Here is a 60434-nt window from a genome sequence, read left to right on the forward strand (position 1 = left end):
CTTCCAACAGGGCTTAATGTCTCAAGGGGAAATCTGGTTAAAGGGTCCTCTTTCGAAGGGACTTTTAAAGATTAATTTTATCTTTTTACCGAACAGAACTTTTAATAGTGAACGAAGGTGGAAGCAGAGCCCCCCCAGCTGCAGAGCGAGTTGGAGGAAGAAATGTGTCAAGTATTCTACAGACAAGTGAGTAGGTAGCTCCCAGGCAGGACGGAGCCGGAGCCGTGGGAACGAGGGCACGGGCTTTGCTCAACTTTATTATTTTGTTTGTTTTGAAAGTTAGAAATATGTTTATATGCACTAGTGGTAAGGACTGATTCATCGGTAGACTGAACTAGGTTTGGCTGCCGGAGCCCCTCAGGCCTTGTGGTTGGGATGACTAGAGGTCAAGTTCATTTGCATTAACCTAAATAGCTTTCCTCTGGAATTGTGCACTTTTATCCAAGGATCCTAGAGGTCAAAGCAAAGCTTAGGGCCAAACTGTTCTCATAGTTCTATCCCATTTACACTGCTGAGTCCTTCAGGACTATGTGATTGGAAATCCCTGGTGAAACTAAATAGGTGTAGGTTCCAAACTGAGAATCACTTATAGTTGACACTAGGATTTCAGAGATGTGTCAGAAATGATGGTCAAATAGTGTTTTTGCCCTTAGCTGTGATCTCTCTTCTCACAGTTTTGCATTTTTAGATTGGGTTTGAACATCAGTTAATTTGCCAGTGAGACCCCCGGATCCTCACCTACAGGGCCGAGCTCCTGCTCTCCAGGAGGTCTGCTGAAGGCTGCGCACCTACCTGGGCCTGCTCTAGTGATTGCCTGGGAATCTCCTTGCAGACCTGCTCCTTCTGGAGCCACAGCGTTAACTTCCAACAGTGGGCCAACCTTCACTTGCATTAGAGATGGACCTTGGCCTTCTGAGACCACAGCTGACCCTCTGAGCATAAGGATCTGAGGTTCTCTTCTCTGCCATCCAGCTTGTTCATACCTGAGCCGGGCTTGGACCGCTCAGCCCTGGCGGCTCAAGGTTGCTTAAGATCATCAGGGTTCTCCAGGGAACCGGAGCAAACTGGAGATTTTATACATATCCCCTCGCACTGAGGGGGGCGTGAGCTCCACTCAGCCCTCTGATTCATATGCTGATTGCATCCAGAAACACTCACAGACATACCTGGAAATTATCTTGAATCTGACTCACGTCCTAGTCAAGAAGACATGAGAAGTTAACCATAGTTAATCTCCCAACAAAGACGACAGAAGGTCAGACTTGCACAGGGCATGGCCATCCGCCATGGGCAGCTCTGAACACGCACCAACCCTCACCCAGGAGGGGAGGCTGTCACGCAGTATTGTGACTCTTCTCCTTGATATCCCATGACTTAAACACTAGGATGTGAATTAACCCCCTGACAAAAAGTCAGTACGTCTTATGATAAGGAAGTAAGAGAAAATGGAACACAGACATACTCGTAGCAGTACAAGGAGGCCGTCCTCAGGACAATGACCGTGCTCTCTATTGCTCCTGAGGTCGCCGGGATGTAGCTGGTGTTTATAAACACCCTCCTCCACAACCCACTCTGTTCCACTTGTCAAGCACCTCGGCGGGTCACGGTTTTCACCGGTGGGTGACTCCTGAGGGTCTGTCCATTACAGTCCTGCCTGTGTTGGCTGGCTCGAGGGCACGGGCCCTGGCAGCTGCTGGGGGGTTTCCTGTGCCCCCGTCTGCCCTCCTCGTGGCCACGGTGGAGAGGCGGTCTGGTTTCCCCTGGGTGTGGGATCGTCTCCCAGCCAGCACAGCACCCCCTTCTTTGCCAGGTGGTTCAGACTCACGAGGAGCCCAAAGTCTCTGTGTGGCAGCCTGCCCTTGCAGCTTGGAGGTGTCATCGCCCTGCTCCAAAGAGGCAGCTCTGCATTTGTGACTAAGACTCACCGGGGCAGCAGAGCATAGGCAGCTGGCACAGGGGGCAGACATTTCCTAGTGGGTCATAAGGGACAAGGTGAGTGGTAAGGACTTCACTCCTGGCCTGTGAATCCTGGCAGAGGGAGAAACCCCGCAACAGACACCGAAGCATCCGAGTGTCTAGTTACATTTACTTCATCTAGGTTTACCCACGGTTTCTCTTTACCGTTTTTTGGCCTTTGCGTGGGTTATCTTCTAGTAAATGCATACTTGGATTTGGGGTTTTGTTTTGAGTTCACACAGCTCTGTCTTTCACAAACACATTTCTAAGCAGCTACCTTCAAGTTTGGAAGACCCTGGAATCACCCAGAAATCTTGTAAGAGGGGTGCAGACTCAGTTTCATTGTACTGTGATCCTCTGGGGCCTAAAAATCTGTAGGTTACTGAAGGAAAGAGCAATTCAAAACGTTACACTCCAGTTCCCAATTGAATTATAAGAAGAAATGTAGGTATTTTTATTTTTAATCTTCTTGTAGATTTTCAGGCTTAATATTGTACAAAATTATAATATGATTGATTTTAACAATAATTCACAGAAAAAAATCTATATGATTTTGTTTTATTATATTTGGTTGAAAAGAATATGATATAATAAATTATGAAATCTTGTACATTTCTCCAAATCAAATATCAAAAGCAAGACATGCCAGAGACTGGCACAAATCAGTAATCCTAGCAGATTGGAAGGCTGAGGCAGGAGGCTTGGAAGTTCAAAGCCAGCCTCAGCAATTCAGCAGGGCCATAAGCAACTCAAGAAGATCCTGTCTCTTAAAAAAAAAAAAAAAAAAAAAAANNATATATATATATATATATATATATATATATATATACACACACACACACACACACACACACACACACACACACACACACACCAAAAAAGGGCTGAGGATGTGGCTTAGTGGTTAAGCTCCCCTGGATTCAATCCCTGATACCAAAAGAAACCCAAGAGCAAGTCATAATTTATTGATTAAAAATAATGCTTGGATAAGTTCTGAGGGAAAGTGGAAGGTATAAATGAGGACAAATGCAAAACGAACACAGTGACTGTCGATTTATGGAAAAGTTTGGTTCCTGTGTTTTTAAGTTGAGGATGGGAATATGAGACAACTCTATTATTTAAGCATATTTAATGTAAACTTAAGAGTGAGCAGTTTTGAATTCTCAACAATTACAAAATGCCAGAAACCTCATCTTTTACAACTCTCTTAAGTTTAAAAACAAAACAAAATATAGGGAGTGCATAGGCTTTAGAAAAAGTTGAAGGACCGTGGACTTGAACCCATAGAGGATGTCTCCTGTCGATGTGCTTAAGTGTCGCCTCAAGTTCTACAGGGCTATCTGTTGGCATTTCCAGCTCCCGTCTGATTCCTTCCACTCCGAATGTGTTTTCTGTCTTTCTTGTGTTCCTTCTTCCCATCCTTTCCTCCCTTTTATGTTCCTCTCTTTCTTTCTCTTGTCAATACAGTTGCAGAAAAAGTTCTCTCTGGATTAAATTATTCTAATGGATCATTTTAACTTTCTTTAGAAGAATCGTAGGTCTGTGTTTCTGAATATCAGGTACCTTCTGAATTTCTTCCACGTTGGTGAAGGTTTTGAACAGCTGAACCTCTCTGTCCTTAACTGCCTGTCATTGTGGTTAAAATGTGAGGTTGTGTTTAAAACAAAAGGTTATTAAAATTGTGTGATTTTAATTTAAACACTGTTTGTGTTAAATTATAGTTGGCATTTCCAATCAATGGGGTGAATTCTATAACTGTATATGCAATGGTATATGTAACGGTCAACAAAGGGTCAAAGTCTTAGAGGATATGTAGTGTTCTCTTGATACCGAAGGAATGTTACAACCTAGACTCTCTATTCCGTGGAATAAAGGGAGTAATCAAAAAAATAATCATTGGGTGCAAAATTTTACATCTTGTGGATTTTGATATTAAGATGCAACATTACCAAGTTGGTTGGTGGTAGTGGAAGATCGTCACTGATGCTTATATAATCCTTCAGTTGGTTTCTTGTAAATGCACAGGGTACAGGGAAATGGAACTCACTCAGAAACAGGCCCTCAGGCAGAAAGGAGTTCTCAGGAACTTGCAGATAGTGAGGTATTTTAAATGTCACAAGATGGGAGCCTCATAATATACACTACATCCTGTCCTTCTCCAGAACACAAGGCAAGTGGAAGATGCTGGACTGAGGGAGGAGCAAGCTCCCCTGCGGACAACTGTTTTCCACATGACTGCTTTTCAGATGAACAAACACTGATTTTTTTTTTGAAAAAGTGGGTCAGGCTCTTTCTCAGTGAGTTGAAGGGTATTTTACTTATGCACAGTCTCCAATTTCAGGAGATAACATGTTTCAGATTGTTCCTAGTACTTTATACATTGCGATTTAAAAAAAAAAAAAAGAAGAGAAGAAATTGATTCTCACCACTAGGTAGGGAGTAACCAGTCACTCAGGTTATACAAGTTTGTGATTCCTTCCCGTAAAGATCTTCTACAGTAACAGCCTTCCCTAGGGTAAAAGTAAGGATTTTCAAGTGAGCAAGTGTGAACTGACCTCCTAATCTGACTCTTTTCAAATTGAATGGTCATCAGCAAGTAATTTTGATTTGTTCATCAACACAGCAGAAATGAGAATATCTATCTTGGAGAGATGAGTTCTGTTGAATGTCAGGTGTAAGAAATTGTCAAGTAGCAAACTCTTTAACTGTCTTAACCCTCTTAGAAAGGAAACAAGCAAACTCTCTTTATCCATTTAGCATCATGAAACGTCTGGAATACATTGTTCTCCATCTTATGTTGATGATGCTCGTCATCATGATTTGTTTGGTGTGGTTTCCTGGCAGCACCACTAGACCAGAGCAGCATCACTGCCACAATGGAATCTTTATCTTGCAGAACACGCAAGCACATGTAGGGCATAACGAGATGAGAAATCGGGGCTCTTTGGGGCACTGTGAATCTTATGCATATTAGGATTTAAAAGGGATACTTTTAAAAATACCAGTTTCATCCAAGTAAATGATGGCAGGATTTCAAAGTTCAAAAAAGTAACAGGAGATTACACACACACACACACACACACGTCCTATAATATATGTGAGTGCTGTGAATGTATATATATATATACACACACATATATATGAAGAGCAATAGTGACATGCTGTGACAAATAACATCAGATAATTTAGCACGATGAATTGATTTTTCTTTATCATTCACTTACTGGAAAAAAATAGTCTTTTATTAGAAACTAAGAAGAGAATCATTGCCAAGAACATTTGGCCCTGCAGCTATTGAGGCCAAATTGGAGTACATATAACTATAAAAATATAAATAAGAAAATAAAGCTTAAAAGCACCTAGAATGCCTTTTGCATGGGAGCAGAGGGCCCTGTGTGCTGGAGACCCACGTATTTTTGTCATATGTGCCTACTTTATTATTATGAGACGCACAGAGTCTGAGCTGCGGAGTGCTACTCTCTTATTAAAATAAATCAATCTCATGTAAATCAGGGGAACTACCGTACTCTCCCTTTCTTCCAGGAAATGCATGAGAATTCCGATGTGCTGAGTTCTTTCAAGATACTTTCTATTATCATATCCATGTATTAAGTAGAAAAAAATTATTTTAAATACAATATACAAAATATCTTCTTTTGTATGGTTTTTATAGAAAAAGAAAATAGTACATAAATAAAATATTACCCACTACTTATCAAGTCCCTGGGATAGTTCAAACCCAGTGTTAAGCATTCTTAACATAAATCCACTCTCTTGAATACTCACACAGCATCACCCAAGTCCTGTTAGCTACTAGTGTTCTCTTAATTTTTCAAGAAAAAGATGCAGACCCCGAGATGTGCTTGTACTGTTATGGCTGAGGTAGCAGGATGGTGTAATGCGTAGGTCTCTCTGAGAAACAGCTGGTACTTTCAAAGAAACACAGAAAAACAATTAGCATGTTTTAGAATTTAAGTGTTTAAAGTTCATAGTTACTCCAGATAAACCTAAAGAAAATCAAATAAGCCTGACTCCTGGCTCAATTTGCAAATACCCCCGCAGGCCACTCGTTTTCACTAACGTAAACAACAAAAATGAACGTAGGGATTTTAAAAGTAGGAAATGTATATATCTAGCAAACTTTAATATTGTCATTATTCATTGTGCCTTTTCTGGGTAATATTGTGCCACATGTGTTCAGGGACCCTCGTATGTTCTGCAGTGGCAATATGGCCAGTAGGATCCTCCTTCCAACAATAACAAAACGAGTGTCAACGAGTGGTCTTATCTATAATCTGAGCTTTCCAGTTCTATGTTTTTCACCCAAATTCTCAAGGAAGAAAAATACTCCAGTTAGATATTTAAATCATGGGAATAATTAACATTGAAATGTGGTGAAATTGCAAAAAACAAATTTGTGTATACAATGATAAGTAGCAAAATATAATTAACGGTCTTGTTAAAAAACTGATTTTATCACTAGAAGACTAATTTATTGGAAAAAAAAGGAAAACACCACATTTCTTTTAAAAGCTAGCTAACATATGCATTAATTTCTTAATGCTAAAATGTTTCTAAATCTTCACAAAGGTTTTCTGCATATTGAAGTAAATTAATTCATTGAAGTATTAGCACACACGCAAAAAGTACACAAATCTTAAGTATCCAGCTAAATGCATCTTTACACATAATTGCATCCTGTGACTTCGACTCCAGTCCAGAAATGCTAATGCTCCAGAAACCTTTGCTCTTCTGCAGGTTTTTATTTACTTGTTTTCTTAAACTGTACAGCCTGGATCTGTTACAAGGGTTTGCTCTTTTAATGTAGAACTTATATCGAAAACTCCATTTAGTTTTTCATAACAAATAGACAACGAATTAAACTGTCACCGAAAGAATACAATCTAAGGGTCAAAACAGATTCTTCCTTAAAAGTTATATTGTTTGCCATTTCCCTAAAAAGGGCAAACAGAACAAAATGTGGAAACACAGATGTGATTCATTCCTCCTCCGTCTCCTCCACAGCTCTTTGCTGAGCCTGTAGGGACATTACTGTGCATTTCTCCACTGGCCAGTGAGGTCCAGGGACTTTTCTTAAACACTCACTTGCAGGAGTTCTTTTAAGTCTTTGGCTCCCTTCTCCTTTCATGCTGTGCCTTTCTGTCTTGAGTTGTAGGAAATCTCTTACATTTTTAGAAACCAATCATTTGTGTGCACACATATATGGCTTAGCTTTTACTCTTTGAAGGACCTTTATGGAAAGTGTGACTTTTATGGAAAGTTCTTTAATTCCAGTGTAAGTCATGTTATCTATATTTTCCTATACTTGTTTTATTTTTTTTTTCAAAATATCCTGCTGGAGAAATATTTATCTGCTCCACAGATCTGTTATATTATTTTCTAGTAGCTTGATCTTTTCAGCCAGTCACATCTGGCTATAAAATTTCTCTAGACATGAATTTTGTGTATGGTATGACATAGAAATCAAGTTCATTTTTTTTCTCCGAGTACCTATTTGACTCTGGTAGCCATTGATCTATAGTCTACTATTGGAGATTAGCTTTATAGTTCAAGGATTTTACATAAAATAAAGCATTTAAGATCTACCCTTTTGTCCCTGGCTTCCGGTCCCTGGCACTCCATGGAATTCCTGGTGCTCCTGCGCAGGCCAGAGCTCCTTCGTTCCTGCTCCTGCGGGCTCGCGTCCCATTGTGAGGGAGCACCCGCGACTGCTTAGTTACTCACCTCCTAGTAGACGCTTAGGTTGCTTGGGTTATTATGAATAAAATGGTCACGGATTTTTTAAATATATAATTATTTTTTAGTTTTTGGTGAACACAACATCTTTCTTTTTAGGTGGTGCTGAGGATCGAACCCAGTGCCCCACGCATGCCAGGCGGCTGGGGATATGGTTCAAGCGCTCACGAATGTTTCTGTGCAAGCCGTTTTGTGGACGCCTGTTTCTATTTTTCTTAGAAACATGCTCAGGAGTGGCCTTCCTGAGTCCAACAGGGGAATGCGTGTGTGAATTTACAGGACAATGCAGGACTGTTCACAAAGTGTCTGTGCCCTAATGCCATTGTATCAGGGCTGTATCAGCTCCACGTGTTCAGCAGCACTTCACTTGAGTGTATATGAGTCTATTCCTAAACCCTTAATTCTGATACCTTTATCTATGTCCCTATGTAGGGCTAGCTGAGAGCATTGTCTTGATTGCTATCAATTTATAATAAATCTTGATACCTGGTAGCCTAGGTTCTCCAATTTTGTTTTTTTGTTTTTAAGTTATTCTAGATTCTTTGTTTCTAAATGAATTTTGGAATCAGCTTGTCAATGCATACATAGAAAAGAGGTGGCATAGTAGTTGGAATTGTATTTAAATGTATAGAACAAATGGGGAAGAATCTACTTATTAACATCATTGTACTTTCCAATCTTTTAAAATTATCTATTTCTCCATAATTTAGATCATCTCTATTTTTTTCAGTTCAAAACCTGAGAGCAATTATCTGGTCCAACTCAAAGTTTTAAGTTAAAACCTGTCCTTTTCATCTTCTCTCCTACGTGTGGAGACAGCTCAGGTGGAGCCTACATCATACCTTCAGGAGAGGTCAGAACTTCTGGTCCATCCAGGGCTGAGGACAGGACATTTGACCTGGGGAGGGTACTTTTGTGTGACGATAATTGTATATACATTCCTCATACATTGGACACAGGAGGCTAGAGCTTGCAAGAATTAAAAAGAATCCTTTATTATTAAAATATATTTCATAAGTTCATTTCAGGAAACTTCGATTTACAAACTTGACAGATTTCACTTGATTTATGGTTTGATCCTCAGAAAACCATGTATGGCAAACTTAGTCATTGCAAAAGATGGTGGTGTTTAGGAAAGAACACACACACGTATTTTCCCAAAAGGCAACTCTTAAAATTAGACAGAATAAAACCGAAAATTCCTCTTTTCTCTTCAATAAAGCCAGAAAAACTTTATCACCAGAAAAACTGTATTTAGGAAACACAACTCGTTATTTTATGGTTCATATATACACTGGTATCAGTTAAGAGCTAGTTAGTTACAAACTTTTAAAGATCAGTTAAATAAAAAGGCAAAAATTTTTTCTTTTTTTTATTGCATACTCTTTTCTAAATCTGTTCATAAGCAGAATACTAACAGCATAACAGCAAAGAAAACAAGTGGTCTCACATATGTTTTTCAGAGAGAAATATCTATGCTGAGTGGGTCACTAGGAAGTAAAATAAGTAAAGTATTAGAATTTTCATGCAGCCTCTTTCCTTTGTAATGGAGATTAAGAGAGCACTCCATTACGTGCTGTAGTGTGGAGATTTGGTGCTTCTATTTATTAGGGTAGTGATACACAATGCTTTCATGTTCCCAGTAAAACATGCAGGTGAATATAAGAAAAGGATTGGTTAACTGACTACAGATGGTCCTCAAAGACAAAATGGGGGCCAGGGAGAATTGGAAAAGTACTGAAATGTTATGTTTGCAGTGGGCAAATTTTATGGACTGCCCAGAGGCCTTCCCTGGTCTGCGTCTTGTTGTCTTGTAAGTCCTTTGCACCCCTGCTCAGGAATCAACGCTGACTTGATGATGATCTCAGAATCGCCCTGACATGTCTGTCTGTACCACAGTGGCCAATTTCATTCTGGAGGGGGGTTGCTTTCCCATCTGGGCAGGAAGGTCACACTTTATGGTTCTCATAATCAATTTCCACCTTTAACTGTAGCTATCTTGACATGGAAAGCATCTGAATCTGCCTTCATTGTTCAGCATGAAACATAATGAGTCCATTTTAGAAAGATGGACACCGTGATATCAGGAAAGATTGTAGAGGTATATGCTCAGGGACAAAAGGGAGGGTAAGAGTAGCACATTCTAGAAAGGCCATTTAGTATCATGAACATTCTGTTTGAGAACTTGAGACTTAGACTTCTGTATTCTCTCCAACTGAAGTTATACCTTAAAAAAGTTTTCTTGGGGGAAAATATTAGTTTTTTAGGTACTTAGATATCTTTAAATTTTTATTTTATTAGAACAGTCCTGAGTTTGTCATGACATGGATAAGTCTGGGCTAGACTCCGGACATTAAATTATAGTGACTGAATTCCTCACGCAATAAATTTCAGGGACCGTGGTGCCATCATCTTTCAGAGCACATCACTGGAACAGCACGCAGCTCTGCATTGGTTATGAGCCTGTGGACGAGAGCAAGAGAGTCCAGGAGCAAAGTGGCCCTGTATGTTGGACTGTGGGCTCCCGAGGGGGAGAACAGCTCAGCACTGCTGCAGGTGCAGCCCAAACCGCTGGCCCTCTGTTGGCTCTCTGCATTTTCAAAGTGGGAAACTCATTGCCTATGTGACGGTTAAGGGAAATCCTCTAGAGCTTTCCACAGTGCGGGACATGGAATGAGTATTTGATGACAAGCGTTAGCTAACATCACCATTATTAAGACCACCATGGACCTCATGAAATTCTCCCCGTGTTTAGCTAACATAAGGAATTTTATTTAGAATTTATTGCCAAGAAAGGTCCTTTGTCTCCCACAAGGAATAGTTATGCTTTCCTCCCTAGATAGAAACAGCCATGTAAATTAATTTTGTTGATCTTTTTACTCTCACTGCCAAGAAATTTTAAAATCAAACATAAAATCCCATTTTAGAGTATATTTACTTCAATCTTGGTTTATCTGCCTTTTTTCCTTTCCTAGGCCTTATTTTTTTCTTTTTTAAATGTATTAATGATCTACGGTTTTAAGAGTAACAGATTTCTAGTGTTTATTTTAAAGGGATCATACTGCTAGAATTATGAAAAAAATATAAAGTTTCAAGCGTGATATCTGAGCGCAGTTCACAACTGGTAAAGTAAATTTTCAATAAGCTTTCTATACTGAGAAAGGGGAATTCCAAGGGGAATAAAAACTGTAGATTCACTTACTTAAATGAAATAGGCCACATTATTCCCTATAAGAACATATGTAGAAAATTTCTAAAAAGTACTAGATGATGGGATTCAACAGTTTATTTAATAATGGTTAAGACACCTTGTTATGTGAATGTAAGAAATTTAAGCTTCATAAAGTCCATAAAAAATAACCTACCATGCACATGTTCTCTATGGAGAAATTATCTTTTAATTAACATAAAAGAATAGGATCTGATTATATTAGAGATCTCCCATGATATTTGTTGGAATAAATTAATATTGTACAATTTTTTCCCAAATTAAGGAAAAATTAAATGCAGGTAAGTTTAAAATTCAAGTACACTGGGTTTGAAGAACTTGATAAATTTTCTGTAAAATTAACCTAGAAGCTGAAGACCCAAGAGTAACGTCCAATTCTGATTGTGACAAACTTGCCTTCAGTCATACTGAGCCTTCTCTGAAAGCGGTCACACAAGTTGAATACAATAAATGAAGCACATTGGAAGGAACGGTAGGACTCTCAGACATAACTTATGGGGCTACTCCTCCGGAGAAAGAGCAGGTCAGCTCTGCAGACCCCGAAGTTCTGTGCTTAGGAGCAGAGTTCAAGCAACAGAGCAGCGGTCTGCAGGACAAGAGAGAGCCATGCTTGCAGGTCCAAGGACACAAGTGCTGGAGCTGTGTGCTCCCAGGGACATTGGTTCCTGGGTGGCAAAAGCCCAGAGAACAGAGCACTGTCAACAGATCCTCCAAATCTTCATTCAAGGTCACAGTTCTGTGCCTGAACTAGACTCCCGGAGGAGGACTCCAAGACCCGCAGGGGGAAGCCCTGAGGAGCTGCTTGTGGTGCGGGAAGAGGGGTGGAAGGTGAGCACCTGGCAGGAGCGGACCAGCAACAGAGGGCCCTGGCTTTAAGCTGAAGGGCTTGCCGGGACTAAGACCCCATCTCAGGGAAACCTGACGCTCAGGAGCAAGGACAACACAGAACTACCTGTGGAAAATCTGATAACCAAGCCTTGACGGACAGAAGTTCTGTGTGTCATCCCACTAGGAACGATGGCTTTGAAGGCCGCATTGCAGAATGCTATCTTGGCTCACATAATTCTGTCAAATTTAATAGACGTTGTGGCACAGTCCATTGCAATGATAGGCTTGAATAATTTTAATGTGGGTCCCTCTGACCCCAATCCAAAAAGGAATTCTACATTGTTATTCCATGTTGTTACTGATACATGGCTGAGCAGTAAGCCCATGGCACTGTTAGGTGGGTCAGTACATGATCAAGTAGAGCACTCATTCAATTCAGAGAATTTGCTTTGATGCTCTTAGAGGTGCTCCTAAGACTTTGTCCTATGTCTAGTTGGTCCATCTGGTTCAGCTGCACAAAAGATGCTGGTTTTACTTTTAAATTCTTATGCAGAAATTCACGTCACTGCTCTGACTGAGGAATGTTGCCCCTTGTTATGTACAAGAGCTAACGTCTGAATAAGTCCTCATGTACTGGACCATGATGGTACAATCCCAATAGGTATGAGTAAATCTTTTTCTGTGAGGAGTTAAATTAGTGTATGGGATAAACTTAAAACTGTTTCAGCTGTCTGATAACTATTTTATATGAAATTAATCTATGCATAGAAATTCCAGTTATTTCCAAAGACAAAGAACAGATGCTTATTACTAACCGGTATGGATTAATGTTTTTAAACAAAGAACTATGATAAAAATAAACACAATATTTAACAACTTTAAATTGGTAGGAGTTGCATATGTAAAGCAGAAATGTTTACCTCTGGGTCAGTATTTTAAACAATTCATACATTATAGTTTATTCTCGTTTCTGTCATTATGTGCCAAAAGTTCAGCTTATAAATCCATATATGCAATTCATCATTATTATGGTTTATGTGCTGACGGCATCTTCATGAGAGACTTAAAACTGGCTGAATTCTCAAAATTATAGATTATAAGTCAATCACTTCTCAGAAAAGAAAGGTATATGTTGTTATATATGTACATTATACAATAATGATAATGTATATTGAGGTTAGCAAGACATATGTGGAGAATTTCAATAGGAAAGTAAAAATGAAACTTGCTGTTCTCACAATGTACCACAGCAATTTCAGAATCATTACACTAAGCAAATACCCTTGTACACATTAGGGGAAAACAATTCTGTTTTTCTAAAAGCAGGCAAGCAATAAACAGTTATAATTCTCTTCTTTGCTGTAGCATTTTAGTGCAATAACTTGTTTGGAATAAAATAGTTTTAGATAAACCGTGAGTAATATGTTGTTTAAGAGCTTTAAAAAATTCCATTTAGCTTCCTCTTAATGGCCTATTAACTTATATATTTCTGTTTCTTCTAAAAAAAGATTCCATTTATACTAAGAAAAAATTTCAATATGTGAGAATACACATCTGAATATTTTCTTTGTTGTATAATACATTGACTTTACAGAGCGATAATCTATTCTGAGTTTATGGGCTTTTGGAAATAATGACCTCCATTAGAGATTGTAATGCATTTTAGGCGATGCTATAAAAAAAAGTGTCAGCAGAGTAATTTCACCCTCAAAATGATCACCTTCCATGAGTAATAAATTGCATACATTCATAAGAGACTCTCTGTGGAATATGTTCAAATTCATATGCACATATCTTCACTTTGAAAATTTATAGGAAATTTCATAAGTTACTGTGTTTATGACCAGATTTTAGTCCCAGAATGGCTCTACTTTGAAAAGGGTTTGTGTCAAATTACAGAAGTAGTTATTAATACTTATCAGACTTCAGTCTATCAACTTAGCAGAAAGTTACCCCGCAAATGTTTTAAAGGTGTCTAAAGATACATTATCTGGTCTTTTCCTTATATACCGAGTAGTATACATTTATATGGTCTCGTTAGGATAAATGATTATTTATATTATCATGGAAGAAGAAAATATATTCTTACCAATAATACTGACAATGAATGATAGAGTATTATGGTTTCTTCTTCAATAGCCTTTTAATTATCTGTGAGCATAAATAAACCTGTCATCGGACATTGCAAGGAGACTATATGCCCTGTTCACTGAGGACAGAACAACTTGTAAAATAGAGCTCTGTTGCAATATTGTTGTTCTTGTTCATGTAAGCACCATCACCACTCCTTGCAAATATTATACATTGAGAGTACATCTTTTCCACAACTGTGTGTGGGATTTGCCAGAGTGTACAGGATGGAACACCAATGAAGAAGCCTCCAAATGCATTCCGACATTGGAATACTGGAAACATTGCCAAGGCTCTCACACCATGCTTTGCAGAAAGGACCCTCAGCTTCAAAAGCTGTGTCTCGTGGCTTTCTTGTAGTTTATACATGTGTATAAACAGAGTTATGTAAATATATATAACGCATGGATGTGTGGACACCAACTATGTAGTAATACTGAGTGTTGGGGGTCTACCACCTCCCAGGAGGTCAGGTCTTACAGATAGGTCTCGACTGTTTGACCTGTGTATCCCTCAGCCACTAAGATAATTTTACGAAGGATTTTTTAAATCAATGAATAAATCAATATTTCATCTTACATTTCCATTATTACAGGTCTGATAAACAATAATTATAACTAGTTTTTGTGGATAAAATTGTAGCAGAGATTATTCTAAGATTATTTCATTTATTTTGCACAAAACACATAAGGAATTATGTGTTTCTCGTACTGAAAGTGTTAATAGTTGGTATGAGTTATCAACTTTTAATGATGTTCTAATATCATTTTCATAGATGTAATTTAGAGAAAATTTTATAAAAATAAAGGAATATAATATGAATTCTGAAAAGAATAAGTAACAGAGAGTAATGAGTATCAGCATTTGCAAAGTTTTAATTACCTTGACAATAAAGGTAACTGAATTTTAGCAAGTAGAAATGAAATTATTTCCAACACCTAAAATTAACTGAGTAAGTTGGTCCAGGTTTTGTGCTATGGGACCAGTTCAGTATCATCACATAAGTGCAATGTTTTGTTAAATCCACCTGGAAACTCAGAGTTTCTCCCATGATCATTCTTTTCTGCAAAATATGCAACTATGGAAAGTGTGTCCGTAACCTCTTACATTAGAGAAAGTTGCTTTTTGAAATGAATCATTTTTATTCATTTTACTTTAGAAAACAGACTTCAGATGAGTGTTTTAGAAATTAAAAATTTTGTTTCATTTTCATCTGGTAAAATGATCTATTCCCTATCTCAGGGTATCATGGTTTTATAGGGAATGATATAATGAACATGTCCTCCTCTCGATCTGAAGACATAAATTATCTAAATCCAAGAGCCAATGAAAATCGATATCTCATTAGATTCTGAGAGATCATTAATGTCTCTCCTCAGTGCTTTATTTTGGTGCAGATGGAAATGCCAAAGCAGAAGCAGAGGAAGGGCTTCAAAACAAAGTGTCAGAAGTCGTATCCAGGCTAGATAAAACCACTGAAGAGCAACGAGGAACTCGCTCCTCCTCTACTTGCCAGGACTCAGTGCTGTTCTCAGTGAAGGGCTGCCTTTTCTCTTCATAGTGCAAACGGGTGGGATAAAGGCAGAAATCCCTGCAGTGTGGTCCTTGGGAACAGCTGCTTTTATGGGGACATGTTGCAGTATGTACCTCTCCTTTTAAAAGCTGTGGCTTTACTTTAAATGTGATTATTTCCTCCCATGGCCATAAATTAAGGGCAGCTACTATTAAATGTAATGACTCGCTACAGCAGCACACAGCTGGGGGAAACGTAGCTCTCCAAAAGGGTGGTTTTAAAGAGAAGACCCTTCTAAATAAAGACCATGTTCCCTGTGTATGTTCCTGTTTGTACCCAAGGTTGAGCAGCAGAGCCACACACAGGCAGGCTCTTGTGGAGGGAGACTGAAGGCTGAATGGCGCATGGCCTTGTGACAACTGCTGTTAGGAAATCGGAGCACTTTTTTTGTGGTGCTGGGAATTGAACCCAGGGCCTTGTACATGCGAGGCAAGCACTCTACCAACTGAGCTGTATCCCCAGCCCCTAGCCCCATTTTTAATGGAAATACATTTTGTGTTATGAGCAACAGTGATTACTTATCATTCCTTATCTAAGCATTTGGGAAAAAATAATTCCTAACTTCAAGCACATTATTTTTTTCCAGAATTTATGTTACAAAAGCCTTGTGAATTGAAATAACCATGAGCAATATTCATAATACTCTTAACTGAGAGTTTCTTTGCACCTATATTATAGAAGCAAGAATATGCATGTTTTGCTGTGTATAGCTCATGGAGACTAAGTTACAGGAAGATATCAACCAAATGAAGGGCGTAGTCAGCATCTTCCATTGATGTGTTCAAAATCACCTACGTTTCCTCGAATCCTAATCCATATCAATTAAAGTCTCATTCACAGTAGCCAATATTTTTGACAATGTTTAGAAAGAAAATGACAGAAATCATATATACCATATTACAATGTCTGTTTAAATGTGCTATGCATATAAATAGACAGTACACAGAATTTTTTTCTATGCATTTAATAGAAAATGGAAAGTTGAACCATTAAAAGCAGCTCAGATTCTGCTGAGCAAGAGCATCTTCACGGCAAGAGAGAGGATGTGGGACAAAATAATAATCAGTGGAAAAAAGCCACAGGGACAAACACATTTTTTAAAAATCAGGGCAGAGAAAACAGAAAAGATGTTGAGAAGCAGGAACAAAGAGGGTTGCCTTTCTCCCCTGAGAAGGTAATGAAGACCTTGACTCATAAGTGAGATTTTTCCCAATACTACAGAAATTAAGCCACCCTGAGGACAAGGAGGGTTTGGAAAGACACCCCTCAGCCACACAGGTAAAACCTACCCTGAGAGACTGCCGCCTTCCACAGGACCCCAGGGCTGCTCCGAATCAGCAGAGCAATGACTTCCAGGAGCCCATCGCTGCCCTGGGAGACTGCAGTCCTCCCCTTCAGCCAGGAGAGCAGAGCAGAGTCCTCTTGCACCACTGCTCCTGTTAGCCCGAGGGAGCAGCACCTTAGGCCATTATCTTAAAATGTAGTGGAAAGATAAGCCAATGGAAATTCAATGACTTATGTGAATGTTGCTTTCAAACTTGTCACACTGCTATCTCATGTAGGCTTTTAAAACATTACAGCCACCTACCAGTACAGTTGATGGGCAGCTCTTGCAGTTACATTCTGAGTCTTCTCAAAGTCACCTCTCTTCCTATTTCCATAACAAACTGGAGATGATGGGAGGTTAGTCTGCTTTCAGTCACTAAAACACACACCTCAGAGCGTCAGTTTATAAGGAAAAAAAGTTTCATCTTGATTCATGGTTTTCTAGGTTCCAAGATCAGGGAACCCTTGCTCTGAGGCCTCAGGTAGGGGTGCCGGATGGCAAAGGAGGGAAGTATATGGCGGAGCAAAACTTCTCACCTCATGTGCACGAGAGTGAGGAGGGGCAGGATGCTAAAGTTACCTTCAAGGTCACACTCCCAGTGACCTAAAATATTTCCACCTCTTACTAGTGCTAGGCTGAGGACCAAGCCTTCAGTGTGTGGGCCTGTTAAGGACACGTGACAGTTCAGACTCAAACTACAGTGATGGGCTCCCAGTAAAGATGTCTACAGAGGGAAGGAAACCTGCAATATATCAAGCCATCGTTTAAAAGGAGCTTCTGACCTATTGCACAACCACAAAGTCTAATGGATTTAAAAAGGAAATCCATTCAATTTTCTGTGTAAGAGTTTTAGCATCCTAAACATCTCCTTCATGGTTTGTGTGCCAGTGACTCTGGAATATTTCTAAAAATCAATTTCTACTTCACAGAATGACTGTGACTACTTAATAAGACACAATGAATTCGTTTTCCTGCTCAAGGATGGACCAGCTTTAACATACCCACAAAGCTCACACAGGGAAAAGTATCCACACTCTCTGTCTTTCCCCCATTGTAAATTATAACTTTACGGATAGTCTCTGCATGGATGAGATAGTCATGTCTCTTACTTAACAGAAAGAAAATTCCTATCTGTATTTCACATAGAAGATATTTTCAGATAGTGCTAGATATTAGGTGTAAGGTGCTAGGTCGATTGGGTAATATACAACAATGTGAAGAAATGTCTTATAATTTTACCTACTATAATAAAAATAATTCAGCAGCATAACAGTATTAACGTAAAAATAGAAATAAAAATGTATTCATATCACCCTAACATATCAGTGTTGGATTTTTTTGTCGGGGTGTGGGTGGGGTACCAGGGATTGAACTCAGGGGCACTTGACTATCCCTGTTTTGTATTTTATTTAGAGACAGGGTCTCACTTAGTTGCTTAGTGCCTTGCTTTTGCTGAGGCTGGCTTTGAACTCACGATCCTCCTGCCTCAGCCTCCAGAGCTACTGGGATCACAGGTGTGCACCACTGCACCTGGCTAGTGTTGGATTTTTTGATCTTTCTTACCAGTGCTTGTCTATATGTGTGGTTAATTCTATACAGTGGTGATCATAATTTATATGTGATCTCAATTGTATCTTATCAAGTCTATTACTATTTTAAATCTATTTATAATACTTGAAAGAACCTTCAAATGACACATATAACTAAAGTTAAATGAATCTGTTTTTCCATAGCTTTAATTTTATTATGCTAAGATCAATACCATGAACTAATTTAGAATTATCATCATGGCTAAACAAAACAAACTTTGAAAGTTGTAATAATTTTATAAGGCATTTTCTTTTTGCCCAGTCAGTGATGTTCTGTTTTTCTATAAAACCATACTGTATTCAATACTTTTACTACTTTTTAGGTCACTAGAATTTTTTCTGGATTGATAAAAACTATGTGTTCCAGATCCCGCACACCCGTGCATTTTCATAGTTCTTTTATTCTTTGATTTTTACAGTCAAATCATAAAACATCAGATAAAACAACATCTAATAACTTTTGGCTTTATCCTCTCCTTGTCTGTCACCTCCCTCCCTTCTTTAAATCGACACAGCTGTGTCCCAAAAATCTTCATCCAAGCTCAGCTGCTCTTACCAGGGCAGGGAGGGGTGCGCTGAGTTAGGAGCTGCCCAGAGCTGCGCTCCCCGGATCAGTGATCTCCTGGCTCAGTGACAATTCCAGATCAAACAGCAGGAATAGAAGAGAACACAATGGAAATGTTCCTGTCAAAGGACCATTCTAAGAACTATATCTGAAAACGTGGTTAACTTGGAAAAGAGTGCTGTTCTTTGCTGTTCACAAACTTTAAAGCCATCTGTGCTGTTTGTTGTAAAATTCCTCCTGCGTTACAGACTGATGACTCAGTGTCCATGGAAATGGAGCCAGAGAAGACCTCCAAGTGAGGTTGTATAAGGCGAGTTTAGAGAGGGCTCTGTGTGCGTATGTGCAGGGACGCACAGATAGGAACCTCTTTCCAAAACAGATCTCAGAGGGCACAGGGGAGGATGCGCATGACAGAAGACAGGCATGGATCATAGGTAAGGAAACGAGGTAAGCAGAAGATAAAGGACCAAAGCGCAGCAGCCAGCGGACAGCATGTCTGCGAGGATCCACAGGGCAGCTATTGTCCTGTGGCTGCTTCGTCCCCGCCCTTGCATTCTCTGCGTTTTCACCCTTGAGCTGAGCTTTGGCTGCTGACGCAGTTCTGTCCAATGAGACTGAGCAGAAGTGTCTCAAATGGATCAGCTGAAGAGATTTCTGGTTTCTGGTAATTGTGAAGCAATTTTTATACTGTTCTAAAGTCCTGGCACCCACTGGCCTTCTGCCTTTGAATGAGGAATGAGCACACAAGGCTGGGAGCTCTGGTGGTCACTGTGTGGCTGTGGTGAAGAGCAGGAGGACAGATGACCTTCGATGCCTCGGAATCAAAGCAGCTAAATCCATAAGCGCCCACCGCCCCAGGCTGCTGCTTGTGAGGAAATGCATCTCTGTTTTGAAGCCTCAGCTAATTTTGGTGCTGGTTACTGCTGATGAGGACATTCTAACTTGCACAATCAATATTCTGACTGAAACTGAATGACGTATTTGCCTTCACGTCTTTAGCAGTCCAGAGCCACTTACAATAGCAAAGCAAGACCACTTACAATGCAGACTGCTCTTGATCTTTCCTGAGAGTTCCTATCAATGAACGCATGATGTGATAGACTGAGTAGCGTCCTTCCCAAGCACAGTGACATCTTCCAGGGCACCGTCATTCCGTGCCATGTGGTCAAGTCATGACTCAATGAAAGGAGCTCCCCAGGAGGCCAGATGTATGGTGACAGGACAGGTACCAGAGTCTGACACAGGTAGTATTTAGAGTTTTATTTGCTATATATATTCAATTATGCTGACTAAATTGGAAAAACACAATTCTTGGTTACTGATTTATTTATTTGTTATTTCTCTTTATTTAGAGAGTAAAATAGTATATAGGAAAGAAATCAGCTAGTCTAGAAATGGTCCTGGCCTTGCCCTTCTGGCCACGGCAGGCCTGATAGGAGCAGTGTGCTCTCCTGGTCCGGGTGGACCATCCCCAGTGTGATCCAGAGTGGGGAGACTCCATCTTGCAGTGTGGACCAGCCCCTGAGGGTGGGAGAAGAGCCCACGGGTAGTCAACCTGCCTGAGTGACAGAGCCTCAGTGAGACTCTGAACACCAACGTCTGGTGTGCTTCTCTGGTTTGCAAAGTTCTGTGCATGTGGTCACATATCAGTACAGGGAAGGCGACCCCGTGATCCCTCCATGTGCCAGGACAATGGGAGCTGCACATTTGGCACTTTCCTGGACTCTGCCATGTGTCCTAGAAATTGTATTAACCTACACCTGTTCCTTGATCACTGTTCTATCTGAATTACTACCCTGAAGGTCCACTGTGACTACCACAGTGGCCTTGGTAACTGGAGTCCTTCAAATGGCATCGTGTTCTCAAGGTTTGCCCATGCAGTGGCCGATGTCAACCCTGCAACCCTGTGTGTAGTTGAATATCACAGAAAAATTATGTGGATATACCACAATTCTGTCCACCCTTCATCGGGTGATGGGTATTGGGGTGGTTTCTACTTTTGCACACCCTACCTGCCATTTCCCTTGCCTGTGATTGGCTTAAGAACCATTATGTTAGGAAATTCTGGCCAATGAAAGGCAAGAAGTCTTCTGCAGGACTTCTGAGACAGCACTTAGGATTTTGAATGAAGGGCACCATGGAAGGAGGTCGATCTGTCCTTGTCTGTGGACATTATGGCACCAATTGGAGGTGATACAGCCACCTTGAATTCATAAAGGGACAAGCCCTGGGGGAACTCCACTGAGCAAGGACGGTTTAGAAATGTGACCGTGTCTGTGATGATGTCACACAGCCCTCAGTGAAGGGATTGTGGAGCGACACTGTCTAGACTCCTAAAATCAGATAACAGTGCCCTCGCTGGGAGGTCCTTTGGTCTAGGTCACTGCTCAGCAGCAGAGCATCTTCACAGAGACAGTGTGGCCTTCTGTGTTTTGCTTCTAACTGAGGCTCCACATTATATATCTGCCCTAGAAGTGAACTTTCTCCTTTCCCTTAGGTGAAGATGAAAATCTCTTATTTATTTTTGACTTTTCAGAACACGGCAGGTGACAGGACACACATAGATGATCAGCTATTATTGGGAGTAACCAACACTCTAAGTCAACCCAGAGAGGTCTAATGTTTGATTCTGGGATTTTCCAGCTGCGTCTCTCCTAGCAGGTTTTCCTTGGCCTGGAGATAAACCCAGGTGACTAATGATATAGTTGTGTTTAGGACTTTTTTGATTCAAGAGTCTCAGTCTTGACAAAAATTTTCATTTCACATTGTGTATGGCCAAAAGTTTGTTTAATTTAGTTTCTTTTAATTTAGTTTCTCCATTTTATTTCTAAAATCACAGAAACAAATAGTTGAGGAAACGTATGTACATGATGTACATGATGAGTGTCTGAATGGGTACAGACGTGAGGGGTCACCCACCCAAATATATAAAGTCCTCATCTACACACTGTGCATATCAAGATGTAGGTGGTTGCCATCTCTTTGCAGAAATAAGAGTAAGTGACACTTGGGGCGTTCATTTTCCACTGTGGTAGGGCAGCCTGGCGGAGCCTCCCACTCAGCCTGTGATACAAAGAAACACAGAAGGCAAGGCAGAAAGAAGGTAAGGCCTCAAAGGCAGGGTGTGGGTCTTGCTGCTAGTTAGACGGTGAGGCCTATTTCTAGGTTGTCACGAGAGTGTCAAGTTCATCACAGAAGAAAGAAGTGTTCAGGTTGAAGAGGGCGTTTCCTTGCCTTGAAGGTTCATCTGTGTCAGGGTCGTCAGCAAAGTTGTGTCTTCTCCCAGTTACCTTCCTACTTCATTCTTTACTCTCAATTTTCCCAATTACTTCCTCAAGAAAACTTCATTTAGATTGGATCATTATTACAGCACTTTCATAAATTTATGAATATTTCATATCAGAAATTTAAAATCAGTTTACTACCATCAGCATGGAACATAGATGATCAATAAAAAAATGTGTCTCATTAACAAAGCTGCCTTCATAATTTCCCCTAAGGAAGAGTGTCCTTGATTTTTAAAGCCGTGTAATTAGTACAGTTTTTTTTTTTTTTTTAATGAGAAATACAAAAAAGAAAAATGAAGACTTTAAATCAGGTTGTGTGACAGGGTAGGAGCGCTTGCTCATCATTTGCATAATAAAAACAAGTTGCTGATCTAAGTAATGAAGATTTCAAATTTGAAAATCACAGCATCTTGTAATTTGCTGTGTACTCCCTTACGTTTTGATCTGTCTGAAACATCTCAGAAAGTCGCTCATGAATCCAGAGTCAGAATGTTTCCGTGAACAAGGAGCAGCAGGCAGTCCTGTGGCTCCAAACATGAGGCACATAAAATCTTGCATTTCTGATTTTTTTTTTTCAAAAAAAAAAAGGAAAAAAGAAAAATTGCCACATTGGTTAAAGAAAAAAAAAAGAGACACATAACGTGTTTACATTTATTTCAGTCTGTGGAGAATTGATTCTCTCTGGTGTTTGGAAAATATTCAATGCAAATTATACTTTTGGTTTATATCATGGAAATAATAAATTCAGTGAATGTTCACCTTGTGACCCACGCTCCCTGCCACACAGCCTGACGTCGGTCAGCAGGCCAGCAGGGAGCCCCAGCAGCTCAGCACGCCAGGGTCACCCTTCAGGTTACCAAGGAGCCCGCAGACAGAAGAGGAAGGCTGGAGGGGGACCCACTAGTGCCACCTTGCAGGGCTCACCTGGTGGCCTCATGACCTCTCCTGTCCTCTCCTGTCCCTGTGAAATGCAGAAAAAATGCCATGTCCTAAGACAGCTTTTGTGTACCAGAGAAACAGAAGGAAATTTTAAGAATAATTACTTCTCTCAGGGAGATTTTTTTAAAATGAGGGATAAATATACGCATACATTTAATACACATTCATTTAATAAAAATGGAATTCATTGAAATGTGTATTATTATACATTTTTGCATCTTTTATTCTATATGAGTTTGCCATATTTTTTAAGAAAAAAATACTACAAATCAATATATTTGAACATAGAAATAGTTGCAGAAAAATGTTTGAGCTGAGCTGCTCTCCTTAGGGGTAAGAAAGTAATATCAGGAAAGCTGAAGGGATTTGCTCAGAACAGCAGCACTAAGAATTGAAATAGCCAAATACAGTAACTCCATATTTTAAATTCATTGCTGCTTCAAGTTCAGCCTATTAGCTATCTCTTTTAGGATGTTGAGGCGATCTCCTACAGACAAAGTCCACTGGATCAAGCCCCTGAGTGATGGGTTGAATTGTAAGCAATAAAGAGAGACGTCTTACAGGAAAGGACTGATCTGAGCAGAGTCCTGGACCTTCAGCCTGTGCATGCTGCACTCAGCAGAGGAGCCCAGAGGGCATTGTGGGGTAAACAGCAAGAGGTGGGAGAGGGACAGAGGAGGGGGTGTGAGGGAGAAACTCGGGCATCTTTTTAAAAAAATTGACCCTTGATAGATTCAGGCTAAGAACTATGGTTTCTTAAAATAAAGGGAATACCTAATGATTACCAAAAGAAAGTATGTTATCTTTTCCATTATCTACCAAGAGAGTCATGGTTCTAACATGCATATTTTAAAGCACAGAAATTATCCACTTCTGACTTCAACATCAATATCTGTCCCTGCACCCAAGTCACGTCCAACAGAATGAAATGAATCTGAACAAACAGTTCCTTGTGCTTTATGTTGCACTCTTGAAATGCAGAGAAATCCATTTTAAAGAGTAGCCTGCCATACTTTATCTACACAGTATGGTTGTGGACACAGTACCCAGGAGGTATCCATTACCATTTTTCTTTATAATAATGCTTTGCACAGAACTTACAAATCAAAAGGAAATTATTTTTAAAAACAGAAAACCAAAGTTGTTCTCGTGGGAAGGATGCTACTTTTGATTAATACGTGAACATCAAGAAAATAAGTGGAATAGAGATGTACCACCTATTCTTGAAGATTTTATGTGTGTGTCTGTGTGTGTGCGTTGTATATTTTCGACGTAGGAGAAAAATGAGAAAAAAAATATGTAGAAGTTATTTCTAGGTTTTTCTTGGATCATCAATCTTATCTTGAGAAATAACTGTTTGCAATATTGTCTAAAGAAACAGCCTTTTGCTCTGAAGTCCTGTGGGGGAAATCATGCAGACAGTGCAGTTCTCCTTTAAGTCATTCCTTTAACTGACTCTTGGGAACCAACCCAAGAGACAAGCACAAATTCTGGAATGTTTAAACCAGAGGGGGCTGTAGAAACCATCCTCCAATAAATAATAGGGTCCCACCATTGATGGCGGGGCATAACGGATGGCAGTCCAGCCCTCTTCATAGAACAGGTGTGTGTATGGTCTAAAAGGGACACTTTTGTCAGGAAATAAAACTGGAAGTGTGTCAGCTACTAGGAACAATTTTGTCTGCCCAAGTTAAATTGAATTATATTGTTGACATCAACAAAAGATTAATCAACTTTCTTTTTCACTTTGTCAACAGTGGAGAGAAGCCAAAGCCAACATACTATTTTAAGACCACTGCTTCTTTCTTCCTTTTAAGGAACTGTATTTGACAAAAAGTTTCCTGCATATCGAACACATTAATCCTAACACAGCTAACTTCTTCCATCTGGGATGCTGTAGGTAAAAATAAAAGGACCCCTTGATGGTGTATTCCTTGAAGGGACTGACTCCTTCAGCAAAGGCACGTGCTGCCAGACAGGGCTGGATCAGAGCAGGTGACACACTCAGCGCTCTGCTCACGAGGGGGGACCTGAATGTGTCTTCACAGGTGTGAACTTACTTCCAGAACATGATGCCCCTGTGCCCCTGGCCCTGGATCTTTGAAGAGCAGAACCAGGTGTATTCCTCATGACCGTTGCTTGATTCTGCGCAGCTCCTTCCACCTTTTGTCTCTGAACTCGGTGGCTATGAAGATCTACTTTTGCACAAGGTTCCTCTTTCTCAAACTCTAATGGGAACATGTCTTCCGGCCTTTAAGAACCTCACAGCTGGCTGTCGAGTCCCTGCAAACCCTGTTTCTCCAACCACCGCAGGTCCTCAAGGCCAGGGCTGTCTCTCCGTCCTCCCAAGACCTGTTGGCAGTGTAAGTAAGAATGGATACAACAAGCCTCCACCAAACGCCCGTCTCCAGTGCCTCCTCAGGCCTGCAGTTTCCTCCTGCCTCTCTCCTCGGCCGTCCAGGTCTGGCCTGTCTTGGTCAAGCAAACCTTGTCCTAACCCTCCCACCTCAAACCAGCCATCGCACTTCAGCTCAGCTTTTTCCAGCTGAGTTCATTGAGGGAGGAAGAGACAGAGCGAGGAGCCAGTTCCTGTCCCCCGTCCCCGCTCATTCTTTCAGAGGGTTCACCAAGTGGCCTGCGGGAGTTGGCGGAGTCCTGGCTGGCACATCTGGGAGCGTGCGTCACCCTCTTTCTGGGTCACTCTGAGCACCCCCCCTCACACAGCCTCTATTGCAGCCCCTGACTCCTGCTCCTCGGAGCACCCCGCCGAGCCTGCTGGTTCTCTCTCTCTTCAGTCGCAGAATTCCTGCCTTTTCAACTTCCTTCTGCCATTTGGACACCCACCACCACCTCCCAGTGCTGGTTCGGCTCTTTCCCTGCTCTTCCTCATCCCTCTGTTTCTGGATTTCCCGTTTCCTCCTGGGCCTGAATTCACATGGCGTGTCCACAGCATGACTTCTGCTCTTATGGAGAGACTCCAGTGGCGGGCACACAGTCCCCTAGACAGGTACCTCTGTCCCCTCCTAGGGTGCAGCTCCAGCGATGAAGACCCTGACGTGTGCACCCAGAACCACCTGGGACGACCAGCTGGCCTCAGGGGTGCTGCGGGATCAGGGCAGGTTCTCACCCGGGGCTGGGACAGTTCTGCGTGGTCTCCGTGATTTGTTCCCCTGGTGGCCCAGTGGCTGGGGATGATCATGACACTGACTCCAGCTAATGTGAGAAGCTGAAGAAGGAAAGTGGGAGGAGGGAGGGATAGAGACGCAGAGGGGAGACGGCAGCCGGCGAGGCCTCAGCGGTGAGGGCTCACAAAACCAAACCCCAGAAAAGACCCTGGCTGAGGACGTCCCAGAAACCCTGCATCTGGCCTGAAGGATCCGGTAACATTCGAAAAAGGAGTTGTTGTTTTATCCGTATTTGGTAGAATTAAACTTGCCGTATTTTCACAGAACCTTTGTTTTGGCTGATAGTCCAACTGGGTAGTTTCTCAATCTCTCTGAGTTCTGAAACAAAGGAGGAATTTATATTCACTCGTATCCCAGTGTCTGCACACAGATCGCAGCATGATCTCATGTGGAAAGCTTGTCCATACTTCAGACTCACACTGTGCCTGTTTGGTGATATACATCATGTGACATCCGTGCATTTTAATCGGACCTCTTCATGTTTTTATCTCTACAAAGTGAGGGACATTTTTTGACTTACCACTTTAGAAAATAAATGGGAATTAATTTGTTGCAGCAAATATGCTATATCAACCGATGATCTCTTGAGAAATGTTCTTAGACTATGATGGAATGAAAACAAACAAATAGAGGAGCATTCATTCTATAGAGAAATGAATTTTTTACAGAGTGAAAAGTTCTCCAAGGTGCAGAAGTACTAATAGAAATCAAATCCATATTTCACCCTTTTTCTCGGTGAACTATTAATAATTATAGAAAAAAGAAAAATATATATACATATACATAGTGTGTGTGTGCACGCGCGCCTGCGTGCGGACATGTATGTGTGTACAGGTGGTATTTATTCAATTTTTGAGTTAAGATTGTGTGTGATCAACTCTGTGAAAGCTTAAAATATACCACACTGCTACAGGTGACATGCTATGCATAGTACTTTACTGCTTGATTATCCAATAACCTAAGGCCCTCCATTGGTACTATGTACCTAACAAATAAAAAGAATATTTTTTTAGTGATTCTTTTACATTATCAGATTGATTAAAAAACTACAGACACACATTCCTGTTGCCTTTTTCACTTTTTTTTTTTAATGATTGATGGATGCCTGGCTTTATTTTCTAATTTTTTTTTGTTTTGCATTATTATAATATTAGAATACATATTTATGGGGTACAATGTGATGATTCTATATAGGCATAAAATGTGTACATATTAAATCAGGGTAGTTAGCATTTCTATTTCCTTAAACATTGTTTTAAATTTTTTGATACATATTAAATAATTATTCATATTTATTCATTTTATTACTATTTTTATTTCTCAATGAGTCTTTCAGAGATTTCTTTTATTTATTTATTTTCACTAACATGCCTACTATTGCAATTTTTATTTGCAGTGGTTGAAGTGTACATAAAGAAATTGTATGTCTTATTGCATCTTTTTTTAAAACTTTTTAAAAAATATTTCTTACACACATGACAATAGTGGAATGCATTACAATCATAATTATCCATTCACAACACCACGCTTCTTAGAAGAAGATATACAATCAACAAATATACGAAAAAATGCTCATCATCTCTAGCAATCAGAGAAATGCAAATTAAAACTATGCTAAGATACCATCTCACTTCAGTAAGAGTGGCAGCCATTATAAAGATAAACAACAACAAATGCTGGCGAGGATGCGGGGGGGTGGGGGGGAAGGTACACTTATACACTGCTGGTGGGACTGCAAATTGGTGCAGCCAATTTGGAAAGCAGTATGGAGATTCCTTGGAAAGCTGGGAATGGAACCACCATCTGACCCAACTATTCCTCTCCTCAGTCTATACTCAAAGGACTTAAAAACAGCATACTACAGGGACACAGCCACATCAATGTTTATAGTAGCACAATTCACAATAGCTAAACTGTGGAGCCAACCTAGATGCCCTTCAGTGGATGAATGGATTAAAAAAATGTGGCATTTATACACAATGGAATACTACTCAGCAATAAAAAAGATCATGGCATTTGCAGGGAAATGGATGACATTAGAGAAGATTATGCTAAGTGAAGTTAGCAAATCCTCCCAAAAAAACAAATGTGGAATGTCTTCCCTGATATAAGGGGGGGTGATTCAAAATGGGGTTGGGAGGGAGAGTAAGGGTGGAAGATTACTCCTAGATAGGAGTGCGAGGGAAAGGGAGGGAGAAGGGGAATAGCATGGATGGTGAAAGGAGACCCTCGTCATTATACAAAATACATGTATGAAGATGTGAATTTGGTGTCAACATACCTTATATACAATCAGAGAGATGGTAAATTGTGGTATAAAGGTGTATTAAGAATTGTAATGCAAAAATAATAAGAGAGCTCATGTACAATGGCATAATTTTGCGTGAACATACTTTATATACAGAGTTACAAAAAATGGTGTTGTGAATGGATAATTATGATTGTAATGCCTATTTCACTTTTGTTACTCCATGGTTAGTTTAGAGAGAATTTCAATTTCAGTGTCTCTGTCGAATCGACAGAAATCTGACTAGCCTGTCTTATATGTTCCATTCATAATTTTTAAAAACCGTGAGCTATCAAAATAGTTCATTATTACTTGTCCACTTTGCTTTTTTGGCACTTCCATTTGGCTCTGAGTTTCTGAAGTTTGTAAAGTTGTCTGTGAACAGAGCAGGGTGGGACTAGGTGATTTCCGAGGTCTTTTCAGTTTTAATGTTTTATTGCTGTACACACTTCAGGTCACTTGCTTTTACACAATTCAGCGTCCTTTTCTTCTGCAGTATAGAGCATATCTTTAACCAAGACTTGACAGATCACTGGTGCTTTTGACTACAACAAGCTTATTAATTCTTAGATCCCAAATGATTCTTAAAGATCAAGAATATTTTTCTTTTTTCTTTTTTCCAATCTTTAGAATCCTTTAAAGACAATGTATGTGATGCCCAAAAGCCTGAAGGACCTCACAGGTGAAAAAATATAGTAGTGAAAATAGATCTGCTCACACCCCTCACTGTTTATTACACATTAGTTCCACATTTCTATTGATTTTTAAAGAGGAAATCAGCATGGGATCCAGAATATCATGCTGTAAACATTTCATAAGTGGGCGGATCAGAAAGTAAAAGGATAATGTCACAGATTTGGTAATAAGGTAACATTGGTCTAGATGAAGAGGCCGAAGAAAATAAATGCATAATTTTGGTTGCAAACAACCTAATCTGTCATGGCTTACAAACTAAGTGGAGATCTATCGAATCTCATCATTATAGCAAATTTGTGGTGTCCTTAAGGACCTGGTTTCTCTTCGTTTTGCCTTTGGGGACAAAGGTCTCAACCAGTCAGGTCTCCCTCATGGACATGTGAAGAGGGCAAGATTGAGACAGGGCCAGCAGCTCCCTGATCCAGAGTGGGGGTGGGGCACTCCAGCATGCTCTTGACCAGGAAGGAAGGACTCCCAGCGCCTGGCTGCATGGCCGTCCCTCCTGCCCTGGTGAATGTGGAGGACCATGAGCTTGCTGACTGCCTCTGTGTAGAGAGAGTTCTACAGATTCGACGCGGCCTTGAGGACGCCTTCCTCAAAGAAGCATCAGCCACATTTGGTAGGAGGGAGGATCTTTTGGGAGACAAGCAGCAGGTGTCCTCCATAGCACAGGAAAAGTGCATAAGTCTTGGTGGACTTTCTCCCTAGTGTGCCTCCCTACTCACTGTGCTGTGAGGGCTTCTCCTCTTTCAGAGTGGCTGTATACTTGAGCAAGTGGCTAAAAGCCCACCTGAAGTCTTCCTGTGAGTTCAGAGGGGCTCAGTCACTTACTAGCCAACTGATCATGGACAATTAATTTCTCTGTTTTTCGGCTTACATTGGATGTAATAATAGTTCCTTCCTATATGAATTATTCTGAGGTTTACAGGAGTTAATTATTATTAAGCGATTATAATAATGTGAAGAGCTGGGTGTGGTGGCACACACCTGTGATCCCAGAGACTCTGGAGGCTGAGGCAGGAGTATAGCAAATTGGAAGACTGCCTCAGCAACGTAGTGAACAACTGTCTCAAAATAAAAAAGGGCTGGGGATGTGACTCAGTGGTATAGCACTCCTGGGGGTTCAATCTTAGTACTAAGGGGGGGAGGGAGGAATGCTGAATATATAATATATAATGATTGCAATTAAATACTAAATAGTTGATTTAGGAGATAGGCATAGGTTTTGTCATACAGTAACGATACACATACTTTACATATATATGCATGCTTATGTGTACACGTACAATAGACAGATCATAAAATATAAATTGACATTTAAAGCATCTTTTAAAAATCTTTTTTTTTTTACTGTCATGATTTTTAAGCTGCTTTGTTTTAGTATCTTGACTCATCTAGGTTAATTTTCCTTGGTGCAAGATTAATTCTTAATGGACCATGTCCTTGCTCACAAATCTCCCATTTGCAGCATTGGTCAGAATTTAAATGTTGTGGACCATCCTAATATTTATGGCCTTTTGGAAACTGACCTTTTAAAACCTCCCTCGTTGTATGCTGAATCAGAATACCTACCTCTCACTTTCCAGGGTCCCACATATTCTCCATTGGAAGCCATTTCTCATGCTGTCTCCTGATGATTATCTCTTCTTACATCTTCACCTTCTTATTTTTTATTTTTTTAGGTCGACCTTAAATAGTGCCTCCTCAGTGAAGAATTCCCATATCTCTGGCAACCAAATGTACAATAGAAATTATTTTAATATACCTTCAATTATAGATCACTAATAATCGGCATTCCCTCTCTCTAAAACAACCCCATTGCCAATCAGTGTTCCAAAGCAGGTGTTGGGGAGTTGGAGCTTATGTAAGCAAGCAGTGCTGATCACAAACAGGTGGAAATTCCTTGGTGGGAGTCATTCACTGAAATGTTGAGAAGGGGCTGGGCCTGCAGCTCGGGGTGGTGCGTCTGCCTGGCACGAACGTGGCCCTGACTGAGTTCAATAGCCAAAAAATCTAAAAAAAGTGAAATGTTGAGGAAGAACAGGGACGAGTGACAGAAAACCCAGAAATAATAATTAACAGAATGGAAACGTCCATAAAACTAGCATCCGATGACCTTGTGACACCGCAGTGTAACTGACTGGCCCTTCCTGACGCCCGCCGTCAAGGTCAGGGGATTGGAGCCCCCAGGCAGCAGCTGAAGCTGTGTGCCAGTCCTGATCCTCCAACAGCCGCCCTGCCTGTGGAGGGCCTCTCAGGGTGGTCCTTTCCCCCTCCCACAGTGCTGCGTGCTTGTGGAGCACAGAGGTCTGGGGCCTTTGGGCAAGTTGGCCCAGGAAGACTCCTGGTTCAGAAAGAAACCACTCCATTTGTTCCACAAAATATGCTAACTGTATTGCAAACAATAACTGTTATTACAAACATGAGGCTTTATTAATTCTTTCCAACTGATCAAATTCATATACAAAAACAAAGCGCATTGTAGCTGAAAAAAATTCACTGAGACTTTTAAAAATATAAGAGAAAATAACAACATAATGGTTGAATTGGATGTCTAGGGTAGCACTACTTTAAGAAATCATACTAACAAAGAAAAATTATAAAGTTATTCTACACTCTGATTGTTTCATTAGTATTTTAAATTCTTTATATAATGGAAATAGAAAATTCTAGTTAGTGCCTTATGACTACTACTAAGAAAGACCTCAAAAGACATGAATATGAATAGGACAGCCATACTCATAGAAAAATCCAGATTGTATATTATAGACAAATTTCTTTTCCTTCCTGTTTAATGTTGAATTTAAATATGTACAGTGAGCATGCACTTTTAAATTATTTCTTGCTTTAAATACATTAATGAATCAACTTCCTGTCCTAATACCTGAGATGACTCACCAGTAATTGTTCTATTAGAAATGTTATTTTATCATTTTTATTGTGAAATGTTCAGGAACTGAGATTATGGAACAACAAAATATCCCTTCCTTAAATGAATGTTGAGTCTATTTGGAAGAACACAAATCTAAACATAATTGCAGAGTATTACGGGGAACATTCATGGAGATTTCCATCAGCTAGTAATGTCCCGAGTATCTTTGTCAAACCCTCCTCTTACACTAAATTTTTTAAAGACAGGTGCTACTTTTGCTTCATATGTTTCCAAGTGAAAACTATTGAATTGAGTTGAGCTCAAGTTGAGACACGTTGACTGAGCTGATAAAAGTTATAACTTCTAGAGAGTTGCAAAAATGTGGAAATTGTTTTTCCCTGTGCATACCTAGACAAAAACATTGTTTTATGCAGTTCAGTGCAGCTTCTTGAGAAACATAAGCTTTCACACTATTTTTCTATATTGAAACATGATGATCAGTGTGGACGGAGGCCTCACCAAAAGACAGATGCTAATTTAGATGCTTCCTGAGTACTGACTACAATAAAAACCCCATGGAAACCCAAGATGGGCTGCAGTCAGCAAGCAGACTTCACTAAGGGGCTGGCCAGAGGCGAGGGGATTCTAAAGTTTTCATATAACCTTTTGGAAAGAACCAGTCTACACCAATAAATGAAGGAAAGTAAAGAAAATTCAAGCCTTTCAGAAATGTCAGCAAACCTGGACCACACGAAACCATGTTGGTACTGGGATAAGAAAGACTTGGCTCACAAACCCTCACAACCTGAAGGACTCCATCCAGCCACTGGGCCTGGTACCCTGGAGAGGCGGCTAGGTTCATCTTTGATGTGGGGACACGTTAGGGGCTACACTGTGGCACCCTGACAACAGGAATAGTTTATTTTCAACACTTCTTTATGTATCATTCTTTCAAACAACTCCCAACATACATGGCAGGGGCTTGTTTCTTGCTGGCTGGGAAAGTGGAAGAAACAGCCTCACCCCCCATCCCCCCAAAAAAACTTGTGAAAGGTTCTGGAGAGACTCTTACTACAGATCATAAAGTTTGATTTACAGGTACAGCATCCATACCAATGCCTGCTCAAATATGCAAAACGACTTAAAGGTGATAAAAACTAAATTCAAAAAGTTGGTTCAAATGGCATGGACATTTGTAAATGACAGTCTCTTGTCACTGCAGTGAGAACCAGAGATCATAGCGTTAGCGGTGATGCATCTGGCAGGACATTTGTGCAGGTTTGAGATACAAGGATCGACCTCCAAAGCCCTGTGTAGGAGCAGGAGGAAGCGGTTCATTCACAATGTCCCTGTCGTGCTCTGGAAGATCATCTGCCACCAGATCCTGGGTCTTACAAGGAAAACAACAGACGCCTTGTCACACGCCCAACGGCTGCCCACCTCCCCAGCCTACACCGCAGGTGCCACATGTACAACAGTCACAACCATCTCAAGGCTCCGAAGCAGCCCGTGGCAGCAGAAGGACGCCCAGCGGTCAGCCCAGCCATCAGCCCAGCGGCCACAGCAGCCGCCCACAGCCGCCACGAAGACCTCCCCCCCGCGCAGTCCTCTCCCACCCGCGAAGCGCCCTGCGGGTTCCTCCCAAAGAGCCAGGCAGCAGAACCCATGGCCCCAAATCCCCCAAATAAAGACCATCCACCCACCGTTGCCTAGGGCCCCCCAGTCGCCAGTCCAAAGCCACCCCTCGCTGCAGCTCTGGGCGAGGCCAAGCCCCCTGGACCCGTGGATGCGGGTGACCTCCGCAAAGTCCTTATTCCTGCTCCTGCGCAGCCGGCCCCTGTGCACCAGCCCCGCCTCTGCCACACTGGCCCCCTCCAGCCACCTGACCAGCACGTCCACCACCAGCTGCCACAGATCTGGAGAGGGTATTAGAGCCTGTCGTCCACACAGAGACCCAGGGTGTCCCTCTTATGGCGCCCTGCCCCAGCCGCCAGCGGGCCTTCGCTACACCCCCACCACTCGAGCCTCCTTCCCCAGCCTCCTTCCCCCAATCTGCCGCCCCCCCATTCCTGGTTACCCCACCTCCACCCACCTACAACCTCAGCTTTCCATCCCCGCCCCCCACTCCTGTCCCCCACCCATGCAGTGCCGCCTCACCCTCCTCCAGGCTTGGGCCTGCCACGGCTAGCGGCCCACCTCCTGCCCAGCCCCTGGAGGACAGCCACCGGTGCCTCCCCCATGCCCCACATCCCGCTTGTCTCCTGTTGGGGGACCTGGGAGGGCAGCCTGGATGAGATAACCCAAAACCTTTTATTCTTGTGTTTTTTGTTTGTTTGTTTTTTAACAAGAGTTTTTCTAATTAACTTGAAGAGTAGTTTGAGTGGGTAAGCAGCAGGGACCTTGTGTAATGCCAGACAATTGCTGTAAGGAAAGGAGAGGCCAGATTCCTGGTGAAATTGGGGTGGTCCTCACACCTGGAGGATGGAGAGCCGGCCTCAGTGTGGCCTTGGCAGTGCCTCTTGCAGTCTCACGGTACAGTTCCAGCTAAGGTCGTCTGAGAGTCCTGCACTGGGTTACTTTATACTAGTGAAAATGTTAACCAGCCATATTGGCTCAATAAATAGCTTCAGTAAGGAGTGATTTCCTTCTAGAAGTCAGGGCCTATTTTCCTGGAACTCAGTTTTAAATAGTCCAGTTCCATCTGAGGTCAGGCTGCTCTCGTTGTTGTCATTCAGTGGTTGTCTCCCCATGAGACCCAGTAGGTCAGATGAACCACCTTTTTGATTCATAGGTATTTGCAGCCTTTGTGTTAAACTATTGTGAAGGGGTGGCCTTGTTGGATGGCTTATTTCTGTTTCCTCTTGGGAGAAGGGAAGAAATGTACGTGGAAAGTAATATATGTTTACATCTATTTGCAAATTCCTGTACAGAGAGCCATCCTGGTTGCAAACAAGACTCCTTCAGTCACTTATCCAAATAAAATCAGTTTTGAAAAAAAAAAAAAAACATGGACTGAATTCTATTATTATTCTCCCACAAAACGTAGATGGCCTTGCCGAGGTAGCAGAATAAATGTAAAATCCAGCCTCAGGCCCCTCTGGAGCAGCCATATAGACAACAAGCCCAGTTTTCACTGTGTCTGTATTTGTTCATTCAGTGAGCAATTACTGAGAGAGCACTGATTGTCAACTACTGTGCTGGGCTTAAGGGCAAGAGAACTAATAAAAATAACCCCTCCATTCAGAGAATACACAGGCTAATAGAGGGATGCCAAGCAAACAGAGAAATGTTATGGGTTTTACTTTAAATATTTTCAGTTAAAGCACAACACTACAAAGAATGCAAATATCCTGGGACACGTGCACCCACAGAGTCTCACATAGACAACTGCTCTTTCATTTGAGTAACCTGATACTGAAAGAAAAGAAACTCATCTGTGTTTATTTTCATTTAAATGAAAATAGATGGAGAATATAGTTTTAAATCGGTGTATTTGTTTTTACGTTTTTAGGAATACTTAATGTGTTGGTATTAGATTCGTCTAGGTGGATTTTACAGATGATATAAAATTTTGCAAGCTATTTTATCATGTGGCCTAGTGCCAGAGAAAATGAATGCTCTTCTGTGAGATGATATGTAGTAAATAAATTCTGATTTGCCATATGTTGGTTTATTCTGGTTCAAGTATAAATTTTGGTCAGGGATCACAAAGAACCACGTTCTTAAAAATGTGTGAACTCGCAAATACAAACTGACTGAACTGGGGAAAAAAGACTAATCTTTATAACTTATTACTGCCAGTATTTTATTTTACTATAAAAGATGAACTTTACAGGAATGCTATGAGGAAAGCAAAACATGGCTATTTTAAGCATTGCCAAAAGAGGTAAAAATAAGTGTGTGCAGACACTATACATTAAACTTCACTTTAAAAAATATTTATCTTGCTCCTTGTGGTTAACGGTTTTGAAAGAAATGAATTATCAACCACAACTTTTGTAGAATATGATGAAAGCCTGGAAGGGAAGCCACACTTGGTCCAGGGGCCAGCACGTGCACATGCTACCTCACACAGAGAGAATACAGCACAGCCACTCAGCCCTAGCTAGGAGAGCAGCTATCAGCTTTTACTTTACCTGTTAAATGGAGATGCTGTGTGCTTGAATGAAGGTTTTCCAACTTTGGGGTCTTTAGGCACTTGTAATAAATAATAACCTACTGAATTAGTCAAATATCATAAATTTTGTATCAGGTATTGATGTAGACAAAGTTCTAAATGCACTTTACTCTGCATTGATAGAACTTTGTGTGCAAAGCATGCATAATATTCCACCAGCCTCACACAACAGTGCAACCCCCAGACACCTTGAGTGTGTGTTAGGATGTGGAGCTGGTTGAAATTGTGGAATGTTATTTGGGGGAATGTGAGAAAACAGTAGACTCCTCCCTGGCATACCAATATGACTTTGCCATGTACCACGAGGTAGCATTTCCCTGGAGGAGGAAACTTAGGGGAATCCCTTTTGAACTAACCCTTGTCACTATGATAAAGCTGCACCGTCATCCTAATTCAAAGCATTAAAAGGTTTTGGTTTTGAATTATTTTAATACCTTCATAATAGCTGTACTGTGTTCCTGGCCTATTCAGATGCATTCATGGAATCCCACTATTCTTGAGATTAAATGTTTGCACTTAAGCTTGGGATTCTATATTTTCCACTAGTTGCCCTTCCAGTTTTCTATCATATATTTAACTGTAATGAAAGATTAAACTTTGACCTTTGCTAAATTGGACTTATTCAGTCTTTCTAAACAGACTCTGCATGATCATTCACCTTAGATCCTTATTTCTTCATTCTCTTAAATGCTTAATTGTATGCCTCATTGCATTATCTAGAAGCCTCTTTACTCCATACAATTCCTGCCTCACTTGATTTATTTATTTTTTTCTCATACCTCACTCCCACCTCCAGTACCCTTCCTTCCTGATAATATGTTACAGGAAACACAGGGTCAAGAACACACTTAATGTGTCAGAAAGCAAAGCATAAACAAACCCTCTTTGACCAGTCTTCACAGACAAACTCCAACAAGTAAAACGACAAGTTCAAAAAGCTGTTATGAGACTTAGGAAATAAGGGTAAATAAAGAAAGTGAGCTTCTTTAATGCAACTTGTGAATTTGATCACTTTTATTAAAACCACATCTGAAACAATTGTTTTAAAACTATCATAAATTGGGAAATATTTAGCATTCTAACTGAAAATTTTCACTATTTTAGACGACCTCAACAAAATAGGCCCGTATGATCAAGAGTCATCTCTGCTTCCTTAGTTCATTGTTGTAAGGGACACTGGTGAGTGGAAAATATAAACTCAGAAATTTCTGATTCAATAAAAGTAAGCTTTCTAGAATAAAGCATATGAAGGTGCAACCATAAGTGGTTGTCCTTTAAAGAGAACACCTGCAGTGTTTTTATGTCTATGATGCTGGGTGTTTCAGCTAAGGAAGAAACACATCAGAGAGGAGATTGATGCCGTTAAGGTTCACAGAGTTATGGTCCTAATAGTGTAGGTTAAAATTAAAAATCATATCTGTTAGTAAAATCACAGTTTACTTGAATCTCAGGTCCTAAATAATTCCAACCAAGCAATAAGAATTGATGCACATATCAAAATACGACAGCAGGGCTGGGGCTGTAGCCCAGTGGCAGAGCACTCGCCTGGCACATGTGAGGCACTGGGTTTGATCCTTAGCACCACATCAAAATAAAAACAAAATTAAAATAACAGCATCTACTACTACAACTACAAAAAAAATTTTTAAAAAATATCAAAGCATGATTCTCATGAACAGTATCCAATGCATCCCCTTCTTAGTATCAGGGCACCTGAAGGTGAAGGTAATCAGAAGCAGGTGGTGGTGGTGAGAAAAAGAGAAGTTCCTCAGCACAAGAAATAAACACATTTAATGGGTGTGAGTATGAGCAGGCCGGAGAGTTTTAGGGAGTTCAAGCTATTGTTGCAATCAATGATACTAATTTTGCTCTATCATTGATTAAATAGAATTTCCTAGACTACCCTAAATAGCTCTCATTTACTTTTTTGTACACAAGAATACGTGTTCTAAGTGATGAACAATAATTTAATACTTCTGGTATATTACCGAGAGCTTCAGTTTTCCTACATCCACTTGGACTGAATGCCTCATCTGACTTATTTTAATAATGAAACACAGTACACACAATTGGAAATTGAAGAATTTGTTCAATCAATCTCTTTTAAATATTTTTAGTTGTAGATGGACACAATTCCTTTATTTTGTTTATTTATTTTTATGTGGTGCTGAAGATTGAACCCAGTACCTCACATGTGCCAGGGAAATACTCTACCACTGAGCCATACCCCTATAGCCCTCAACCAATTTTTGACAAAGTCGAGACCATGTAACATGATCAGATTCTCTTCATTTCTCATAGCCTTTCCAGCTTTTCCTGTGGCCATTTCCCCTTTTCTAGATTGAATTGAATTCATAATGAATATATCTAACACGCCTTTATGATTTGAGAAAGATCATCACTTCACTCTTTGGTTCTCGAGATGTATCAAACTTGATCATGAGCCTGTGCAACCCGTGCCCCATGCCACTGTAGTAGAAGTCCCCTTTATCTCCAGATTGGCCAGATGCTGCACTCAACTCATCATTTGCTCCACTTCTTAGATGCACTAAGCAGTGACAGGCTTTGGACTCAGCAAAGCTGGTGATAGGAATGCAGTGTAGCCACTATCATGGCCATAAAAACAGGCAGATTAAGTTCATAACTGTGGCCATAACCGTGGTCTAATAAAATAAAACAAACTACAGCCCATTAGAGTGTGTTTATTGCCATCTGTTACTCAATCCTTCTGTTGGATAATTCTGGAACAGCTTCATAGACTTCACACTGAGCCGGCTGTCTCTGAAATGCAAAGCTCAAAGGAATTAGGAAAAATGCTAAATGAACTCACGTAACAAATGCAAATCCTCTGCTGCGTTCAGAGGTGCTATATTCTCAATTTATGCTGTCTGAATTTACCCTGAATGATTTCCATCCCTGGTGAGAAGGCAGAGGACCGCCGGCAGATCTACCTTTCCATGGGGCCTGTGACCTGGACGTTTAACCAAGGTCATCGCTTGTCTTTGAAAAACCACCCTCCATGGGAAAGATAAAATTAAAACATGGGAACTGTGCACTGGATGGTCACATGGGCTAGAGCAGACCAAACAGTGTGTCTCCAGGGGCCCAGGGGCCGGGTTCCACAGCAGGGTGCGACTCAGTTACACCCCACTTGTGAGGAAGCCGCCAGGCACTCCTTGGTCAGGGACAAGACAGTGGAATTCTGTGCAGTCCTTTGTAGTGTGGTAGGGATGGAGAGAGAGGGACTCTTCCCCCAGTGACCCGCTGCCGTGGACTTGGCCATTCCTCCAACACTGGAAAACGCTTTACTACAGTGAGCAAGTGGTTAGCATCCTGAACAGAACGTTTTGCAGAGCTAAAGAGGGGGCTTTATGAATTATAATGGAGCCAAAATTGTGGGTGCAATAGATATATAAGATGGATGGCATTCTGCTTTAAATAATTCTAGATCTTTCCTACTTTTTTACGTTTGTATTATGTATAACATTCATCTACTTCACCTCCGAGTCAAGTTCTATTTGTGCTTCTCTTCTTTAAAGAAATTATGCTAAGCCAGGTGTGGTGGTGCACACCTGTAATCCCAGTGACTTAGGAGGCTGAGGCAGGAAGATCGAAAGTTCAAGGTCAGCCTTGAAAATTTAAGGAGACCCAAAGCAGACTGTGTCTCAAAATAAAAAGGGCTGGGGATGTGACTCAGTGGTTAAGCACCCCTGGGTTCAATCCCCAGTACCAAAAAAGAAAAAAAAATATGCTAAAATACAGAGTTTACCATTTTTGTTGTATATAATATTGCCTAATAAATATCCAGGAATTCTTACTTTGTCATATTTAAATGTAAATTTTTTTAAAGTGTGTGTATATGCATATCACATATGTTTGTACATGTGTGTGCAGTCATGTTGCCCAGTGGCACGGATATGGAGAAACACATCATTAGGCCGTTGCACTGGGTGGACTTGGTGATATGATCACAGAAACCTGATGGAGTAGCCATACACACCTGGGCTGTGTGGGCAACTGTGACAGGATGGCAGGTGTCTATGTGTCATACTAAAGACAGAACGAGCACAGGAAAAATACAAAAGATACAAAGCCGTCACTCTATGGGGCACTTGCCGAGGGAGGGAATGTAGAGGCCACGTGGTGGTGACTATGTCACTGCAGACTACCAGCATGGAAAACTCAGCTCCTTAGATTTACAGGTTTTTTTTTTTTTTTCTGTAAGTTAACTATAGTATACTGTAAATATTTTATATGATAAATGTTTCAATTTTCTAAACTTTCTGATTCTTTTGTAGCTAAAACCAAATTCACTGGATAACTATGAAATATTTTTTTCATTATATCCTTGATCTATAGGTTTTTTTCTATTTTTTGATATATTTCTGGGTTTTCATCATTTTTAGTCACTAAGACATAAACCCCCACTCCACCTTTGGCCTGTACAAGATCATCCTTCTCAACTGCTGCTTCTTGTGTCCCTGCAAGGTCTCCAGGACAGGGACATGCATGGAGCTGTGGCCATCTTCAAGGCAACGCCTTCCTCTAGATCCTTCCTCAAGGACCTGCAGTCAATTCTTGGTATAAACACTGCACAAAGCTTTTAGGAGTGTCCTCTAGGATAATGATAGAAGGAAGGACAGCAAGTAAGCGAGTCCGGGATGTGGTTCACCACAACAGCACACGGGCCTGTTGACTTCAGGAACTCCACACACATACAGGAGCAAGATCTGTGCTACGGTGCTGCCACGGCGACGTCACCACCAGAGGACAGGAGTTCTTATCTCCGTTGTGACATCAGGGGAACTCTACCATGTGTGCGTTCTGTGGTAGACTGAAATGTCATTGTGGTTTGCTTGACTCTGTGAGTATGTACACACACAAGATTGCCGCAGTCCGGCTGCAGCCAAATAACCGGGGTTTGACAAACAACTTGTGTACATTGATACAGCAGGAGTGGGAGCCGTTTATTGTAGGACAACAGAGGTATTTGTATATTCCACACAGCTTATCTAATTAACATAAATTAGATACAGCAGTCAACCAATAAGGAATCTCCACACTTAATGGCTCGCTGGCGCCACCTCACAAACCACTCCCTCTGGCAAAATGCCAGGCGCCATCCTGACTTGTTTACAGACTCTAACATTTCCCCCTTTTGTTTAATTTAAATAACGACCATAGTGGTTTTTACACAAACACCATAAATAATCTGCTACAAGCAGAAGGGGAGGATACAAAATGTAACAATACCAAGCCACTTGATGGCTCCATGCAAGAAGCCCTTGGAAAAATTATACCAGCAATGACACCATTAGCAAAGATACCGAGTTACAATTTGTTGTAGATTACAGTTTGTTGTCTCAGTCCAGGTAAAGCAGTGCCTCAATAGATTAACTCACAGTCCAGGTAAATCATAGTCCAGGTAAGTTCTGTAGGCAGCTAGCTTAAATCATAGTCCAGGTAAGTTTTGCAGGCAGCTAGCTTGATCCAAAGTCTCGTCTGGTTCTCAGCAACACTGGAAATTCTTCCACCCTCGTCGTCACGGCACTGGGACAAGGCAGGAACTCCAGCAATGCTGGCTAAAGAAAATCCTGTAGTATTCCAGCAGGCGCTAAGAAAACAACCTTTTGAACAATTTAGTACATTATCTCAAGGTTTTTTTACATTTGAAATAAGCCTTAATAGTGCTCATTACTCATTAGCTTCCAGTTGTGGGAGAACCATTGTAGTTACTGGCCTTGGAAATGATCAAACTTCAGGGACAAGGGCCGTCTTCTGCCTGCAGGTCCCGGGCAGCCCCAGATGGCCCTGGGGAGAGTCCCAGACTCAAACTGCCACCAGGCACAGGTTTGGATTTGGGCTCTCACAGTGGCGTCCCGCTCCCCGGGCAGGGGGTGGGGAAGAGCCAGCCGCTGCAGCTTGGAAAATCCTTGGTGCGCCATGACCGGCTCGCGCATGTGGCAGCGGCTGCGCCAATTCATGCACCCTCCAGTAACGAAAAGTATTCAGTAATAGCCTTTTGCTGCAACATTTTTCCTAATAACTTTTTTCCTTCCTCCTCTGAACTTTCTTCTTCTTTCTGACTAGAGTTCCTGGGCTTCCATCAACATATGCCCTAACTATTCTTGGTTCCCCTGGGGTGCCTCTTTCCCTTATCAATTTACTTCTCACCCCTTCCATATTTTCATCATAAAGACAATACAATACACTGAGACAAAACAAGACACAAACATACTGTATCAATCTTTTCCATTTTCTCAAAATGGCCATTTTTCCTCTCGCCCTATCTGCCTAGGGACAAGCAGATTTGCTCCCGTCCTATCTAGGGACGGGCAGCTTTTTTTTTTTTTTCGTCACTTACCCCCGAGTGTCCCGGGGCTCCCTGTAACGGGCCACCATCTGCCGCAGTCCAGCTGCACCAAAATGACCGGAGGGTGATGAGCAACTTGTGTACATTGATACAGCAGGAGTGGGAGCCGTTTATTGTAGGACAGGAGGGGTATTTATACATTCCACACAGCTTATCTAATTAACATAAACTAGATACAGCAGTCAACCAATAAGGAATCTCCACACTTAATGGCTCGCTGGCGCCACCTCACAAACCACTCCCTCTGGCAAAATGCCAGGCACCATCCCAACTTGTTTACAGACCCTAACATTTGCCAGGCGCCATCCTGACTTGTTTACAGACTCTAACACAAGATATGCATATATATATATGTATGTATATGTATAAAACTTTTCTGTCTCAAAATATCATTGTCGCTGTCATTTTCTAAATGACCTTTTATATTCAGCATTACATTTTTCAAAAAGAAAGTCTTCACCTAAAGTGATATGTACTTTGAAGTCAAGCTGGGATATCTTCACAGAATGAGATATAAAATGTTTGTGTTTTCATTAGAACACGTGACTTCAAACGGTGCAGGAAAATATCCACCTGCTGGTTCTAGCGATCACAAGGAAAACCAGACAAACCAAGAAGCAAAGTTCTGCCTCTAGGACAGGGACCAAGGACAGAGGACCAGGACAAAGAGGAGCTCAATTCGGGATCATCTGATTTAAAACGTTATTAATTCCTAAATAAATTGGTCCCCACATCTGAGACAGGTCTGCAGCTGCAGGTGTGAGGGGAAGGACTCAGATTTGGTGGGCAGAAGCCAGGGCCTGGGCACAAGGCCAGCCCACTCAGGCCAGCCCACTCAGCTGGGACTGGTGGCCAAACTTACTCATTTGCCAATATGACCTTATTTACACCTTAAAAAGTGATGATTTTAAAGCTGCCTGTATCATTTAAACCTTTATGAGCAACATTCCCAACTTCTGTGTAAATATTACGATGACCATCTTTTTAGTTGAGCTGATTAGAAGTAGGAGCAAAAGCTTTCTGTAGCCATGGAATGTGAGAGTGGGCTGGACCAGAGGGTGCTTCTGCTCCTCTTGGGTTACAGATGGCGACAGGAGGACCAGAAAATGCAACCGATTTGCCCAAGGTGCGGAAACCATCCGTGGTAGCCCTGTAGCTCCATTCTGAGCCTGCAGAACCCTGAGCAGGTCGTCCCTGTGCACCACGACACCCCACGCCCCTGTATTTCTGCCCAAAGACATGCCTTGTGTCTCCCATCCTCAGATATTTGGCTATACATTCTGTTAGCTTTCAGATGGCCTGAACCATCTTTAAGCATTGTTCATTAAAAAAAATTATTTGTATGTCAGTACTTACAGTACATATGACATACACCTAATAATACTAATAACACAGTATGTGTAGCTATCATAACTGTCAATTTTAAATGTTGATAGCTTCTAGAATTCCTTTAATTTAGAAAGACTCAAGGACATTTTATTATGTTTCCACTCTAATAAAATACACATGGTCTAGGGAAATTGGGTCTAGTATTTTCAGGTGATGTGCTCGCTCATTCATTCATCAACCTCATGGAGGCCTGCTGTGTGCCGGGTGGCTTCTAGGTATTACAGAAATGCTGACAAAATGAACACAAGTGACCAACGGGTACACACCAAGTTCTCAGGGAGCTTAGACTCTGCATTTGCTATTATTTGACATGGAATTTTTGTCTCAAAAAAACAAAACAAACAAACAAAAAAAACCCACAAGGAATGAGAACATAGCAGTTTAAATCACAAAGCAAAAACAGTTCTTGTGATGTTCCCAGTACACTTAAGCACCACATTGGATGTAATAAATTGTCATTTCAGTTTGAATTTTTAATTATTTTCAATACTCTTCTTATGCTATACTTGATTCTGTAAGCATTATACTTTTAGTTAGTGGAGAAAAAGTCATTTTTGAATCGTGTGACTGATGGGTGTTCCCAGGATCCTTTAACCTCACTAAACCTATGTCCACTTTTGCACATGGAAACCGTGTATTATACCTCTCTACTCTTATTTTTGCAATGGTGAGCAACCCTGATCTTAAACCATTTTATTGGTCATTTCTTATGTATATTATAAAAGTTTTCATCTATAACATTATACATATGAAAACTCTCAAACTTTAGATTCTTCATTTCCCCAAACTTCTGCCAATCTGTAGGTGTTACCTGATTTTTAAAAATATGATCCAATATGGTAGGAGAAAAGGAGATTTTGTTTTGATTTACTTGTTTTAGGATGAATTGTAATGAATACACTTTCATGTGTTTGTTCTTCATTTTTATTGGGGGGGGTTCCCTTGCATTTGACAACTTTGATAGGAATTATGGCTTCCAATTTTCCCTCTGTGATACATATTTAATTTCACAACTTTTTATTTTCTCACTCATTACTATGTTTTCTGTAGAATAATTAGCATTTTTCATGTGCACAATAAAACGTTTTCTTCATGAGACCATGGGTTTTATTTTGTTCGGAATGACCTCGTTTCCAATATCACAAATATTTGCTTTCTTTGAGGACTATTAAGTCTACTTAATATTTACATATGCACATTTCAACATCATCTGAAATGTATTTCATGTAAGATATGATATCAAATTATACTTTTTTCAAATTAAAAAGAAATAAGTCCATGTGTAAACTATTCCTTCTTTCCTCTTTAGCCTGGGAAGCCTCTAAAAAGATTTAGTTCTTTTGCAATATTGCTACAGTGTGGAAATGTAATAGAAAATAACAAAATTGGTTACAAGACCTCTCTTTAAGAGCTTACTTTAATAAATCGTGTTGAGAGAGGGGAGAGGCTTGGATAATGCTGATTAAGGGAGCTGCTGGCCAGCGTCTCATTGGGGGGGGGGGTTCTTTTTCCTGCCCAGAAGGATGTAAGCCACTCTGAAACTTAAAGTCTCAAATAATTAGTGAATAACAAAACACAAATATTCAGAAATGTATTTACAAAAGCGAAACCCCTGATAGATCTAGTCCACATGGGCACTGCAACTAGACAAAGAAAAGATGGCTCTGGTGGTTGATTTAAGTGGGTACATCAAAGGTAGGGATATGGTCTCAAGGGCTGAGTCTTGCTTCCTGATGTCTTGTAGTCAGGTTGATTGACATCTTGGCAGGTCACACTCATCTCAGGTGCTGCATGGGCCCTGGCTGAGCAAGATAGAGATCCACATTTTCCCTGGGCAATTGGCCAGAGGAAATATCCCCTGGTCATTCCTGGACACCAGATGATTCTATGCACTAGGCTTCCAAGCACGGTGACCCACATGCAATCCATGAACGGCTCGTGCCAACTGATGGCCGAGTAGATGGAGCAGAGTGGAGAGACTCCTACAAACTCAGAGCCTAATGGGCCGTGGACTAATGGACAGAGGAGGGAGGGGAAGAGAGCACTGAGGGTATTGGTGGTGAGGACTGAGTGAGAAGGAAAGAGACTCGGTGCAAGTCCAGAGGCAACGGAGAGCACACAGAAGCTGTTATCCAAGCTTCTCCAGGAGACACAAAATTAGGAAGCACAGAGTATGGATGGTTTTGTCTCAGCCGGAGCACTACAGAGAAAGCCCTGAGAAAGCCAAGGCCAGGATGCATTGAGAACCACCTAGAATGTGTGGATGGTGTCAACACACAACTGGGGACAGCTGACAAATGTCATCTGTGCTTAAAACAAAGGAAAGGAGTGTCTAGGAAGGTCGTCCTCTTTAATTTTGATTTTGCTGGGGATGCTTTTTGTGTATTCAACAAAGCGTGCCATCCGTCTCCAAAGACTATCTCTCTGGCCATAATATCATTCCATGTCTGTCAAATCTTTAAGAAGAGGTGTTTTTTACCCCCCTTTGTATCAGGAATTGACCCAGGGATACTCAACCACTGAGCCACATCCCCAGCTCTTTTTATATTTTATTTAGAGACAGGGTCTTTCTAAGTTGCTTATAGCCTTGCTAAGCTGATGAGGCTGGCTTTGAACTTGTGATCCTCCTACTCAGCCTCCTGAGCCACTGGGATTACTGGCATGTACCACCACACCTGGCTAAGAAAAGTTCATAAAATGTATTGCATACTTGATGAGGTAGTGTGATATTTCAACATGTGCACGATGTGTTGTGGTCAAATCAGGGTAGTCAGTCCTTCTGTCTTCTGTCACCTGTGTTTGGGCCATTGAGCTACTTTCTTCAAGATCTTCATAAAATACATTAACAGGTGAGTGGTGAGCTCCAGCCACTCCTCTGTGCTGCAGAACACAGAACATGTGTTTGAACCCACTTCCCATTCTCATCTGCCCCCTCCCTTGTCACACTCCCCAGTTTCCACTGATCCGTGTTCTATCATTAGATCACTTTATGGGCTTCCACAGGGGAGAGAATAGGAGGGATTTGGCTTTCCGCATCTGACATTATTTTACTTAAAATAATGTCCTCCAGCTCCATCTATTTTTCTGCAAATGATAGGATTCCATTTTTCTTTATGACTGAAAACAACCCATTGTGCATGTGTGCTGACTTCTAAAAGAAAGATTTTGATTTGCATAATCTCCTCTCTCTTGAAGTTGTTTTTATGTTAGCCATTGCTACTTGAAGCATCAGGTGGGGGTCCGTTTGAGTGAGTTTATCTATTTTATTTTATTTATTTGGTACTGGGGGTTGAACACAGAGGGGCTTTATCACTGCGCCACATGCCCAGACATTTCTATTTTATTTTTTAAATTTTGAGATAGTCTCTCACTCAGTTGTTTAAGGTCTTGCTAAAATGCTGCAGCTGACCTTGAACTTGCCATCTTCCTGCCTCAGCCTCCCGAGTTGCTAGGACTATAGATGTGTGCCACCACCTGCTTGAGCGGAGCCTCTCAGTGGCTGGTTTTCAAGCATCACTCTCCTGCTGGCAAGAATGCGAAGCTCTGAGGTGTGCTAGCTGACAACTGGCATCCCACTGGGCTGATAGCCTGTGAATATTTTTTATTTATTTTTTAAGGAGATTCTGATTGTGCCTGGAGACAATGAAGTCACTCAAGGCTTCTCTCTTCTGTGCTCCAGGGCACTTCAGTCCTCTCCCCAACCTGCATCTCACTGGTGGTGAAAGAAAGGCTGTCTAGGGGGATCCACTCCGTGGAAATCTAGTTATGGATTTTCTAGTGTCTGAGGGCCCTCGGGAGTTTCATTCTCTAACTGAAGGGGAGATGAAGCTTTTCCTTCCGATTCTGCACTGCTACATCCCTCCCCAGATGAGTTCTGGTAAGCACAATCGTCTCTCTTGGAATACATCCCTCTGAGATGGCTGCCTCAGGCTCCTGCCTCCCAGACCCGTCCTTTAATCCACATCTGATGGCAGAAAATCAAAGCTGCTCTGAGGAACTAAGTTGAAGTGGACAAGAGGGGGTGGGGACCCCAGACACACATTCTAATGGTGTAGATCAGGGACAGAGTGAGGTGGTGTGATTGGATTCAGGGAGGGAAAGTGTCTGTCCAAGAACTGACATCTGGGAGAGCATCCGGGAGCAATCTCTAGGCGGAGTCCGAGGAACCTGATGAAGACAAGCACACCCTGGCTCCAGTGTTAGCCCAGTTAAATAGACTAGTGGAATCTGTGGCTTGTCTGGTCTGATCCTCAAGTGGAGTTTGGCCCCCCTTGTAGAGCGAGAGGAGGTGAAGCTTAGCCCAGCCTCCATGTTTGGAGGCCCCTGGGAGGAGATGAGGGGTAGGTAAGGCCATGGGGCAGAGCCGCCTTAGGCAAACACTGGTGGCTTTGTAAGAAGAGAGCAACCAGAGGACAAGTGTGTGCACGAGGTGCTCCCTGAACATTGCCACGTGACCAGATGCAGCCCCTCCGCCTTGGACCTGTAGAACCTGAGCCAAAATAAACCTCGCTTTGTTAAACCTGCTGGGTCTGTAGTGTTGTGTTAACCGCAAATGAAAATGGGCCGATACCAGATCCAGCAGGTCATGGTTTTGTCCCTGATGAGGCAGATGGGGAAATGACATTGAATTCATAGCATCGTGATCTTTCCCTGAGACAGGACTCTCATAATTATTTTGTTATCTTATTTTTGTTCTGCCAAGAAGAAATGCACCCTTGGGGCAACTGGATTTCGTGTGCCCCTGCACTGCTACTTAAGAATTTTGGCAGAGCTTCCTTTTCTATGCACTCAAGTGATAATAGACTGTGGGCTTTGCAAATCAATCAGTTTTTCAAATTCCGGTTGTGATCCAGCATCTGCCGTGCTAAGGGTTTGCAGTGTTCAATGGATCTAATCTCTTCCGAACAATTGTTTTTACTCTTTCTGTCAACATTCATCTCCACAGTACCTGGAAACATGACACTTGTCATAGCACTTGGCCGTTGTCCTACCAGCTCTATCAGTCTCAAAAGTAGCAAAAGCTGACAGTAGTTTAGAATTCTTGCAGTGGCATATTGAGAATATCAAGCTGTCAAATTCCATACTGTTTTTTTGGATAGCTCTTTTGGGAAAAGTTTAAAAAGGAATTTATATTTTAGTAAGTGAAATAATTATAGTCCTTCAGTTGAAGGAGGCAATATCGACAAGTTTGTTCAGTAATATGGCTGTATTTGTGAAATTTGATTTTTTTTGTCACTGTGACCAAAAGACCTGACAATATAATATGACAAGGTGGATGTTTAAAGCAAAAAAACTGTTTTAATATACAATGGACTAAGGAAAAAACTGAGATATTGAGCTTTCTTATTTCAGGTTTATCAAAATATATAGTGATCTCAATTTGAAAACTAGAATTTAAATATTCTTGAATAGTCTAAGTGAATTTGTAGTGCATATACTTGTGATACACAAAATGATGTTATGGGATGCTTATGTGTAGTAAAATGGTTTCTGAAGTGAAGCATATTTATGGGAGTGGAGTTATTTTTGTGATAAGAATAGCTAAAACCTACTTACATAACAAGAATTCCCAGTACAATTATATTAAATAAAGTCCTCGTGTTGTGCATCAGATCTCTATGCTTCTTCATATTACCTGTCTGCCGTGTTGACTTGAAAATTCTTACGGGGAGTATCTCTTAATTAAAAGTACGGGTAAAGGTTTATTTTATAGGCTGAAAATTACTTTTCTAGCTTTGAGGTGGAAAACCCTGCTTATACTCTTTGAAGTGTATGTCGTGTGTGCAGTTGTTTCACCAATGAGGCCGTGAACTCATGCATGTGATTGGCAGTGAGGACCCAGGGGCATCATAGAGGGACTTGGATGACAGAGAAGCCTCTGGGCTCAGAGTTTGTTGGAAGCCCCTGGCATCCTCCCCCAGCTGCTGTCAGTCCCTAGTCCTCTCCCTCGCCCAGCCACCCCGAGTGCAGGGTTAACCTTCTCCTTCACCCTGCCAATCTCCCTAGGCCACCCCTGGTAGTGAACTCCAGGAGAGACTCTGCCCCAGGCTCTCCCTCTGTGGTCCAGGGAGCGCCATTTCTGTGGCTCCTGGGGAAGAGCAAAAGCTGAGTGGGCTGCAGCCAGTGCAATCGCCCTGGAATGTCACATGGTGGCGAGTGGTTGAAATTGAAGTTGGATGTGACGAGGGGTAACTCATTCCGTTTTCTTTTGGGGCACTAGAATGACGTGAACAGAGTTACTGTGTAGGAAGTCAATGCCATCGGCAGAGCCTTCTTCCAGTTTTCCTTCTCTGCTCTGTTCTGCGTATCACTTATGTAGAAGTGCAGATATAAATCTTCTTCTTTTCCTAATGGTGCCAATCTTTCTCCGAGAATCTCTTTGCTATTCGTATATGCAGCTTGTTCAAGCTCCTGTGTGTCAACTAGTTTAAAGATAATTCTATTTAATAAGTACATGTAAATCACCTACCAAGGACTTGGCAGTCAAAGAAGATTGAAGACAGTAGAAAAAAAAGAATATTCTTTAGTATTTTAAGAAAGATCAGACTTGCAAAGATGAATAAGTGTATATGAAATACTTTAGAGGCATGTAAATTAAATGATTCCATATGATTGCAGGCAAAATACACTAAAATTTAAACAAACAGAAGTATTGAGACTGTTAGACCAGTGTTGACTTTGTTCTCCAGAAAGGTAGAGAATGGGAGGAGTTATTTGACTTTCCTATTGGATAGAGAGGTCTGTGGACTTTTGCTCTATTATAAATGTAAATGAATCGATTACAAAGAACTGATTAAATTATAAATTCCACTTCCATGATCCTCCATTCATAATCCTGTTTTCTGCAGTTTTTTTAGCAGTGACCATTCTGCATTTGCCATAGATCTGATGGATTCTTCTATAGGTCTGTGGCTGTGACCAAAATACCTGACAAGGGCCACTTAAAGGAGGAAAAGTTGATTTGGGGCTTAGAGTTTAGAGGTCTCAGTCCACAGACAGCTAACTCCATCGCTCTGGGCCTGAGGTGAGGCTCACATCAAGGGGCGTGGCCACTGGAGGAAGAGGCCAGGAGGAAGAGGCCACCGAGGAAGAGGCCACTGGAGGAAGTGGCTGATGGCAGCAAGGAAGCAGAAGAGAAGGGATCTCAGGGAGGATGCACCCTTCCACCTCCTGCTCCCAGGGGACCCACCTCCTCTAACAAATTGGAGGAGGCCCCATTGCCAACAGTCAGCACCCAGTTAGTCCATTCAAACGAGGCTGGACTGATTCAGTCACAGCTCTAATAATCCAATCATGTTTCTCTGCATATTCCTGCATTGACAGGAGCTTTTGGGGGACACCTCCTATCCAATTATGATAAGATCTAAGGCAATTTCTTGGTTTGCCATTGTTAAACTGCATATTTTGGTTTTCTGTTATAAACATGAGGAATATGCCCAACACACCTCTATTCCAACATCTTCTTCCCTTTCTCCACTACTATTAGTTATTTGGCTTTGCTAATGGTGAGCTTTATAAGGCAACCATCCATTTCATGGTCCATCAAATTTTCAGAGTTCTCATTCTCTCTCTATCAAGTACAATGAAGAAATTAATATCACTCTAATTCTCTACCCAGCTTAAATACCCAATTCTGTGTTACCACTTGTTTAAGCCAGTTGAATTATTATTATTATTATTATTATTATTATTTTTGTCACTGTGACCAAAAGACCTGACAAGAACAACATAGAGCAGGGAGTGATTAGTTGGGTCTCATGGTTTCAGAGATCCATTGCTCTGGACCCAAGGACATCATGGTGGAAGGTTGTGGGCTGGGAGAGGAAAGCACCTTAGGATTTGGCCACCAGGAAGCAGAGACAGAGAGAGTTCTTCCCACCAGGGACAAAATATAAACCCTCAGGCATGGCCTCCAGTGTCCTCCCTCTCTCCTCCAGCCGCACCCTACCTGCCTGCACCTACCACCTGGTTAATCTGTATGAGTAGGTTAAGCCATTGATTGGGTTACTTCACTCATAGACTAATAATTTCAACTCTGAAAATTCTTGCATTGTCACACACATGAGATTTGGTGGGATACTTCACATCTAAACCATATACACTGTTGGTATATTAGGAAAAATTGTCTAACTTATATTGTAATCTATAATCTTAATTAAGTTCTCCGTGTTTTATTTATAAAATAATTATATCCTCTCCTAACCATGAAATAGCATTTAAAATATGGATCTGGGGATGTAGCTCAGTGATGGAGCACTTGTCACATATATGGCAAGTCCCTGGGTTTCATCTCCTGAACCACACACAAACACACAAAAATAATAACACTTTATAATTTGGGGAAGATCAATCTTTACAGAAGTTAGTTATGCAGTAAATCTAAGATACCACCCATGAGGAAAAATTAATATACAATTGATAATATTGAGGTAAAATGAATTTGTTTTCCAAAATTTCTATCAATTATATAAAATAATCTAACATTTTCATGAGCTTTCCAGTCTGTACATGATTTCTTTGCTATTTCTTGGAATTCCTCAACATACTTTTCATTTTTGGTGAGATCGTTTCTCTATGCCTGTGTGCTCACCTTAACATTAAGATTATTCTTCTGTTCATTTAAACACAGGTTCTTTTCAAGCTATATTCTTGGAGGCTGCTGCTTGTTGTTCCAATTTAGATCAGTTTATCTCTTGGTTGTCAGATAGCTGTCATCCTGGGATTCACTGCAGTCATACATGACTACTTGTTTATGATGTCTACTTAAGTGCAACCTTTTCATTCTCACTGTATACTGCCAGAATTTATCAGATTTTTCTCACTGTCACCAAATATCTGATAAAATGAACTTAAACAAAGAAAGATTTTTTGGCTTTAGATTGGAGAGGTTTCCATTCATGTTCCACTGTGTCTGGAACTGAGTGAGGCGGAGAATCAGGGCAGAAGGGCCTGGTGGAGCAAAGCTGATCATCTCTTGGCAGTCAGGAAATGGAGATAAGGAGAGGAAGGGCCAAGAGAAAGATATACCCTTCTGTGGTTACACACAAGGAAGTCAATAAACATAATTCACCACATCAATAAACTTAAAGATCAGAATCATATGATTATCTCAATAGACACAGAAAAAGCATTTGACAAAATTCAGCATCCATTCATGCTCAAAACACTAGAAAAACTAGGGATAGTAGAAACATACTTCAACATTATAAAAGCTAAATATATGCTAAACCCAAGGCCACCATCATTCTAAATGGAGAAAAACTCAAAGCAGTCCCTCTAAAAACTGGATCAAGACAGGGATGCCCTCTCTCACCACTCCTATTCAACGTAGCCCTTGAAACCCTAGCCAGAGCAATCAGACAAAGGAAAGAAATTAAAGGGATGTGAAAAGGAAAAGAAGATCTCCAACTATCCTTACTGGTGGATGAGATGATTCTATACTTAGAAGATCCACAAAACTCTACATCAAAGATTCGAGAACTCATAAACAAATTCAGCAAAGTAGCAGGGTTTAAAATCAATACTGATAAATCAATTGCATTATATACACCAGAGATATATCAGCTGAAAGAGATTTTGAGATCATGGATATTGTACAGAATTCATAGCCTCTCCTAATAACTACTCTTTTCTTTGCTCTTCTTAATGTCTATAATCTGGATACAGTCTCTATTTTTAAATTCAATTAATTTTATTTAAAATTTGAAGTTAATATTTTTAATGTAGATACAATTTTCTGGGTTTTGATTGTCCTTCTGTCAGAGAACCCAGCCATTTTTATAGTAATGTTCTTTGTGCTCTCCCTCCTAAGTAACTTCTTCAAAGATAGCTATACATACTTGTATGGTAGTTTCTATTTCCAGCAAAGGTTTGGGATTTGCATGATGAATATTCCGTGGCCCTTTCATAATTTTGCATAGTGAAATGGAGAGCCACTAAAGATGTCCTCTGTTGCTGGCACAACCCATGTGACTGGGGCCCTTGTATGAAGGAGATAATTGAAGGCAGACACATTCACAGGAAGAGAGCCAGGCAGGTACAGAGGCAAAGACAGGGTGATGCATTCACAAGCCAAAGTGTACAGAGACCACAGCTCACCAGCCAAAACCAGGCAGGGGGGCAGGTGGAGATCAACCCTTCCCAGTATCAGAAGGAACCCACCAGCCAACAGTTGGATGGATTTCTAGCGACCAGAAGTGTGGAATAATTGATTTTTGTTTGAGCCACCCACTTTGTGGTTTTGTTATGGCGGCCCTATCAAACTACTGCACAACCCAGGTGTTAATTAACTGGCAAATAATTAACATGCCATGCTATTTCATTATAATGGAATAGAAGGTGATATAAATAATGAAATATCCATGTCTCAAACTGCTTGGCCAAATCTGAAAAAACACTATGCTACCGTAAAAGTGGTCTAACACAAAATACCACATTCCTTGTGTTTCCATTGATATTCAACTCTAAAAGAAAGCATAATTGTGATAACTGAAAACATCAGTGGTTCCCATGGACAGGGATTGATTGAGAATGACTGTAGAGGGTGGGAGGAGGATTTTGTTGTGATCTAAATGTCTTTCATCTGGATTTGATAACAACATTATTAATACAATCATCCAATCCCATCCAACTATGTACTAAAAACTGGTAATTTTTATTATATGTCAATTATACTTCAAGGGTAGTTTGATTTTAGGATTAGGGAAACATATCAAGAAAACATAATAGATTTTCCTCAAAATAAACCCATGCTTATATGAACATGTTTTATATGACCAACATATCATGGTACAATGGTAGGCAGAGTGTGGCTTTGTAAATAAATGTTAATGGGTACACTGGACATTCATGGAGAATGAATAAGTAAAACTTGATGTTTTTGCATACAGTACTATCCATTACTCCTGAAGTTCTTCCTCTGCCATCTGGCCAAAGTCTCCTTGGTGTCAGAAAACATATCTCTGCCCACTGCTTCTCATCTTAGCCAATGGAATGTGGCTTCTCTTGATCTGAGTTGGAGGCTGAAGGTCAGTGTGAAATAGACCTGAACATGATTTTCAGTCTGGAGCAAGCAGATAGAGCCAGAACCAAGCCACAGACCTTGGATAAGGCTTCTAGAGTTTGCTATCAGAAGCCACTTATATCTTGATAGTGTTCATTATCCAGAAAAATCTTATTAATATAGATGCCAACCTCACTGGAGACAAAATATTAACTCCATTTGGGACATAGGTAGGGTAGTATTATGGTTTAGATATGAGGTGTCCCCCAAAGCTAATGTGGGAGTCAATGCAAGAGAGTTCACAGGTGGAAAGATTGGTTATGAGAGCCTTAACCTAATCAGCGCGTTGATCTGCTCATCAGGATTGGCTGGGTAGTAACTGTGGGCATGGAGGGTAAGGCTAGAGGAGGTGGGCCATTGGGGGTGTGCCATTGGGGATATATATTTTGTCCCTGGTAAGCCCAGTTCTTTCTCTGCTTCCTTATTGCCATGTCCTGAGCTGCTTTCCTCCACCACACCATTCTGCCATGATGCTCTTCTTCGCCTGGGGCACAGAACAAAGGAGTTGGCTGTCTACAGACTGTCTATGGAAACCAAGAGCCAAATAAACTTTTCCTCCTAAAATAGTTCTTGTAAGGCCTTTAGGTCATAATGCCAAAACAAAACACAAATCACTGACTAAAACAGCCAAAAAGCTGATTAAAACAACTAGCCATGTCCTTTAACATCCAATCTGGTGAACTGGGAGAGAGAAGGAGGTACTGTTGGTATCTTGCATAACAGTTGCAAAATAACAATTTCCAAGGAACATAAGGATGGTCGACCTAATTATTGCCTTAAATGAGCAATTTTAATCTTCCTTTATAAAATGATACAGGAGAATATTTTTAAATTCCTTTGTAATTTCTGATTTCAGGTTTTAGTTTTCGTTTTGTAATGTGAAAATAAAAATTATTCCTCAATCATTTTATAGAATTTAACTCTATGGCTGGATGTGGTAGCCTGTTATCCCAGTGACCCAAGAGTCTGAGGCAGAAGAGTCTCAACTTTGGGGCCAGCCTCAGCAATTTAGTGAGGCCCTTTCTCAAAATAAAAGACTGAAAAGTGCTGGGGATTTGACTCAGTGGTAAAGCACCCCTGGGTTCAATCCCCAGTACCCCCCCCAAAAAATGTAACTCTATGTTTTAAATATCTGTCCTTTTACTAATAATGTTTATGAAAGACATAGACTATTCAAATTAGTGCAATCTGAGTTAAATCTAATTTTTTAGAAAAGACAAACCATGGAGTTGAAAAACATGTTATCATTATGAGGCTCCCTCCTGTTCTGAGGGAGGGTCCTTCATGACCTAGCCCTCTCCTCGCACGTGGGGATCAAGTTTCAACATGAAGTTTGGGGAGGGGGGCAAACAAACTGTAGCATTTGATAAGCATTTTATAGTCTTAAGGTTTTCAGCGTATGTCAATTTTTAGCATGTCGGCAAGTCTGGCTGGTGAGAAGGGTACTTTCCCTTACACAGAGCCATACAGGCAGGCTTTGGGGTGAACCTGAGGTGGGATTGAATCTGGGCTCCTCCCTCTTCTACCTGCATCAGGGCAGGTTGGTGGGCCTCCTGGATCCTGGGCTCCTCCCCTCAACACTGAGTGTGACCTGCCTTCAATCACTAGGTGTAGATATTCCACCAGCAGCGCGTGAACTGTCACAGCCCATACTGGCCAGGGAGAACAGTGGCACCGGGAGGCATGTCCTAGGTGAGCAGGGAGGGGAAGCTAAGGAAGCAGAAATAGTTTTTAACGCTCTCCTTAGCTAATCTAAAGCATGGTTCTCTTTTATGAGTTAAGAAAGCCACCTTTAGCTTTTGATTAAGATTTTAAGAGTTATTCATTGCCACCTATGCAAAAAAATATATTCTAAGTATTTCCATGATGATGAAATTTCAAGTATCTCTTCCTAAAATATGGGTAAAATTTAAGTATAATAAACATTTTCTCGGCATTAACAGGAATTTAATCAACCTCACAATAAGTACAGAAATTAGGCAGTAATACTCTAATTCTGAGAAAGTCATTGTTTCTTATTTTTATAACTAAAATACCAGAATTGTGATATAAAGAAGTCAAACCTAAGAGAAATTTTGAACTACTCAGGGAGCAGTGCAAATATCCATCAAAGGCCTCAGCGAGCCCGCGTCTGCTGCAGGGTGGGCTTCCTGTGATGTTGGCATCCTGAGAGCGCACAGCCAGACTGAGGCACGGATTCTCATGCATGTCGATGGCGTTACTGTCACACACTCCTCTTTTGAGTCCTGGAGGGAACATGAAGAATGGGACCAAAGCACTTTTAGGCATTCTGCACGAGAGATACTAATTCTGTTCCTTGACATGTTATGTTATTGAGTAACCAGGTAAATCTCAAATGTATCCTGCTGTTAGAAATGAATCAATCATCGTGAAAGATAGTGAAATCAAGTTAATAGCCGACATAGCTTTTCCTCCATGGTTATTTGCCAACCTTGTATCTGGCATCTGATGAAGCAGCTCCGCAATGCACGCTGCCCCCCCAGGCTGGTTGCTGAGGAGAATGAACTGTTGCTGAGCCTGGGGACTTGTGAGGTGGGAGCGGCTCTTGCCTGTGCATTGTCAGTGGCCATAACCTAAACATGTCCCTCTGTTACCATGACCTTAATACTTTTCTTTAACCTTGTTTATAATTATAGAGGTCAAAGCATCTCTATTCCTTCCACTGCATTCTAACAGCAGTTCAAGGATGTATGGAACACCAGCTTAAAAATGGATTTTAAAAAGCTACAATGTATGATACCGAACAATCTGTTGAAATATATATTTAATTGAAACACCAAAGAATTTGCTCTTAAAAATAGCACTTCCTGACCCTGTTGTCCCAGGTTTTCTTTCTCCATCTATTCACTGAGCAGCCATCAATGACAAACCACAACCAAACAAAAGGTGAACAGCATCTTTGATGGCTTAGCCATTATGTTTTAAAAGTTGTTCTGGCCCCCTTTCAGGAAGGATGGTTAGCAGAGGCTTGATAGTTGTATTATGGAATCATTTCCAACAAAGGGCACTTCAGAGACAAAATAGGAGGTAGCAAGGCAATAAGGATGCACATACTTTTCTAATATTTTCCAAATATCGTAAAAAAAAAATTTATGGCAAAAGAAGTAATTTTTACTTAGCAAAGCTTAAGGTTAAAAACAGTCTGACAGTAACCCCATGTTTCCTTACAGTGTGGGTGGGGGGTGCAGTAACTTGTATTACAGATTCTCAGTCATTATTTATAATCTGAAATTGCTACAAGAGGCATCCTAGTTGACATTGATGCAATGGTGTGCACTTTGCTCATTTATGTAGTATGGATTTCCTTTCTTTTCACACTTTTTCTTTCCTGCAAATCTGTCTTTAATCTTGTATTGAAAGGTAAATGCATCCAAGTGTGATGGTAACGAGGGGTTGGAGTTCCTGTGCCTATAGCATTAAGACGACCCCACTCGGTGGCTTCCTTTATTTTATTTCAGCTCCTGTCATCTTCCTGTGCTGGCCCTCTTCCCCGCTGTGCCCTCTGGGACACGTTAGCTCACAGCAAGGCCATAGTCAGGACCAGGGACCTTGCCTTAGTACCCCTGTTTCTAGTCTCTTCCTTCAGCCCACCTCCTGCTGCACCTGGCATCTCTGCGTCCACAGCGTCTGCGGGAGAAAGTAAATATAGATTAAAAGGAGACAGAAGAAATATAAAAATAATAAATGAAAATAAAAGGGACGGGCAGGTGGTTGTGAGGGCGGTAGACACAGCACATGTAGGCCGAGGAGTAGAGGCATGTGGCCACAGCACTGTCCCGCCACACCTCGGACCTCTGCCGTCTGGCCTCATGCTTCGGAGTCCTGGGTCATCCATGTGGTTCAAGTATTTTTTCTTGGGTACTTTTTATTCCTCCACTTTAGAGGACTTTAGTAATAACTACACACATGTTTCTAGGTAATTTACCTGTTCTCTCTCCCCCAGTTTCCTGAATTACAAAGATGCACTCAAATCTCTTATGGTATCTGGTTTTCTTTGCCCTTGTGAAGAAGGTTTTTCCATTCTATCTTTCTGCTTTTAGAAGTTTTGAAAGTACAAATGATCATTCTCTGTAGCAATCTGCCACATTTATCTGATTTCAATTAAATCTTTTGGGTCACTGATTTCCCTGCAAATCATCTTACGGTCCTCAGATCCTAAATTCTTGATAACATCCTTGAACCTGCATTAATGTGGGTTAGCAAGATTCTTAGGGGCCAGGACTCAGAGGAGTGAGAGTTGGTACAGGTGCTTTGTATCATTGAGGGGCCTTTCAGTAGCACTTGAGTATTTGGTTCTGACCTTGCAAGCACCTTACAGGGACTCTGCCTGCACTTGTCTCTCTATCCCCTATTTTCAGAGCATCACTGCAATAATTTTTACATGTTGAGATTTTATCCACTGCAAAGGCATTTTGGGGGAAAAAAAAAGAAAGAAAGAAACAAGCTGAAGATAGGAACTGCTAACTGCATTTTCAGAACAGTTGCACAATCTTAACAAAGTACTCTATTGGAAAAGAACGTATAGTTAATTTGAATAAATCTATTAGACTAAAAACAGAGCTTTCTGGCCATTTAAAGAAATAAAAATAAGGGATTACTATCCTCTTGGTTCTTGAAGGTCGCTTCATCTCGACAGGGCAGATAAGATGGGAAATGGAGTAGAAAGGCTGCTTCTGTTACCATGGTAATGAGCTAGGATTGGATGAGGTAAGACAGACTGCAGGTGGGGGTCCCGTGGAAGGTGACCCTGTCCTCCTGAGTTCAGATGCCATCTGATGCACAGTTCTGCTAACTTTTCTATAGAAAGGTAATCCACACATAGTCTCTGTTTGCTTAAAAATACCAATTATTAATTAAAATTTCAAAGAAAAAAACATAGTACCATTCGTGGGAAGATTCAGCATCTTGTTTTTCAATAACATTGTAATAATGAAAACATGACATAAAAATATGGATAAGATCTTTGTGGATAAAATGTTAAGTTTTAAGTTATTTTGAAAGAAATACGTTATTCTATACACAAAGAGTTAAATTCAGTGGACCTTAGAAATTGTGTCAGATGGAAGCACTTATTTTTAAAAGGTTACATTGTTTTGAAGTTTTGAGGTATGTGGTATTTTCAGAAATCTAGTCACCCCTTTGCTAGTCAATAGAATCTTCCATTTCTTTATTTTGTTTTTTTTTTTTTTAAA

At 41.0% G+C, this 60434-nt stretch overlaps 1 pseudogene; it reads left to right on the plus strand.

Annotated features, from left to right (window-relative positions):
* The first annotated feature begins 32913 nt into the window (after nucleotides 1-32913).
* LOC107136575 lies at nucleotides 32914-34519 on the plus strand (annotated as a pseudogene).
* Nucleotides 34520-60434: the final 25915 nt, after the last annotated feature.

The sequence above is a fragment of the Marmota marmota genome, unplaced genomic scaffold, assembly GCF_001458135.2.
Source record: "Marmota marmota marmota unplaced genomic scaffold, marMar, whole genome shotgun sequence".
NCBI lineage: Eukaryota > Metazoa > Chordata > Mammalia > Rodentia > Sciuridae > Marmota > Marmota marmota.